The 72,089-nt window shown below is 37.6% G+C and overlaps 1 long non-coding RNA gene and 1 other non-coding gene across 2 annotated transcripts; one reads left to right on the top strand and one right to left on the bottom strand.

The window, feature by feature from the left end:
• Positions 1-28,800: 28,800 nt before the first annotated feature.
• Positions 28,801-40,836, bottom strand: LOC117286958. The gene is made up of 3 exons (XR_004518149.1): positions 40,600-40,836; positions 40,315-40,472; positions 28,801-29,006 (listed from the first exon to the last, which is right to left on the bottom strand). It is a non-coding gene; the product is annotated as an uncharacterized LOC117286958 (long non-coding RNA).
• A 15,972-nt stretch (positions 40,837-56,808) lies between these two features.
• LOC117287003 lies at positions 56,809-57,023 on the top strand. The gene has a single exon (XR_004518191.1). It is a non-coding gene; the product is annotated as a small nucleolar RNA U3 (small nucleolar RNA).
• Positions 57,024-72,089: the final 15,066 nt, after the last annotated feature.

Here is a 72,089-nt window from a genome sequence, read left to right on the forward strand (position 1 = left end):
TCCTAATTTGCTTCTATTTTCTGTATCAAGGAAAATGATCTTCAAACTGAAAAGAGTAGAACAAACATGGATAAGAGGGAAATAAAGCTCAAATTAGGTGAAGAGATGAAGAGAGAGCTCCTGGCTGTTTTGAATAAGTTCAAGTCCCCAGTTTCAGGAAAATTATTCCAGGGACACTGGGACAGCGTACAGGTGTGATCTTAGAAACACTGTTGGCAGCAGCCACTGGGTATGGAGAAGAGCTGTGTTGGCAGAGGCTGGAGACAGGTAACTATCCTGATTGTCTACAAGTGGAAAATGGCATACTACAAAAACAACAGAACGCTGCACTCAACATCAATCCCTGGAAAAGCACTAGAGAATTTCATTTAAAAACATACTGTTTTGACAGTTTGTACCAGAAAATATAGCAGTCCTTGGTAATCAGCCTAGTGTCAATAACACAAAAGTACACCAAGATGACTTTTGAATACTGTCAGGAACAAAAGGACTGGAGGGAACGGCATTTATAAAGATATACAGGAACAAAGTAAGGAAAGAGACAGAGACAGAAACACAAACACCAGAAAGCAAGAAACCAACCTGAATGGTGGAAAGCAGTAAGTGCTAGCAAAAAATTGCTAAAACAAGCAAAAACATGGTAAAGCCAAACTGGAAACAGCGTGTTTATCATTAATCTGAAAGAATTCGTTAGTATATATGCACCCCACGGTCATTATCATGTGCTAATAATGTAAAAGTGCATCTTTTTTCTGGACAACTTGTTGTGATTAAACAGTAACTCATGGGATCAGAACAGTAACTTATCCCAACTTACAATTTTTGTGCTAAGATCTTTGTGCAAAATAGCAAAAGTTAACCAGGGGGCAAGCTGTAATCAGATCACACAAGCTGAGTGCTAAACTCGTCTAGCCTGTTTGATGTGTTTACAAGTGTAGTTGAGGATGATGATGCCTTAGCTATTCAGACTTCAAGAGGACATTCAACAGGTCTAGCCATTTCTAAAAACATTTTTCTAAGTCTCCTGTGTGTCACATACTATGATAGGCTGTTTTTATTAATATAAGATTTATAATTACTCCAACTCTAACAGATTCCTCTACAGGTATGATGCCTCCAAACTGCAGATGAGGAACATGAGGCTCACAGAGATTGTGTAATCCACCGGGGTTCACAGGCAATAAGAAGTGGAGATGTAATTTTCATCAGGGCTGGCTTCTTTAAATCTGTACCCTCCACTACAGCACTCGGCCTCCACCCTGAACCATGTGTGTCAATCTGGGCCAGCTGAAAATGTGGCAGTGCTAAGAGGTGAAACTTCTGAGAGGTGACCAGGTGCTGAGGCTCTGCTCTCAGTAATGCATGAGTGACAGTTATTAAGGGTTAAAGCTGTGAGTTCAATCTGATTTTGCTTCAAGACGACTCAGCATGAAGGCCCCCCACCAGGTATTTCCACCTTGATTTTGGACTCCCAGCTTCCAGAATAGTGAGAGAAACTCTTTTTTTTTTTTTTTTTAAATATACCTGGTGTGTGATACTGTGCTGAGCAGCACAAAACAGGCTAGGATGCAGGATTTCTAAACAAATGAACAATTTACACTAAAAGAATTTTGAAGCCAGGTGTGGTGACACATGCCTATAATCCCAGTACTCTGTGAAGCTGAAGCAGGATTACAAGGTACAGCCCAGCTTGGAAAACTCACGTTGTCTCAAAATTAAAAATAAAAAAGGAGTAAGGTATGTAGCTCAATGTGAAGGCCTTGGGCCTAATCGCCACTACCACACCAAAAAATAATTTTTTATAAATAAATTCAGGTATAAAACAGAGTAGAATTCTTGAGTCTGGTCAATGCTTTGATGACTGGGATAAATATTACAGCATGAATTCAAGAAAGACAGAAAATGCTTTATATGAAAGATTTTGTATGTAAAAGTATGCTTAGAGTATGACAATGAGCCAAAACTGGCTTTGTAATGTTAAAAAGGAATTAAATGTTAAATCCAACATTTGGAACAGATAATTATGATTTTTCTCAACAGGTATTGAGAATATTTAGTTGCCCAGCAGAATATTTGAAAAAGACATAAGTAGTTTAATACCTACTCAATAAGATTAAACAGAATGACTTGTGACTAGAAAGAGGGATGGAAAAAAGAAATCTTTTTTTGAGGCTGCAGTACTACTCATTCAATTCTATACTCATTCATTTTTGTTTATTGTGTACAAATTTAAAAAATTGAAAAAGAATTGTTTACATCTTTAATACCTAGCTCATATGGGAGTCACAGTGTTTTAGAGATATTACAATTTAAAATTCACTTTTGAAATGGGAAGAAAAACGGCTAAAGTTGTAGGGGAAGTGTGAAGGGTAGGGGAAAGGAAATAAGGGACAAAAAATATGAGAAAAGGAAAAAATGGAAACAAAGTCTTTGTAAATAAGGGAGGTTGGAGGGGGTGAAGGGAGGGCAATGGTATGGGGAAAAAATGAGAACCAAGATCTGTCCTGTAAAGGTACAAGATCCCAATGATGAATGTAACTGTACTGTATACCAATAAACTTAATGAGATAAAAAAATAAATAAAATTTTCAGTAACTGGAATGTGACCCAAGATAGGTCTTGGTGACAAGGCACTGAAAAAGGTATGTTGAGAAAGAGCTGTTTGAACTTAGATTATTTGTTTGTTTTGTTTTGTCTGGTTTTGTTTGTTTGTTTTGTTTTGTTTTGAGACAGTGTCTTGCTATATAGTTCAGGCTAGCTTTGAACTCACTATGTAGCCCAGGTTGGCCTCAAACTTGCTGCAATCTTCCTGCCTCAGCCACCCAAGCGCTGAGATAGCAGTCATGCACCACCACACCCAGCCTGAATTTAGAATGTTTACCTGGAAAATTTCTCAAATATTTGAAGAGAAAAGATTTCATTAAACTGATCATTCATTCTGAATTCATTGAATAAATATATATTTAGCTTTTCCTATATACTAAATATGTGAGGCACTGTCCTTGGTACTAGGAAAAAATCCTCAAAGACACAATTCCTCTTCTAAAAGACTTTTTAGTCTCCTGAGAGAGACACCCTGAAAATCAAGCATCTGAGTATATGCTATTTTAGAGGTATTCCTGGGGCCCAGAGGAAAGGCATCTAGATCAGACTGTGGGTCAGCAAAGGTCCCCTGAGAAAAATATTTCTGAGATAAGATATGGATGATGAATAGACATTACCTAAATGAAAGACAGGAAGGAAGAGAGAACATTCCAGACAGAATAGCATGTGTGAATGTATAGCAAAGGTGAAAGAGCATAAAAGGGATCCATAAAAATACAAGTGCAGTAGTTCCAATAACTGGAGCAAGAGCATATGTGGAAATGACCCTAGGAAACGGGGCCCGGGTATTATTTTTTAAACTGAGGAATTTGAGGTTTATCCTGAAAGTTATGTGGACCTTTGAAACATTTACCACTGGACAGTGATACGACTACATCTTAGTTTCTGAACAGTCCCTAGAACAGCAGTAGAGCTAGGCTGGATACATTAGGACAGGGTAGAAGGCACTGTCAAGTCTCACTGTTTGCAAGAGTAATGCTCTCTAAAGTTACTACAACCATTCAACAGCTTCTAGGAGAAGTATAGGGTTAGGTTTCTGTGAGCAAACTCCTGATAACAGAAGTTTTATTAACTGATCAATATACAATCTTATTTTATGTGCTTGTTTAAAGACACTGTGTGTGAAAACGCATATATCTTATAAATAATGAAATGTAATATTTCTTTATAATAAAACACAAGCGTAAAAGGCTTCAGCCTTTTCCTGATCCTGGGTCATATGGCCACTTATTTCAGCATCATAACAATGCTGTTTGTTAGGCTTTTTGAAATTGGTTAGCACCTCATGAATCTATAAGTTTAGCCACATTTTTGTCTTTTTCATTCTGCACTATAGACATTACTTTAGCACTGTCTAGAGTGCCTCATGTATAAATTGGTAAATTCCCTTTTCCTTTTCCTGGGTATACTGTGTTGTTGATTCATTAACATTAAAAGTCATGGCCAACAACACTGTACCTCATGCCTGAACACAACTTACCCAACACATGTATTTTCTCCGTAAGGCATACCATAGCCTTCTAGCACTCAGGAACCGATATGGTTTGGGGCTAGTTTTCCCCTGAAAGCATTATGCAGTTGTAGGTGGGTGAATCTAGAGTGAGTGATGCTAGGACTAAACGTGTGATTACTAAACCACTACATGTGAGTGACTGGTTTGGCACACCCTAATCCTGGTATTCTGAATAAGACAAAAGGAGCAGAAAGATGCTGTTAAGGCCTCTTGTTCCTTTTGTTACCTTCTGGCTGCATGAACTGTGTTTTTCTTGCTGCTTTTGCTGCTTCCGCTGACATGAACTGTTTCTCTTCTGCCACCTGGCCTTTGAGCCAGCCAATTATGGACTGAAATCTCTATGAACTGTAAGCCAAATAAAGCCCTTCCTCTCTAACACTGGGTGTGGGGTATTTTGACTCGGCAATGAGAGAAAAGTAACTAACACAGGAACTCTAGAGAGAACGTTGGGACTATGTGTGAGAGGTGTTTAAAACAGTGGGATTTTCCCCCCAAAAAAAAAATTAGAAAGAAAAACCCCACAACAATGCAAAAAATGGTACTAAGACCTCAGAACTGACAGTTATTTACAGTAAAAGAGCTGAAACCAGAAGGCAGACTATTGCCTTGCTCAACCTCTGTTGAAAATGGATTCACTGGGGAAGCCAAACTTTTCATATTTCTGTTCATGTCTAGGCATTACTGTGAAAGTGCTAAGAATACTGAATTTAGGGAGTACAAATTGAATGACAGCACTTAGACAAACTGCAGGCATAGAATCTGTAGATGAGGAATGACATATAGTAAAATAAGTTACAGCTGATGATCACCTGCATTAGGGCAGCAGCAATGGAGTAAAGGGGTCCATGCACTCAAATTATTTACTGAAGTTTCAATTATGCACAAAGTTTAAGTGCTAAGAACCCAGAATAGGGGGGACCCTTTCACACTCAGGTAGCGGGTGAGAACTGCAGGGAAGGGGTATTTTCAGTAAAAAGTAGACATCAGCTATGGCAAAGGAAGTCTACAGTGTACTTCAAGAAGAGACCAACGATATAAGTTGGTTCTTTATGAACAAACTCAGTCTCAAAAGGAATAAATAAAGGAAGCGTTTAGAAGATAAAAGGGAAAAACTGGGTAAGCTCAAGAAAGCATAAAGCAATATGAGTGATGACAAGACAGGCTCAATGTGCAGTCATGATGGACAGTGACTCTTATGAAAAAAGATTTTAAAGTGTAATGAAATTATCAAAAATCTGTGAAGTGTGACCATAAACCTAATTGGGTAGAAAGATTTTTTCAGGATTTAGAATCCACTGGAAGTTCACACTGAAAGACTGGAAAGGAAAGAAAGTGATCTCAGTTTTGTCCCTAAATCTTTGTCTTATTTAAATCTGTTCATTTCTGCTGCTGCTGCTGTAACAAAATATCACAGATTGAGTAATTTCTAAGCAACAGAAATCTATTTCTTATTTCATGAGGGCCTTCTTGCTGCAGCCTCACACGACAGGAAGGGTAGCACTGTGTCTTCATGTAGAGGAAGGGTAAGAAAGCAGGAAAAGGACTAAGTTAGGTGTCTCGAGCCCTTCGGTTCGTGTGGACAGAGTTCTAATGATTTAATCACTTCCCTAAAGCCTCCATCTCTTTATACCATCACACAAGGATCACATTTAGACCTGAATTTTTGGAGGGAACACATCAAACCACAGTAGTAGGTAACTGCTTCGTAGTCTCATTCACCAAGATGGGAAAACAACAGGAGGAACAAGTTGGAAACAAAAAGAAGCTCTACTTAGGGTTAGGGTTAGGGACACGTTCAATTTGAGACATCTTTCCAAGTATAGAGGTTCAGAAAAAAACGAACAATGCAGAGCACTCTGAATGCTCTGGGAGTTGAGAGCTGAAATTACCAGTTTATATGAGAACATACAGGATGTACATGCTGATGGAGAAACCAGATGACCAAAGAAGGAGTCTGGCAAATACAGTTATTTAAAGGATAAGTTGAAAGAGAGTTGATATGAAAGAGCAGTATGACATAGGAGTAAAATCAGGATCCACAAAAGCTGAGAGTGGCTAGAAATATAAGGAGAAACAAATGCATCTGATATAACAGTCGATGGTGGACAGAGGTCATACAAACAACTCTAAAGATAAAAGTAAGATAACTGGAAACTATAGATATATTGATTTCTTTCCTCTAAAAAGGAATTATCTAATAGGAACCTTGGAAAATGGAATAGGTTTCCTTATGAGATGAATACTTTATTATTAAATTAGGCAAAAGGTGACACAATGACTGCACTGAGCAGTGTCCATGGAGAATTCTTCCACTAGGTAGGAGATCGTAACAATCTTTCCAAGTTGAAGATAGTGTGTCCTGAGATGAGGGTGTGCAGCAGAAGGCTATACCATGGAAATCTTGTTGACCTGGTAGTAAGGATTCAGTATTCTGTGAAGAATTCCTGAAACTAGCCCTATTGATCATTAGAATGGCCTTGTAGAACTTAGCTGCAATGATGGCCAAATAAAATGAAGTTGAGATACCAGAATTTCCTTGGCCAAGTATAGAAGGGTTATAGAAACTGAGGATATTTGATGAATATATAGGATAAGTCCTGAGACTTACCTCACAACTGTACTATATATACCCCGAGAAAGGACAGAAAGATACATTCCCATACACTTTTTAAATGATTCTATGTAGTAACAGCCAATTTGGTGACATTTGCCAGCACTGGTTTTCCTCTCCTCTATTTCACTCTGCTTTGCACCTCACTCCTTTTCTATGTGATCAAATCTGATTGTAAAATGATAGCAAATAAGCTCTGCTCACTGGAGAACCTGTATTACAATCATTTTAGTATAAATATATTTCAGAAAAAAAGATATTGCAATATAACACATGGATACAAATATCATCCTTATTGTCTTATCCTACATCCTTACATAAATTCCTCTATGTCATTCAAGGCACCTAGTTATAACACAGCTTATTATTTAACCATTATCACACTCCCACTGGAATTTTTCAGAGACCGTGTTAGGATTCCCATTGGTATTATCAGGCAAATTCCAAATTGAGTCTTAGTTTTATTGCCTGGCTTTATTACTAACCACCCTAGGATCCTTTGTAGTATTTCCCTTTTTTAACTGGTGTTTTCAGCACCTTCCAATTTTGTATTGTCTGACAACTAAATAAATGTGAGCATGGTAGAACTCAAACAGCTGTATGTATTTAACTACAAGTTTGGATGCCCAATTCGTGCACAGCTTATGCAGCCATCAGGAGAGCTCTGAAAGGAAAATCTGCAAAGCTTCCAGCATATTTTATTAATGACCAGCCAGACACCATAACCCACACCAGGGAGATGAAGACCTAATTAATTAGGCATAATACTACTTAGCACTTACCATTTTCAATAAATATTACTACATGAATGAAAGAATCCTCAAAAGGCTCCTGTGAAGCAGGAACTATTAATCCTATTTTACAGCTGGGGAAACAGAAGCAGAAAGGTTCTCAGATTTTCTCAAATCCAAAGAGAGAGGTGGCATCAATTCCCAATATAGTTTTCTCAGAGCTGGCCCCCTAGGCTAATTTTAGAGCATGGCTTTCTCAAAAATCAAAAGGCAGTATAGTCATAAATACAGGCTGAGGTACAAGATTAGCATCAGGGGCTTTATGTGGAAACTGACCATTAGCCTCTACACTTTCTCCCACTGAGGACCAAGATTATATGGCCAATACCTGTGCCAGCAAGTAATAGAATTACTGGCATATAGTAGGTACTAATAAATATTTCTTTATTCGTAATTTATTTATTAAATTCCTGCTGTATTGGAGGCATTCTCCTTGTCCTCATGGAATTTAGAGAATATATAAGCAAAATATGTCAAACAGTAGAGAGTGATAAGTGCTATGACAAGCCGTAACGGTACAAAAGAAGAATCTAGGAGGTAAAAACAGCACTGCAAACTTCCTAAGGTAGGAGCATCTCTGGCATGCTCAAGAAATGCAGAGAGGACAGTGTGGCTGTGCAGAGGGAATAAGGGCAAAGTAAAAGAAGGTAAGGGTATAAGGCATGCAGCCTTTTGAGCCATTTGAATAATATTGGGCTTTTTTACTCATTGAAAATAGAACATGTTAAAGGGTTTTGAGTAAGTGGTATGAAATGAAAAAACTTGCAATTTAATGAGGTTATTATTTTCCAGGCTGCAGGAGCCAGAGGAAACAGGGAAGTGAATTCGAAGATGACTACAATAATCTAGCTGAAAAATAATGACTACTTGTTACAGAGTGTAGTAATGGAGGGGGTGGGAAGCAATCTGATATATTTTTAAATTAAAACCAAGAAGGGTCTACCTTGAAATTTGATGGATTACACAGAATCTGCAGTCTGAAAGAGGAAATAAGACTTATTTCAAGGTTTTTCCATAAGGAATAGGAAGGTTTTTATTGTTGACCAAAATGAAAAGGACTATGCCAGAAGAAATTTTCAGAAAAAAAATCAAGAGTGTATTTGGATGTGTGAAAGATAACCCACCATTGAGAATTATCCCAGGTGAACATATTGAGTTAGAAATAATGTATACTGGGTGAAAAGGGAATAAAGTTTTTTACAAGTAGAATGATCAACTGTGTTAAAAAACATAAGATTGAGAATTGACTGTGGGATTTGAAAAACTGAAGAACATTGTGTTAGTCAGCTCTCTGTTACTATAACAAATACCAGAAACAATCAACTTATAAAAAGAAAAGATTTACTTTGTTTCACAGTTTAGAAGTTTCAGTCCAGGATCAGTTGGCCCCTGTACTCTGGGCCTGTGGTGGCACTTAATGGTGAGATATATCATGAAGCAAAACTGCCCACTTCATGGCTTAGAAGCAAAAGACAGAAAAAAGAAGGGGTTGGGAATCTACAGTCATGTCCCCAATAAAGTCACCCACTATGCCCACCTCTTACAGTTTCTATCACCTTTCAACAGCATTAAGCCAGGGAGGGACAAGCTCTTCACACTTTTAACAAGGAATGTTCCTCATTTTTCCCATTTTCTGACAGAGCAGGCACTCAATAAATATTTATTGAATATTAACACCTGAGCTTTTGGGGGAACATCTAACATGAAAACTACATCAAGATAAAAGCCAGATGGAAAGTGCAAGGTCTGGAGTTCGATCCCCAGTACCCCGCCCCCCAAATCCAGATGGAATAATTCAAGACAGAAAAGTATAGGGCTGGGGATTTAACTCAGTGCTACCAGCGCCTGCCTCACAAATGCAAGGTCCCAAGGTTGATTCCTGGTACCAAAAAAAGAAAAGTATAAATTTTTTGTACATCTACATAAAACTGTGTAGATAAAGATCAAGATAAAACCTAGCTCCAGCAACTGAAAACAAAAATCTGATAAGAAAAATTCAGTAGCAATCAATTAAAAGCATCCAGATTGCAAATATCATTTCCCCTGAAAGGAACCAGAAATTCTTAGAGAAAAATGGATGCCAGATCTTCAGTGAAACATGTGTAAGATCAACCTGAGATGTCTTGTTTCAGATTTCTAGAGTCAAGTCAGAAGGACTCATGATGAACTAACTGTAATTTCTAGGCATATTTCATTGGCCTAATGGCATCCTGAGCTCTCTGAACATAGGGCTAAGGGTGCAACGTGGAGGCAGAGTACTTATGTAGCACATGCCAGACTCTGGGTTCAAACTCAACACTGCACTTAGAACTAAGAAATCAAAAGATTTTAAGTAAATATTCTGACTTCCAAGTTCTCTTAAAAATAGGAAGACCAGGCTACACCGGGTCTGTCTTTCTTCTAGCTGGAATTTTGCTGTGGATGCCCATTGTGTATCATCCCCAGCAGTCTTGGCTGTCTTCAGCAGAACTGTGCGGATGACCGCTTACTTCTACATCATGTTCCTTTGTTATTATTACTTGGGGAAATATTTCTCAAGACCCCTACAAAATGAAAACTAAAAGGTGGCTGGTGACTTTTCTTTGATGAGATTATTTTACTTACTAAATGAGAACATCACTTGCCTAGCCAGTTCACAAATTTCCCAACTCCGCTCTCTTTCCCTTATCTGACCATATCAGGAGGAGTCCTCCTTCTCCTTATGCATGTGTGTTGATGATCTAAAGAACCGTTTTATGCCTTCTGATATCCAAAGGAACTGAAGAAACTGACTAATCTTGCTGAAAAAGGACCAATTTCAATTTCTAAAAATCTTATGAGGCTCTAGAAGGTGAGTGTGTCTCAACCTGGTGTATGGCTGCAGTCTCTGAAACAGAGCCCGGAAATCAACCTCAATCTGTTTTCTTTTCCTTTGCCTTGACTTTCTCCTGTTTTCTCTACCCTGTGTTCTCTTCTTGGCAGGAAACTCAAGCCTTAGAAATCTAAGTCTATTCATAAATGCACTTCTTTCAGTTACTATGGCAATGCTGAAGGAATCTGTCACGGCCAAACAGGATCACAAAAGGATCACTTTTATTTTTATTCTCAATGTTTCCACCAACAAACAAATAAATAAAACACTACAACCAGCCAGACTCACAATTGTGTCTTGGAAAACAGCTCCCAAGAACTGATCCCTTACTTCATTTCTTACTTAATTTTCCCCTCCTGTTTTATACAGTTTTATTTGTTTCTCCAGACATTTCATTAGAAAGAACCACAGTGAGTGGCATTCTCTGAATCCAGAAGGGTTTTTTTCCTTACCTTTTGCTGTTATAAATGCAGCTTAAGAGCTGCAATTATTTTCAAAAAGAAGCAGTATAGTTTCCCTAGATTATGATATTAGAATTCATTTAATAAAAACATAGGTTGCAAATGTTCATCTTCAGGAGCTATGGATAACTACCCACAGAGAGCTGCTGTTGTCTATAGCCTTTATCTCTGTATTTCATCACTGACAGTTGGGAATGAAATAATTCAAATATCCTTATTTAAAGAAAGCAAAACAAGACAAACTTGCCGCCCTATCCTTAGGGCAGGGATGACAAGTTAAGATGACATCAAGATTAACAGATGAGCATTCAGCCACTTTGCCAGTCACTGGTACTGCATGGACTCCGTGCAGCAACAGAACATTTGCTCTGAACAACCTACAGTCTGTCAAATTCCATAGTAGTTTCCAAGGCAATGATAAGTTCTTGGTCTTTTCTTTAAGTAGTGCACAATGCCTTAGGAATTGCACAGTAAAGAAAGGGAAGCCCTTTGATCCCAGTGGGGGAACATCCCCCATTATCAGAGAGAGGTTACTTCACAGATGGATTCCAATTCTTCCTGCTTCCCATAGGAGGGCACTGTCTCTACAACCCCTTGGTGAGGGTGGGACACTGAAATCTCTAATGTCAGTGAACACTTTCAGAGAAGAGATGAGAATTTATTTGAAATTTCACTGGCAATTAAATGGCATTGACTATCCTAAATTTGGGGGTGAAGAAGGAAGAAAAGCTTGAACATATAAAATAAACACAGGTTCCTCAGATTGGATTGGAACTCGCACTGGACATGCTAATATGCTTTTGGAAGCTGCCCATATAAATGCAGGGACCATATAGTAAAATGAAGTGCAAAAGCATTTGGTGAGATATTCTTGGGTTTGAATTCTTACCCTGTTACTTATTACTTATCTCCTTGGACACGTTATTTCATCTGTGTAAACCTCAGTGTTCTTGCCTGAAAAAAAAAAAATAACAGTACCTATAGCACAGGATGATTGTTGGAATTAAGTAGGAAATTACACATAAAGCACTTAGCACAGTGCATGCTGAACAACTGCAAGCTCTAAATAAATAGCAACAATTGCAACTGTTTTTGCTATTATGCTTCAACAGGAAAATGCATACTCCTGTCTTCTACTTCCCTGTTTTGTTATAAATATCTTATATTTATATATTGTATACATTTATATTTTAGCAACTCTCACTGTGTCCTAGAATATTCTGAAAACCTGGAAAGCAATTCTTTCCTTCACTCTAACTGGTATTTAAAGATGCTTGATATAATTTAGAAACTCCTTACCTCCTCACATAGAATGGTTATATTAGGTAGGAGGTGATATACTCATTTTACAGACTAGAAAAATGATGTTAAAGCTGAATCCATTTAACTCAATCTAAAATTATGAATGAAAATATTTCGAAGCTGGGGATTTAGCTCAGTGGTACTGTGCCTGCCTGCAAGTACTACGTCCTGAGTTCAACTCCCGGTACCAAAAAAACCAAAAACAAAACAAAACCAGTGAATGAAAATATTTCTTGTATCAATATTTTTACCATTAAAATAACACGCTAGTGGAAAATTGGGAGGATCACATAACATACGTTCATCCACCCTTTCTTTTATTCATTCAGCAGTTGCTTATTCTGAGTGTACACTAGGTGCTATAAGACCAGTGTTGGTGGCAGAAACATAAGCAATGTCTCATTCCTCTTCTTGAGGTACTCACAGAAGTTTAATGAATGCAGATACACTTAGGCCAGGTAGAAAACAGCAGGACATCTCCGTATGTAGAAATATGAATTTCATTAATGCCTTAAGATTAAGGGGGTAGTAACTTTGAACCTGCAGCCTTTAGTGCTACCCACTGCCTTGTAAATTATTATTTAAGTATAACATAATGAAGAAGGTATCAAAAATCTCATAATTCAAAAGCAACTAGTATATTGTTAGGATATTCTGAAAAGAAAATGGTCCTGTAAGTAATAAAATGTATAAATGATAGAAAGAGCTAAATTCTAATGTTCAGACTTGGGCTCTACTTACTATTTCTGTGCAAGTGAAAGAGGCTATTTTCTTCACAAATTTAACCTTGAGTTTTCTTTCCATATTAAAGAAAGAAATTAGTAGAAAGTTGACATTTCTGTGAATTCTGAATAAAAATGTGAAACAAACTGAGTCAGTAGCACTCTAGTCTGCCATCTGGGATTTTACATTACTCAGTTGATTCCAGAAATTAGATTAATATGGAAGAACTTAGAAAGGGGAATTTCCTTTTGGAGGTAATTATGAGGCTCACCTATTAACAGTGGAAAATCTGCAGCCACTAATTGCTCTCCTCAAGTCAGACAGAAGAGCTCAAATGAAATACAAGCCCAGGATGTGTTTTCAAAATGTGAGTTTTATTCCAATTATCAGTGGGCATAACCACCAATGTTATTTGAAAATGTCAAAGCATAAAGCGATTTATTTATGAGAATAATACAAAAGCACAGGTCAAAATATCAATCTGCTCTTCCTTAAAACATTTTGAAGTTATGGTTTTACTTCAATATTTTTACTGGCTCCAAACAGCTTTCTTTATACCCCAAATGACTTCTTACAAATTGTGTAAAATTTGAATCCAGAAAAATTGGCTGTGGTTTAAGATCTGCAAGCTAGGAGGAACCTATGTCACTGTTAAACAGATTCAGAACAGCCTCTTATGAGTAGCAGAGGCTATGGGTGAAGAAAGGCCCCTTGATGGAGCTTGAACCAGTCAGATCCTAATGTTCAGCTGATGGTATCAGCCCTTCCCCTGTATGGCCCTCTCTGCCTACTGCCCTGAGAGATCCTGAGGACAGAGGACACTGGAATAGCAATGGAGATTTCACAGACATAGATCCTTCTTAAAAATACAGAATAGGCACAGTCTTTGAAAGAAAACAAAGGATGCAATTATGTCCTTAGAAAATGTAAAAGTAAACAGTGCGGTATGCATGAGAATATTTCGTTTCTTCTGAAACTTTGGAAATTACAGGCAAATAATTTAGAATGTACGTGTTAATGAAAGATCTTTTGTCTAATTTATGTACATCATTTCACCACAGATCTATGGAATTTAGGTTACAGTTGTATAATTCCATAAGGGGTTTTTGATTGCTTAAGCGCCACCTGTTCTTTATAAATGCTGTGACTGACATCAAGTTTTCCTCCATATGGTGATGACATTTTTGATTACTATTTGTCTTCTTACATTTTAATAGTGATTTGAGTTAAAATAATTTAAAGTCTGTTTCCCAATAGCTTCATGTAACTGAACAGTACTGTTTATGAGTTTTATCTTTTGTTATTTTGAGTCAATATAATTTTTAGAAGAGCTTAAACTAGCTACAGAATACAGCTTTATAGAACTAAATGAGTAATTTTTCAGTTGTGAGTTAAAATCAAGAGTAGAATCAATATGGGCATCTCTGTAATTGAAAACCAGTGGGTGATAACTCTGTACTGAAAACAAGATAATAAGAATAAAGATGAGCCATTGGTGAGCGAAAGATAAGATTAAAGATGTAATCTCAATTAAATAGCAACTATTAAACACTATAGTAAAACTTCCATGTCTAATTTGTCTTGTATTTTCCTCTCCTGGGTAATAATTATGAATATATGTAAAAATAATTTAAGCAAATCAGGGGGCAATCAACTTATTTTTTTCTGCTAATTTAATATTACTACAACCTTGTTAATATACAAATATTTTGATAAGCCAGAAGTAGTTCAGGGGTTTTTGGTATGTTTACATTTATTCCTGTACATTTTCTGATATATTATTATTTAAGAATGAATTCTGAAGGTTAAAAAAAGGGATAAGGCAAAGCATGTGGCACTGAGATACACAGTGAAAGAAAAAGTCAATTTCTCTCACCTTCATGCCTGACAGTGATTTTTTTTCTGACAGTGATTTTTTTATAATGTTAAAGATCTACATACTTGTGTATTTTAAAAAGAATTTATGAGAAAATCACTAAATTCCCGTTTATTATGACCACTATTTTTTCTATTTTTCAAGAATTGTAAGTTTCCTAATTAATTTCTAACCATTTATTTGATGCCGAGAGACAGTTTGAGGCTGTTTTCTAACTCTTCCTCATTTTGAGGAAACCGGTACCATTCTTTGTTTCTTCAGCTTCCTCTATTTATTCTTCCAAATTCTTTTCTTATTCAAACCCATAAGCTGCTGATAAACTCATGTAATCTCTAAGCAAATAACCTAGAAACACCGTAAAGCTAGTATAACAAAGACAAAACTCTATGCTTTATCCTTTTTATTGTTAACAAGAGGGATAAATTGCTAATTGTTTATTTTCCAATAGGAAAACAAAAACTAGGCAGCATAAATTTGATCTGAGCCTCATGCTAATTTAAAAGTAATGAGGAAAAAAAATAATGAAGAATTAGAATTTTGCCCTTCCTTATCTGATACCGAATAAACATACTAAGTAATTGTTAATTTATACAAATGAATTTTTTAAATAAACCAGAGCCCACAATATTCTTCAAAGCCATTTAGTCTTCAAGGGATTCCACTGGCTGTCTATAAAATATAAATATTTTCATTAGGTAATAGTAAATTTTAATTTACTTTTTTAAATTCTGATTTTTCAGAGGTGGATAGCTTTTACTTTCTTATAGTGTGGCTATCTAGCAAAATTATATTCATGGCTATTGGTCAGGCACTTCTGGCTTTACCCTGTATAATATCTAATTTGAGATAGTCAAGAGGAAGACAGTTGAAAGCAATCACACTATTTTGAAAACAAAGTTTATAATCGGGTGTGGTGGCACAGGCCTGTAATCCCGGAACTCAGGAGGCTGAGACAGGAGGATCGCTGTAAATTCAATACCAGCCTGGACTACATAGTGAGTTTCCAGGTCAGTCTCAACTACATAGTGACACCCTGTCTCAAAACAAACAAACAAACAAAAAAAAAACAAAGTTTCTACCACCAATGTAAATTCAGTCAGTGTTGATTCTGGCCAGTATTATTTACAAAAACAGCACTTTCCACACATAGTAATTCCTAAGCCTAAAAAATTTTTATGTAGCTGCATTAAATTAAAAGAAAGCTATGTTAGTGTAAGTCTCTGTTAGCTAGAAATGGAAGGATACTTCTTTACATGACAAGAAGAATAACTCTTGAACCAATACCTAACAGGATATTTGGTGGTAAAAATGAAGAGACATTCCCGTGAAAAACTTTGGAATGGTAGGGAATTATACCCTGTTAAAGAATATTCCATATCGCAGTGGTTTTCATATTGCCCTCATGATTTTTACCCTAATGACATGCCATTGATATTATTCTAATTCTCTCTTTAAATCAATTTCTATGTATTAGTTAAGTTTGCTTAAGAAGAAACTTTATATCAATACTGTAAATGGAAGATCAACATTTCTACCTTTAATAAAATATGAAATAAATAAAACTATTTCATATAAAAGATATTTCTAAGCTAATTATATAAAATTTGTATAAGCATTTTATAATAAAAATGTATAAACTAATTTAAAGACTGTGAATGAATTTTGGGCTGGTTATTGAGAGCATTTCAGAAGCTCTAGAACCAAAGTCTTGTTCTCTTTGATAAGAAAAGTATTAGAGATACCCAAGTACCAGACAGATTTTTCTGCTGACATAGTTAGGAACACTGAAAAAAATGAAAGGGAAATAACATTTGTGTTTTTGTTTTGTTTTGTTGTGGTACCAGGGATTGAACTCAGATCCTTGCGCTTGCAAGGCAGGCCACCGAACCGCTGAGCTAAATCCCCGGCCCAGGGTAATAATATTTGCATTGCTTGATTCAACATCTTTTATTTCTGTGTCTAAAATAACCTCAGTATTCTCAGAAGTATGTGTTCTACATTTTAGAAAATATTACTCAACAGAAAATAAAATAAAGTGCAAAGTTCAAAAAATAAAAATGTGTCAAAGATTTTATACAGATCACTAAAATAGGCCTGTCACTTAGCATGCATCCAAGAGACATTTATTGAATGAATTCATTAATTCGTTCAAATACAGAGTTAAGAACACTGGTTGTTATTGTTTTTATTTTGTATATATAAAACAATTTTAATTATTCAGTAAATAGGTCTGAGAAGTCAATGAACAATTCAGAAAAAAACATTATTTCTATTTCCCATAGGGAAAAAAATCCTTCCTTATACAAATCCAAACTTCAGCTGGGATTGGAAAGTGCATACAGTGTAACCTTAAGAACAGAACTAACATCAGGAAAAGCAAATTCTTGGAAGACACAGACACATTCTTCTGAGCACTTAAATCCAGCTATGCCCAAAATAATCCTTCTGGGTTTGACTAAAAGTATTCAAGTCAACAATTTTCCCCTAAATTTGTATGAAAGACTTTGAAGGCCAGGCTGGGGGGGAGAGATTTAATGGAATGGTAAATGAGGAAACACTGAATATCCTCCAGACAAACACCCCCGTGTTCCAGACATAAGTACTTGCAGGCGTCAAAGTCCAATGTTTTGATGACTGTGCTTCTAAACTTCCAGACTTTTTACCTAATTTTCCTCTTTTCATTCTCCAAAAAATATCTGTTTATCCTCCAACACTTTGTTCAAACATTACCTATTATCAGAAAATCCTCCTTCAGAGCAAAATAAGTCATTTTCTTCTTTCTGCTTTCTTTGCACTTTGTATAGAACTCACTCAATTTTTCTCTATTTTACTGAAATTACTTGTTTACATGTACCTTTCATCACTGAGTTTAATTCATGTATGAATTGCCAGCATCTATCTAGTATAATGCCTACCATGAAGCGACTAATAAATGTTTGACAAATAGGTGAAGTAATGGATGAATGTAAAACTCACAACAGTAAAACAAAACTTGATATGTTAGTCCAGTTAACATTTTCTTGCAGTCTTTGTTCTTTTACAAGAATTTCATGGTCCATTGTCAGGTAGATTCTTGAGAAGTTGAACTTTGTTTCACTGACTGTGAAAGAGGAAGCTTAGTGCATTTGCCTCTGAATGTCAATAGCAGATCTCATTGTTGCACTGATCTTCCCAGTATAATCTAGGAGCAAACGCTCATGGAGTTCACTGCTCCCGCCTCCAATCTTGCTAACAGTAACAAGTCTTTCTGCCAACACAACTGTTTCCTTTCTTTTTAACAATGGCATATGGTTCATATGTTTACACCAAACCTCTAAAAAATACTTTTTTGTTTTTATAGAAAGGTTGGGTTATGCACTCTTAATGTGCACCTCACTTCCTACACACAAAAACAGAGTCCTTGGAGCTGAACAAGCTGTGGACATATTTGCAATGAAAGCACAGCAAAGGCAAATGGAAATTTATTTCAATGAGTTTACTGTAAGCACAGTTTTTTTTTAATTGGTAGGTTTTAAAATTGGTATTGGTAGGTTTTAAATGCCTAATTATCTTCATATAAATGACACCCTATCATCCTAGAAGTGTTGTACTCTGGTGCCCTGTGCTGTTTATTATTATGCATTACAATTATCATGCAAAGCAGAGAAGGTGACTTTAAGCAGCTCATTTAAAATTCTCTTTTTTCTTAAGTGTAAAATCTTTGGGAGGCCATTTACATAGATGTTTATCATTGGGTGTTAAAAATCAGTCCAATTATAAGTATACAAAAGTTTTTATTATGGGTTTAATTTTGAAATGTAAATGGCCATTGTAAAGTGCCTGTTGAAATTTTAATTTGTGCTTGTATTTTTGTCCATGGATTAACAAACAATCCTGTATTGAAATTAATTATAGAGATATACAAATGTTCAAAGATAACAGAACCTGTGTGGCAAAACTGCCTAGAGGTATGCGGCACAATTCCCTCTTTGGAGTTGGACATTAGAGGTGCTGTAAGAAAGTGCTCATCTGCCACCCAAACCACTAACAACACAGTGCAGATGATAGGATTCCACTTCATGTTGCATTCTGTTGCCATGGCTATGATGGCCCTAATACTGTATGCTCACAGCAAGGTTGCAATTAGTATTTGGATTTAGAAGAGAAACATAATGATCTCATATTGAAGAAACACTTGTTTAATACTATTTTGGATCTAGGCGTCCTTTCAAGTTGCTAACGAGCAGCTCTGTTGGTCAGGGGAAAAAAAATCACTCAGCCATTTTGTACCTGTATCCCCAGTTTCTTTCAAACAAACTTCACTGAAATAGAGAAACTGATGATGTTCTTGGTATATTTATGGTTGCCCTCTACCAGGCTTTGTACTTTTAACTGTATAACAGACTTTCACATGATTTTCTGTGAAGCCAGCACTGATAAAGGCCAAATGCTTTACTAATCACATTGGAATACATACTCGATACCCTTGAAAATGTTGTGACAATAGGAGTTACAAGAGTTTTAGGTTTGATACCTGCACAGTCAACCTCTTGAAATAAGGTTTGGGTCACCAGCCTAATAGGGCTTGCCATTTACTGAAGGGAGCCAAATTTCTTCGTGGTGCTCAGTAATCTTCCCTAGTGGGTCTTTCTACTCTGTCACACTATACAATGTTCAGTTTCACATTGTCCACTTGGAAAAGAGAAGAGCGGGACATGGGTGGGTCCTGGGAGCATGAGGTGGGAAAACCTTGCCAGAGATAATAAATAAGGGGAAGGAATGGAGAGAAGACAGGATGGCTGCCTCTTGTACTCAGGTATACAGAGAAAATCAAGACCCCAGGATTCTAGTCACACAGCATAAGGAGAAGATCCTGGGATGAAGCTAAGAACTCCAAGAAGGGAGAAGGGTTCTAGACAAATGGACAGATATTTCTCAACAGCAGCTTACACAGAAGAACAATTTTAATTTTACTTTTTACAAAAAAGGAATATTTTGCTGTTGTTTTTCTTTTAAAGACAAACTGACCCAAGATACAGCTTGATAATTCCAAATATAAAAGACAAAATGGCCCATTTTTGCATGCCAGAAGCATAAACTTTTCTTAAGACTTTCAGCTTTATAACATTATACATGATTTAATCTGTATATGTGCTGCCGAAGCCAGCATATATACACACATGATTTAATCTGATTCTCTAATCTGATTATATTTATAGAGTTATACTATTTGAATTCGAGGCCATTATCGGATTTCACTTACAAATAAGCGTTGGTGAGATAAGGAATCCTCCTAGATTCCAAATTGTTCTGGGTTCTGAAGATAACACAGGAGAGAAGAAGGGACTCATCTCTACAGGGAAAGAATCAGAAAGAGACACCCTGGGGGCCAGGTTCTATTAGATTGGACAGTATCAAGAGGCATTATGAAAACTACCAAGCTGGGGAAGAAGAATAAAACCAAGAGCCTGGGAGAAAACTAAGAGAAACCAAATGGATCCAACTGAAGGGAAGAGATCGATCTAGGGAAAAAAGCTAGAATTATTGTTGTGGCACAAAACTAGGTAATACTGGTAATAACAAAAACTACCATATATTATTATCTTGTACCAATCATGTATAACATTGACATTAACTGTGAGCCAGATATAGCCATCCCCATATTGGAAAAGAGGCCCTTTGTATTTTCACTATAAGCTCTTTCTTTAGCTGTGAACAGCAGTCATTCCAATGAATCTCCACTTTCCTCAACCTTCCAATTTCAATGTCCTCACTGAATTTTAACAGATGATTTTACCTCCTAATCCAAATGGGCAAAAGATGAGAACACCCTCAACAGCCTTCTGCAAAACCTAGAAATGTAGGTGTATCCACAGCTGTCCTTTCTTCCTTTCAATTACAGTACAAGAGGTATAGTCCCTAATGTCCAAAAGTAATTTCTCTACTTGATGTCACTCCCACTTATTCCCTATAAAATCACTTCTTCCTTTTTTCACTATATCGGCAAGCTACTCTTTTCTATAGTTTACTTAAAATTAGCAATAAAACCAAAGATTTCTGTGAGCCTAGGTCTCATTCCAGCTATTCTTTCTATACTTTCTTTCAAAGCCCACTTTCTTGAAAGAGCCAACTATCACTATTCTTCCACACCTGCACTTTTCTTTTACTTGTCAATCTACCACAATATGATTTTTCCCATTGTGGTACACTGACTCTCCCTGCTCCAACGGAGACCTCCTGATTTCAGACTGAATACACAGTGTGGGTGGTTTATGAAATGGATTTCTGGTTGTGATCAAGTATTTCTATCTGCATTCTGATCCTGTCGTGAGAAAATGTTGGGGTACAAACTCCCATTCTTTGGAAACCAATATCCAAATATCTCTGAAGGATTTGGACAATAAGCCGAAGGTCAAAGAAGATTCTGTAGCCTATATTAAATTTTAGGGGAAAGGAGAATTATTAGACTTCGTGCTAACAAAAGCAAGAGGACCATTTGACTTTTCCATTAGCTCAACTGCACCTACACTAGCTCAGTGATCAGCTCTGTAGACAATTGCCTAAAAAGAGTCTCAAATTGCCTCCAGTGGTCTCAGTTGTATCTTGTAATCGACTGAGTGTAACACAGGCAAATATGACTTCTAAAGGATCTTTGCTGAGATTCATGACCAGGAAATGGAGTATGAGACCATAACTATCAATAGAAACCATTGGCCTCTGGGTCTGCTTCAAGATGCCTCTAGGAACCACCACCCAGAAACTCTATAGGGATCCAGGCTGGGAGTAAGATTAGAGTGAGTATTAGGCTGAGTGAGACTCTCTTGACAAATAATACTCATTTCTTTCCAGTTCAGTTCTCCATCTCTCTGGGGAAAATAGAAGTGAGAATGCTTATCATTGCTCTAGCATCTGGTGAGAGGGTAGAAACTGCAGGTGTGTTATTATCCTCCTCACTTACTAAAGGGAATAACCAGAACCCAATGTCATTACCAATTTTTATGGTTTAGATCTAGAATGTCCCCCCAAAGACTCACGTATTCAGGGAAGGGAACTTTTGGAAGAAGATTGGATTATGGTGGTGCTATACTCATCCATGGATTAATTCACGGAACAGTTTAGAGCTGAATGTGCTATCAGAAGCTGGGGTCTGTTCAGAAAAGGCAGGTTACTGTGGTGGCGCACACCTGTAATCCCAGCACTCAGGAAGCTGAGGCAGGAGGATTGCTGCGAGTTCGAGACCAGCCTGGGCTACTTAGTGAGTTCCAGGTCAGTCTCAACTACACAGTAAGACCTCGTCTCAAAAAACCCAAAAAAATAAATAAATAAAAGAAAAGGCAGGTTACTGAAAGGGTATATCTTCCTCCCTGACTCCTCCCTTCAATCTCTGCTTCCTGGCTATCACAACATAAACATCTTTCCTCTGCCAGACCCTTCCAACATGCCTTTCCTGAGTGGAGCAAGATTACCATGGACTGAAAACCCAGGAAAAATAAATCTGCCCTCCTATAACAGTGATGGTGAAGCTTTAGAGCTTTCAGTGATAATGAAACACCTGGCTGTAGCACATGTACCATAAGGTTCACCACCATTGTGTATATTTGTGGGTGCTGGATATTCTGTCCCAGTGATGAGGAAAGTAGCTAAGACACCAACTGAGTGCAAGTCCAAGATAACAGTAACAGAGAGTCCACGTTACTTCAGTGTTATTTGTCATTTGGCAGGACATAAACCAAGAGAAAAAGGCTGGACTGTGAAACTGGTTTGGTTCTGATGTACACAGCAAGTATTACCATGTTTCAGGCACATCAGATGGAAGAAGTGTATATACAATTCATAAAGGGATGGTGACAAAAATGCTACTTAATAGCTTAAATCAGCAAATGTACTATTATTCACACTTGTTGCATATCCTGCTTGAGTTGGCAAATAGGCTTGGGGTTGTAACCAATTAACAGCAAAAACTCCAAAAGTGATTTCTGAAAGATTCTTCATTAGCAATTCATACTTTTACACAAAGAACATGTCCACGTTACTCATTACTCATTGGCCAAAAGTAGCCACAGTCCATTCCTCCCCCGAGCTTCAAACAATCTGAGCCCAAACAAGACCAAGCAGTGAATTCCTATGATATGACCCAAAGACAAAGAATCCAAGAGAACTGGGACACAACCCCAGGGATGACCATAAAAAATGAAGTTTGAATTTTGTATTATATTATGTGACCTATGGCACTTATACTGTTGAAGTTCTAAAATAGTATTTCTCAATCTTGAGAAAATTGAAACTTCAAGAATATATGCAAAAACCAGAAGTTAATATTATCATGTCATAAATTATCATTTAAAGCAACTTTAAGTGTAAGTTCAAATATGGGCTTTGACACTGCTTGGCAGAGCTTCCAAAATAAGGTATTTTTAATTTTTTTCTAATTTTAGCAATATAAAAATAAAAAACCATACTTCTATAAAAGACTCCTATGATTCTTGTTTGAGAAACAGCTCTCCAGTTAAAGAAAAATGACTAATATTTATTAGACGCTTGCCACGTGCCCCACATTGCTCCTAGTGCTCTATCTGAAATAAATCTTTAAATTTACCTATATTATATAGGTATTTTATAGTCATTTTCCTTTTGAGGTAAGTGAAGCACAGAGAGGTCAGTTCACAAAGCTCATAATTGGTGTGTTGCAATTTGTACCCTGGAAGTCCAGGTGCAGAGCACTTAGTCTTCTAAACTTTTGCATTGTACCACTTCTTTATGAATTTCAAAAAATATTTTAAAATTTTGCCATTGAAATACTTACTAAAATATTCCCATAAAAAATAAACTATTCTAAATGTATAGCTAGGCTAGAGATTCTTGTACATTTCTTCACTTATTTATGCAACAGATATGTTTCCTATTATGTGTAATAGTGCTCTTGATAGAGAGAAGGGTATAACTTCAAAACTTTTCATTAAACTGAGATAAGCACACAATTATCTACAAATCAAATAGAAGCCATGGTACCACACACCTGTAATACCAGCATTCTGGGAGGCTGAGGCAGGAGGACTGCAAAGTCAAGCCCAGCCCCTGCAACTTAGTGAGTCCCTCTCTCAAAATAAAAATAAATAAAAAGGTCTGGGAATGCAGCTCAGTACAGAGGCCCTGGGTTCAATCCCCAGAACTACAAAAACCAAAAACAAACACACAAAAAAGAACCAGAGAATGATTATAAGGTACATGCAAATTTAGCTTATTATTTCTGGTTTATTACAAATACTACCCTCCCCACCGTGAGTATAAGCTTCACATGAAGAAATGTTATGTCTACCTTGTCCACCATTGCTTCTTCATGGCCTATAAGAAATTGTAGGAATTCCATAAATATTTGCTAGTCTTCATAAATGATCTGAAATCTCATGGCTGGCAGATGCCAAATATAGTTACTATGTGCTTTATGGTTTTTCTTATTTAATTCAAAACAAATTGTACAGATAGAAAGCTTAGATTTCAAGTTCAGTCAGCTATAAATGTCAATGCTAGGATTTGATTTCAAGTCTTCATGATTTTGAATTCAGTTACTGCCTCTGACTTGAAAGCACTGCCCTTCCAGGTAGGCTAGAGGAATATAGACAGAGTTCACTGGAAAATTGTTTTCTTCCAATCTCGTGCAGGATGATGAACAAATCAAATATAAAAAGAAACATTTCTGATGACTCTCACCATTTTTGTCTAAAGCAAGGACAAGAGGATATGTTGCAAAGCCAGATGACTAGATATTTATCAGTCAGAAATGTCTCAAAAATACAGCTTGATTAGTGAATTGCAGTATGTTCAGTAATTAATTAAGAGTTTGATTTGTAAAAACAAAGCATGATGGCTCCTACACACACCATGTGTCCCCTGAGCAAATGAAGACAGAGCTTAATGCGGAGGCTCCCAGTTCAGCTAAGCAGTCACAGATGTGACTCAAATTAGACGGATGAACTCTGAATAACAATAACACTATCCAAATTAGCAAATAGTATCTAAAATTTCTCCCAGAAAACCTGGGGACCCAGTCCAGGTCCAGGTTTGTGAGCTTTATAGTCTGCTAAAATTGATTTGGGGATGTGTTTGGGCCAGTGCCACATATCAGGAGAACTCTTGGAGAAATGTGGAAAGAATTCTAGTCACCTAGCAGAACAACACTGAGAGCTCTAAAGGCAAACTCACTGTTCATAAGTGGGAAACTGGTATGTGCCTATGTGTGCGTGTGTGTAAAATGGAAGCGCAATCTCATACAAGCACAGTGTTTAAAAAAGGGGAAATAATCCTTCTACTGAAAGAAGTCACCCTGCAGAAGGCAGATTTTGAAAGAGGCATTATTTTGCTTGCTTTTTTCTTAAGCTTTGTTGAGAGCCTATTTGACTTTTTAAATGAATACAAATATTTAATTTTAACCAAAAATTTTTTAAATGATTATTAGAAAAATGTTTACAAAACAAAATGGGACAGATCTTAATGAAACATTTGAAAAGTATATCTGTACAACCAAAGATGAATTGTCCTTTAGGGAATTTATGCAATAAATACAACTACAATTATAATGTACTTGGATTAGAATAAGACATACTTTTTAAGACATGTGCCATACACATTTTAGACACCCAGCAAACATACATCTTGCATGGGTGGTCATTTCTTTTTCACTGTAAAAATAGTTCACCCATACCATTTTGCTTTACAGTGTGATGAAATATAATAAAGGAAGAAAGGGGAGAAAGGGTCTATGCAAACTCATCTGTGTCCCTGCTATGTATTACTTGTGTTACTCAATTCCCTCTCAGTAAATGCTTTGACAATTCTCTATCTTGGCCATCCACCCATTCCTCGCTCTCCATCTCTCCCAAAGTTGCCTCAACAACTCTTAACAGAGCCTACTTCTGCAACTTGCTGTTCTGTTGCCCACTTCCTACCTCCTCCTTCCTTGCCACTTATGCGGCCATTTTCCTCATGGAACACCAATAAAGCTTGGTTTGGTATGATTTGGCTTTTCACTACTAAAATGGCATGGCTGGCCCATGACTGCACAAGTTGTCATGAAGACTGCCTTTACTTCTTTATGTCTGTACTGTGTTCTTCTGCAATTATGTGGCCTCAGTCAACTTCTTAGAAACTGTTTTCATCTACATAAATTTTAACGGACACATAAACTGAGAAATATTCAGTTGAAGTCAATAACAGCATTTGTAAAGAAAAGGAAGTTCATAGACTTCTGGAATTTGCAAATAATGTTTTTGTTCAACTGTGCCTTTCAATGTTTTAGCAGTACGAAGCACTTTTGAAAACTGAAGACAACAGTCCATCAGAGAGTTGCATTCCATTCTCTGAAGCTGAAAAGAAAATCCACAATTCCAGTTGAAAGGAAAAAAGCACTTATTTTAGTATTTTCTATAATTTCCTGATTAGAAAGAGAGAGAGGCACGCCTCTCATGACACTTAGTATTGTCATTTCACAGCCTTCAAATTTCTGATTCAGTCTTTTTTACTTAAGCCTACAGTACCCAAGTCTAAGTATATGACACATAATCATGCAAATCATCTCTTTCAGTAGATATCAACACCAACTTACCAAGAGAAGGCAATTTTGCTTTGTTTCACAATAAAGATCTCAACACTGGCTTATGCTTTGTTCTCTGGATCTCTTTTCACCTACAGTTTTAGTAATCTCCAAAACATCTTACTTGGGTTGATTTTTTTAACTGCCAAGCCTTGATATGGTTGTGCACGTGCTCAGTCCTAACTTGTTTTTAATGATAAAGATGAGCTGATAGCATATGTATGTGTTCTCCATTAAGCCAGGGAAATTAAGGGAGAATCTTTTCCTCAGTCCTTAGTCATTTAAAAATTAGTTTCCTTATTTTCCTGCCCCAGATGAATTCTGCATTGTTTTAATGAATTCATTCACAGTGTGAGGGCACACAGCATTGAAGAGACCTCAAGCAGTTTCACATTACAGACACTGACGTAGCTTGCTAGAGATCTTCAAAGGCTTTTGTACTTTATGGCTTCATCATTTTATGAGAAAATTATTTTTAGGCTGTCATGCTACACCCCCTTTCTTTTTTAAAAAACAACCAAAAAAGAAAAATATAAAAGGAAAAAGAATAAGAAGAATTAGAGGAATTAAAGGCAGAGGAAATGATCTGAACTGTCTGTGTTGCTTAGAAAGATTAAATAATGTGTAACTGATGTAGATTGTTGAAAAATAGATTTGCCTCATTTGTAAAATGACAGAAATTAGTAAAATAAAGCAAATGAATTATTAATAATTTTCAAATTTTTAAGTACTAGACACCTATTTTTTTTAAAAAAGCCCTTACAGAGAAGCTCAACAGACAAAAGGGAGACTCATTATCTTGCTTTTGGCAGGTTCTAGGGCACCTCTGTGAACCTCTTAGTCTAGACACTGGACTGGATGATCTCTGGCATGCATCTCCACGTCAAACAGTCTAGGGTTCTATTCAGTTCAACAAAAAATGCCACTGAGTGCCTCTCATATAACGAGAGATACAAAGATAAATGCAATATAGTTCCTCTCTAAAAAAGCTCACACAATTCTGTGTCTTGAACACAGTGGTCCATTGTACACTCATCTCATTTCCTTGTTAAACCCAAAAATAATCCAATAGTCTCTCTCCCTGAGAATAACAGACCTCAGTGCCCAGTTACTACTGGTTACTGCCACTCAATAAATCCTTACTAATTAAATTTATTGAGTGAATGAGAGCATGTGAGTTAAACAAATGGGTAATTAAGTAAAATAATGGATGATATACTAAGAGTGAGTAGAAATATAGTCCTAGGGAAATATTACATTTAATACAATAGCTTTAAATAAATATCCTTCCTATGAACCATTAAATCAAGTTTCTATACAGTTTTTTTTAAAAAAGAATACTGTTCCTTGTCAGTTCCCCTATAACAAGCAGTGATCACATACTTCAAAGGAAACTCTATCTTTTACTTAACTATGGAACAGTACTCCATGAGAGGAAATACCTGATTCCAACTGATGATTAGCATATGGTTTGAAAAAATAGGGAAAGGACTCTTAATGATTCTTAAATGTTAACTGTTCATAATATCATACTTAGGCCTTTTAAAGCCTCTCAACTTCAGCTAATATCCTCTAACAAGAAACTCTCTAATACTGACAAAGAAAATAAGCAAATGCCCAGCATATTTTAAATTGAGAGCTTAAGTATTCCTTATTCTTTCCTTTCCATAATTAGGTATTTGCATTGATTTCTTTCTACTGGAACAGTTTCACATAACAATCTGTCCCAGCACCTAGGATTTTCATTGTGGACCAAAGACCAGCTAAAAGATCAAAGTCACAGAAGAGTCCCCCAGAAAGTACAGGAGAACACTAATGGTATGTTGGTGAAATTTTTAAAACATCATTATTTACATTATCTACATTCACCAAATGCTGCCTCATCCAGATAAATACATCTCTTTGCCAACTACTCATGATCTTTTTGTTCTTTTAGGCTCAAAGACTCATTTTTAATATAATTCTTCCAATTGGTTCACTTACTTTAGAAAGTAAAAAATATAAATGACTTAAATGAAACTAGATAGAAATTCACATTTAGAGAAGTAACAAATTTTTATAAATGGCTCTTTTAATACAACTGAATATCCTCTGGGTATAAGAAGCATTACAAAATGGCCACAAGAGAGAAAAAAATCACTTTTGCAGCTCTAGCCAATAAAATGATCTAGAGTTAACTTAAATATTAACTCATACTTGTACAGATAAATCAATTTGGAATTTACTTAAAGGATAGCGTATTAAAACAAAAAGAAAACAGTTAATAGAGAATGGGTTGCCCATGCACTTGATGAAATACAATAATGATTTAAAATGATCTTCCTAAAAACCATTCAAAGAAAATCTTATTGCAAAAAGAGGATATTTCTACAAGTCATTTTGATGTAGGAAGATAAAACAGCAAATTTTAAATAATTCATTTTTTAAAAATCTAACATGATTCTGGTTCATTCCAAATATTTACGAAAGAAAGTTCGGGATTTTCACTTTATTGGTCTTTTATGTATTCATATACCTTTTATAGCCAGAAAAATAAATATGTGTAACTGTCTTCTACAGCAGAGTTGTTGATAGTGGTTTGTAAATATTTTCTCCATTTTCTAGATTATCTTTCGTCTTCTTGGTGTCTTCTGAAGCACAGGAGTTTTTTACTTTGATGAAGTTTTATTCATCCTTTTTCTTTCATTCCTTGTGACTTTATCATAACACTGTAGATAGATAATTTAACTATATATTTTAGAGACAGATAGACAAGACCACCCTTTCGGCGCCACCTCTTTAAGTCCCCAGGCCTCAAGGTGCCAACCCTCCAGGAGCCAACACAGCAAAGAGCCAACATAAAAAACAATTACGACACATTTACTGGTTAGCATTATTTAAAAAAAAAGAGGTACTATTCCCCTAAAGAGAGTAGTGATTGATATTCTAAATTAAATATTCCTTGTATACTCAGCCATAAAGAGTGAGAAACTAGAGACATTTATGGCTAACTGGATGCACAATGAGGCTATACTTTTAAGTGAAATAAATAGGTCACACTTAAGTAAATACCGAATAGTTTCTCTGGTACAAAAAACTAAAAGTGTAAATAAGATTCAAATGGTATAGCTAATACCGTGAAATAGGGACAGAATGGCTAAAGGGGAAGTGGAAAGGCAAGGGGAAAGGAAATAAGGGAAAAGAGAAAACGTGAAACAAGGAAAAAAATGGAAACAAAATCTTTGTAAATAGGAAAGGGTGAAACTGGTGAAGGGAGGGCAGGGGTGTGGGAAAAAACAAGAACCATGACTTATCATGTGAAAGTACAAGATCCCAATGATAAATGTAACTGTGTTGTTTGCTCTACATGTACCAATAAACTTAATGGGAAAAAAATTCCTTGTATAAAATTTGTTTTCCCATTTGATCCCCATTTAATCAATATTACCTGGGTGAGTATACTTAAAAGTTACATCTATTCCCCCTATATCAATAATACTTAAGAACCCAGTCTAATTCAAGGTGATGCAGATTTATGTCTATGTTTTCTCCTAAGAGTTTTATCCTTTTAGCTCCTAAATTCTGGACTTTGATTTGTTCTGAATTCATATTTACATATGATCTGAGATATTTTCAAAGCATTTTGATCAAGCTATATGGCTATGCATGCTTCTAAAGGTCTGTATCTTAAATACTCTCACAAAGTTACAATGGTTATATTACTTTATTTTCAAATACTTGTTTTGTCTGTTTTGCAAAATAAAAGACAACCCAGTTAAAGAAACAAAAGATTTCAATGGGAAATTTCTTCAAAGAAGATATACAGGTGACCCAAAAAGTGAAACTAGTCACTAGTGAAATGCAAATAAAAAACTCAGATACCACTTCATACACACTAGGATATCTATGACCAGAAAGACAGACAATACAAGTGTTGGTAAGAATGTGGAGAAACTGGAACTCTCATATATTGCTGACAGGAATGTAAAATAGCATAGTCTCTTGGCAATTCATCAAAAAGTTAAACACTTACCAAGTAACTCATCAACTTGACCTCTAGGTATTAGATGTCTGCTCACCCTGGAGAATGGGCAACTCTTATACAATGTAGAGAAGATTTAATTTCCAAGAGACCAAATTGATCAGTAAGAAACCTAATTGCCTCACAGAACAAATTCCAACAGTTTTTAAAGGAAGAAATAAAATCCAAAAAAACCCAACAATATAAAATTAAAAATATCCATCACCCAATAGAAAAGTTTTAGCCATCTAAAGAAACAGAAAAATATGATCCATAACCAGCAAAAATTACTCAGTGCAAACATTCCCACAACTAGCCAACATGAATTTCCCAAAAACATCATCTAAAAAGTTATTCAAAAGAAAACATAAATATGGAAAAGAACTGGTACTCAGAAAAGGCTGGAGAAAGAAGGGAGGGTCCACCCACCTTAAAGCCTGCTTTCTGGGATAGATCTGAGACATAAGGCAACCAAGGAAACCGCTTTGGATAAAGGTAGGACCCACTTTAGATCTGCTTTCTCAGACTAGATCAACCTCCTGGGTTAAAAATTAGCCCAGGACCAGGATGCTCAGATCTAGACACAATAGAAATAGAAAAAAGTAACCTGTTAGCTTATACAAGTCAGTCTCTGGGTGTGCAGTCTTCTGCAACCCTTGGCTAACCCCAACCCTAACTATGAAGTTGCCAACTATGTATATTTGATCTATTCTGTTTGCTTTGGATGCCATGACAATCGTGTAAGGAACATAAAAGGTCAAAAACTACTGCTCATGGGGAAGGAAGGTGGCTGAGTCAAGCCACTCATTGGCACAAGTCAGACCTCAGACCAAACCTGCGATCCCACCTCAAACTCTGAGGCCTACACTCACAACATCAAGCCCCTCAGACTATGAGCTCTTCTCACTAGCCCCTCCCACTCTGGGGTGTATCTTGTTTTTTCTCTTTTAAATAAATCAATGACCATGCTGCAGCTCTTGTGTGTCCTGCTCAGTTAATTATATGAGACATCAAGAGCCTGGACAAAAGGAAAAAATGGAAACAATTTTTGTAAATAGGGAAGCGTGAAGGGGGTAAAGGGAGAGCAGGGGAATGGGGAAAAAATAAGAACTAACACCTATCATGTAAAGGTACAAGGTCCCAATGATAAATGAAACTGTAAATTTAAATGTAAATGTACCAATAAACTTAATGGGGGTGGGGGGGAAGGAGCCTGGACAAGACCCCAATCTGGCAACAGAATCAAATATAAATATGAAAAATATAATATATGAAATGAAAATTTTGCAGATAAAATGCAACAGCAGATTAAAGACTACAAAAAAAAGAAATCAAGAAGCATGAGAATACATCGACAGAATTTTTTTTTAATGAAAGCGTAAAAACTCTGCAAAAAATAAATGAACAAAGCTTCAATGACTTGGGGGATCTGATTTGCTTTATGCACCTGAAGTCTCAGAGGAAATGTACATCTAGGAGTGGTAGGCAGAAAAATACTGGAAGAAAAAAGGCCTACGTTTTTTCCACTATGAACCTACAGAGTTGGGAAGTTCAAAAAGCCCTGGGCATTATATACCCAAGAAAATATACCACGGCACATCAAAATCAAATTGCTGAAATCTAGGAATAGAGAGCAAGTCTTTAAAGCAGATAAAGACTAAGACTCACTACTTGTGTTTTCTGACCGAAAAGGAGTCTGAATAAATGAATAAAGATAAGCTTGACCATGGATTTCTTGGCAAAACTCTGCAAGACAGAAGACAATGAAAAAATATCTTTAAAGCACTGAAGGGAAAACAACAACAATAACAAAGACTTCCTTCCCAGAATTCTACTCTCACTAAAAATATTTTTCAAAAAATGAAGCCAAAACATTTTCAGAAAAGCAAAACTTGAGAGAATTTGTCATCAATAGACTTGCTCTACATGAAACACTAACGGTTGTTCTCTAAGTGGAAGGAAAATGATATCACACAGAACTTATCTATGTTGAGGAGTAAAGAATGCTATCAGTAATAAAAAATGATTTTTAAAATTTTTTCTAGTAATAGATTTGTCTCATACCTCAACTGTGGAAAAGGTTTCATGAGTGTTAAACATTTGCTAAAACTCATCAAACTATAACCAGAGGTAGCACGTGCCTGTAATCTCAGCACCCTGGGAGACTAAGGCAGGAGGATCACAAGTTGGAGCCCAGCCTGAGCAACTCAGTGACTTAGCAAGACCATCTCTCAAAATGTAAAAAAGGCTGTGGATCTAGCACAATGCAAAGGTTGTGGGTTCAATCCCCAAAACTGGAAGCAAATAAAATAAAAACCACAAAACCTCATCAAACTAAAATGGTGTTTAAATACGTGCATTCTACTGTATGTAATACTTAAGTTCCCTAATACTTCTAGCACTGCTACTCTTTAATGTGATTTTCTTGATTTCTCAAGAAAATACTGGATCAATAATTTGAATTTTATTCTCCTATAAATAAGCACCAATGGAGGAAAAACCCATCAGATTCAAGCCACTATAACTGTGAACTTCCCAGCCTCAGATGCTTTCTCAGTGACCTGTACAAATTCTTTATATGTCGTTAGTTATGGCCTCTTCACCTCAAATCAGTTCTTTTTGTTTTGATTATAGGGGTTGATGTTTGTGAGGATTCTCCCATTTTCAACTGAAAAAATTGTCTCATTGCTGATTTATAAAATAGAAGTAATCTGACAAATTCTTCCAACTGCCCTTCCAATATAAACTGATCTACACATTCACAATCCTTATGCTTTTCTCATCTTTCAGGAGATGAGATGTACCTGTGGTTCAAAGGCCATCTCTCCCTTTGATCCTGGCCTCCTGTACCACCAGAGGCCACACCAACAGTTCTCTCACCCCTCATCTTTAGCTTCCCTCACAACCTGCTCCTACATCCACCCAATCAATGTGTTCAAATATCTTCCTTCCCCCAAAAAATAAAACCAAAGACCTCTTTCAGCTAACTACCATACTTGTCTCTTCTAAATTTCTCAAAACTGAAAGCAGCCTGTATTCCCCTTGCTTCCCCTACCTACGTTCTCCCTTTATCTCTGGATTCTCTCATCTACAACTTCACTAAACTCCGTTCTAGAAGTAAATCCCTCAAGACAGCACACTGAGAAGAAGCCTGACAGTAGCAGCCTGTGCCCTGCCTCACTCAGTAACTTCTCTGGCCTACCATTTCTCACCCTCCGAATGCTCAAGTTGGACAGGAAGATATCGAAAATCCCTAGCCCTTTAAATATTGCTATCTTTCACGTTCAACATTCAGTCTATAACCATTACTGGACTTCTGCTTCCTATTAGCTTTCAAACTGGTTATCATAAAATCCAGGAAGATTGCAAGTTCAACCCCAACTTGGATAATGTATCAACTTAGCAATATCCTGTCTCAGAATTTTTTTCAAAAAATAATTTTTTAAAGGGCTAGGAATATAGCTTAGTGTGAAGTCCCTGGGGTTCCATTCCCAGTTTCAGGCCAAAAGAAAAACTCCAGTAGTCACAGCACCTTATCTCCCATGCTCAAACTCCCCAGCCATTTGGGCATTTTCAGCCATAAAAATCCTTATTGCTTTGAGCTGCTAACATCTAAACGTCATACTGTTTTATCCCAATCTCTTTTTTTAAATGCACAAGTCAAAGAGGAATGGATTTGTTCTCTGTACACATAACTTCAAAAATACCTTGAAATGCTATTAGTATTATGAAAAAAAGTATAGTATATGCTTAACATTAGGACTCCAGAACTGGGTATTTTGCTTTTTCATCCTTTTTTCCCCTTCCTTTTTCCTGAAAGATTTGATCCAAGACTTAAAAATGGAAATATCACATCTGGGAAAAAGAAAGCAGAAGTCTTAATGAATCCCTTTTATATAATATTCTAGTCCTCTGTAGTCAAAAAATAACTAAAAGTGCTGTTCTTTTAGCATTTGGAGTAAAACTGGTTCTTAACATTTTTTTTACGTGAACTTATACCTCTGATACCAAAGAACAAATGAGAAGTGTAAAAACAGTACTGCCTGTACCAACTCCCACTACAGTTTTTGTCTTGAAACTCTTTTTAAAAGTTCAATATAAATGGCCTGACAATGGCATTCACAGCTGTGGGAAGGTGATGGGAAGTGGGTTTCTGTTGCCAAGTTTCCTTTGAGTAGTGCCATAGTTGTCCTTTCTTACTCTACAGCTACACCCTAAGCAGCACAGATAGTCCCCAGGAATTGAAAATTCCTTCTTTGCTGCAAATTCACAGTGTCAGCCAAGGAAAACAAAAATCGCTGTGACCTGATGAGAGGGAAATGGTTGCCAACTGGAAGATGGCAGTGAGAAGATAAACTTTTTCAAAAGAAATAGATCTGACTTGTCAGGAAGGCACACACCTGTATGAAAATTCCTGAAGCAAAGTGTAGAAATACAGTGACCACTGGTGATAAAAGGCAAAAGAAACAATTGATATTGCCAGGGAAGTAAGCTTTATACTAAATGATCAGACAGGACAGATACACGGAATCTTCTGAACACAGCTAAGAACACTGGCACAGAAACAGGACCCAGAAGTGGTAGAGGAAGGAGTACGGCTGGGCTTTATCTGAATGGCTGCTGAAAGTTTCATTCTGCTAAAGTTTCATATATCCGGTAAATTCTTGACTTGCTTTGCTAATAGTTTCATCTCTCAGATGGCTGAGGAAGCAATAAGGGGAACTGCAACTCAATTTAATTATGCAGGGGAAAACTACATGGTAAAGTGTTAGGGACAGGAAACTTCTGAGAGGGTTACCCCTGTATTTTGGAGATTTGTAAGACTAAGGAGTGGAAAGTCTAGGAAAATTCAGAAAGACACCCTGGTCTTCAGGAAAACAGATTTCACAGAAACCAGACAGAAATTATTCACATTTTTTTAAAGGAATGTAGCTCAAGAGGGAAGGGCAAGTCTAAAAGGAGGGAGGGGGAAGAAAGTTTACATATGTGGCAATAATTCCCAATGTCAGAAAGAATTTCTCTTTAAACCAGGAGCTTTTAATGGAACAAAAAATTATTTGTTTATTAGATAGGGAGTTCCCAATCACTGGAAATATTAATTTTACACAGTTGTATCTGGGGAATAGAACCAAGGGTTTTGTCTATCACATAGGAATTTGGACTATATCTGTTTTTAATTATGTCTTCTGATTCTTTTGGCAGTCTGGAAAGGCCTATAGGCCTTCTCCTAATAATTATTTTACATGTTGAGAATTACAAAAGAAACCAATTATAATGAAAGATGCTTATCAAGATCTAAAAGTCAAATTTGTGATATAATGATATATATGCTTCCATTAATCCATTCAATAATAAGATCTAGCAGTAGGTCTAGTAGCTGTTACAATTTTGAGTAGCAATGAGTCTAACTGCTATTTCAAGATACCTGAAACAAATTTGATGCAATGTGAAAATAACTCAGTCACAGGTACTGTGAATACTACTGACATTTGCTACCTAAATTTATAATTTAAGGAAAGAGTGGTTAATTTAAGGAAAGCATAGACATTTGTATAAATAAAGATGTAAAATCTTTCCATCCAAGCTCACAGATACCCTGAATTCTATCCAGAGAGTGCCTGAATTCTATCCAAAGAATATCATGATTCTTTGGAAGTGATGGTATGTGAAGTTTCAAATGATCTCCATTTCCAACATTTAAAAGCTCACACCTTATAGAATTGCATAACAGACCCAACATGATCCTTGAGAAGGCTCTGGATCTAGTTTGTGCAGGTTCAAATCCCAACTTAAACACCAGCTTTGTGATCTAAGGTTAAATTACTTAAAATCTCAACACCTGGACCAGAGATTTAGCTCAGTGGTTCCGTCGTCTGCCTCACAAGTGCAAGGTCCTTACTTCGATCCCCAGTACCAAAAAAAATTAAAATAAAATAAAACAATAAAATCTCAACACCTTGATTTCCACATATGTAAAATGGGAGTAATAGTTTGACTCTCATTGAGTTTACCTGAAGTTTCAATGGAATAATTTTTGCATACAAGAATTAGCTATTACATTAACATAAAGGAACAGACTCAAGAGTTCAAAGGATGTCTTTAGGAAAACATCTTAGGTCACCCATCTTTAAAAAATAATATACATGTGCGTTTGCGTATATATATGATATCACACACACACACACACACACGACCCTGCCTTTGTCCTGTAAAATGGGACATTACCTTTCTGTGAGTGGGCCATCCTCTATCCTGCAAACAAAGACCAAAATGGGACTTTCTATACATTTCACAAATTCCATAGATTTCTACTCCCCCAAATGCATAAATATCCCCAGCCCCACACTATAGTGAGCCTCTCTCTCTCGGCAGCCTATATTCTATTTCCTTTGAGTTTGTACTTTAAATTTTGCCTTATTGTACCTCTTTTCACCTCTCACTTTATGCCTCAAATTCTTTTTCTGTGATGGAAGTCAGTGGATGGATGAGCCTAGGTTCCCCACCTCCACTTTAGGGACTTCCCTAGACCCTATCTGGGACCTCTCTTCTCTCTTTTATCTTTGTGAATGACAGAAGAAGAAATGATTCATCCATATACTCAGTGGATGAATATGTCATCCATGTCTTTGTTAAAAGAATAAAGGCTCATCAAAGAATCTTTTAAAAAATTACTAATATCTACCTAATCTTATTACACCGTCTCCAGAGTGTGCTGAATCATGCTAAGCTAACTGCAACAGCACAAGCACACAATATTGTTTCACATCTCCACACCCTTACTCATGTCTCTCCACTGTGATGAAGAAATCTGTCCTTCATCTCTTGCAACTCTTTTTTTACTGTTCCTACCTATGTAATTTCAAATTCATTAACCAAATCTGAAATGTATCTATGAAACCATTTTATGTCACTCTGAGAGAATGCCCAAATCCTCCTTTGGGTCTTATAAAACTTCTTTTGACAAGGGAAGTTCCATACAAACTGACCTTGGTGTAAGCAATAATATAATACAAATGGTGTTCTTAAAGAGTTTTAAGACTTTTTCATCTCAACAAACATCAGTTTGCTAAAGATAAGAACTAGGTTTTGATTATGAGACCCCAGAGGCAAACCCAAAGCCTTGTGTGCAGTGCAATTTTCATGGATGGATGGATGGATGAGTGGAGGGCTTCATGCTTGGGTGGGTGGATGGATGGGTAGATGAACACATGGCATAATACTATTGGGACTTCAATCACTTGTACATAGGCAGACAGAGAGCAAAACAGCTTATGGCTAATTGAAAATTACTAAAATGTGAAATATTTTAAATATTTTAAAATATGGAAAAATACTAAAAATCTTTTTATCTCTTCTTCATCAAGATGTGTCGTGACATGTTGGAACTACTTCCAACTCATTGGGTTGCTGTGGAAATCAAATGGGGGAATGTATTATATAATATTACGTTTATTAAGGCCTACCCATAATTAAATAATTAAACTGTGTAACTTGGCAGAGAGTTTCTCAAAATGTTTCCTATGATACTACCCTTCCTGGCACACTCTTTGCCCCACAGTGCATATATGCTCAGGGTTTCAAACCCTTCGCTGGATCAGAACATTTTCACAGCTCATTGGCTTTATGATGCCATTGAGCCTTCATTATCTATAGAAGGGTGGAGTTGACTAGGTATCACTTTCAACCTCTCTCTGACAGAGAGGTAGTCTGTGAATGTGGCTTTGAAGTCAGATGCCCTGGGTTCAAATCTTGACTTGGATTCAAACTTGGAGCAGCTTACTTTCTCCAAGCTTTGACTTTCTGGCTATTTCTACCTCCTCACTTCTCATTTCTCTAATCATGTCTCAGTCTCCCGGCTTCTATGTCATCTTATCCAACCTGACACAGGAGAACACTTTTTCCTTCTTGAAACATTTACATCTCTTGGCTTTCTGTGACTTCATTCTTTCCTAATTTTCTACCTACTTTCTTGGCCACTCCCTTTTAATTTCCTCTGCTGGATCCTTTCTCTGTACTTAACCTTTAAATTTTGGAGTGACTTAGAATTCAGGCTAAACTTTCTTGTTCTCTTTTTTTCTCCATTGTTGCTAGGATATCTCATTCAGACCCAAGACTTTAAATACCAACAATAAGCCAAAGTGTTAGTAACTCCCAAATTTGTATGTCCAGCTCTGACTAGGTTAGGCTTCTATATCTTCTGAAGGTTAGGCTTCTATATCTAACTTGGTATCTTTAAATCTGGGGAGCCCAAGAACTCAGGATGTCCTTCAACCCAGTTCACATCAAAACAAATCAATCAATGAGCACACAGCCCCACTCTTTCCCCACGCATTCCTTTCTAAATTATGATATAACCTGAATCAGTGATGGTGAACCTTTTAGAGCTTTCAATGATACGAACAGCCCACTGTGGCAAGTGTGCCATAGGTTCACTACCACTGACCTAAATGCTCAAGCTACAACTCTTGAGTATCTCTCAACTTCTTCCCTAGGAGTGGATTGAATAAATGGTTATAGGAGTTGCTATGAGAATTAACTGAGATGGTGCTTAGCATGAAGTTTGGTGCGTAAGTATAAAATATACTCAATAATACCCAATAAGAGCATTTCTGTCGTCAGATTTTTTTGGTCCAGTAACTCCACAGAAAATATGGAAACTTAAAGGTAGATCTTGAGAATAAATAATTTTCACAGTAAAATAAAAGATCATATTGAAAGGGAGAGAACAAAAACAGTGACGACAAGATACAGAGTTTTTAAAGCAATCGTGCAGAAGGTTAATTCTAGAGTAAAAAGATATTTGAAGCAAGGGACATGTGGACAGCGCACTGGGCTGCTGAAGACAAATTTTTCTGTTTCCTAATGGTCATTCCTTAATTTCCCAACGCTGTCTCAAGTTAATTATTAATCCAATTTGCCAATTATAGTAAAAAAATAAAGGCTTTGTTGACCACCCTTGATGGAGGAAAAAGGGGTGGGGGAAGACAGGGATCCACAGGAAGAGAAGCACCAAACTTTGACGCCATCAAGCCCAGTATTTCACATTCTGGGAGGTGGCTTTTAAATGACCTTTATAGTACAGTTTACAAATGATGTGTCTGTATGTCCTAATGAGCAGCAGTGGGCATTCTGACATTGTTCCTAGACTTTCCTCAGCCATCTTTTAAAATACATGTACAGTACCAGTGTTGCAGCTTGTGGCCACTAGCCACAAGAAGTTCTATTCCAGTAAAAACCTTAAAGGAATGAGGAGGGAAGCTATGTTTCTTCTTAATTGTCCTAAAGTAGGCCCCGGGGAACCATAAGGACAGTTTACAATATGAAGGAGAGCAAAGTTTATTCAGGTATGCACTGAACCTATGGGGCACAAACGTAAGAATTTTATGATCATCTTACCAAAACTGAGGACATAGCAAAGTCCCAGGGACACCATAGCTAAGTATTGAGAGCCTAATCTTACTCTGAAAACCTCAGCAGAGGCATCCTGCCCATGTGGAGGACCTCACTGGAAACTGGATTCATCATATTCCACAGTGAACTGCTGGGGGTGTGAGGTTAGATGCCAGTGAACCTCAAATCTAAAAACACTGCAGCGAGTGAGCCAAAAAGTTACTACTGGGCTAATTAGATGGATTCAAGGAGGAGGTGAAATGCAGTCTGTTTCCTGACATATCTGCACACAAAAGTAACTTAGTAGACATTTTGGAAAAAAGAAACGCAGGAACAAAGAAAAGGAATTCCATGTCTAAATTAGAATTTTCTAAACTGGGTTCTACTAGTACATTTTTGTTTCCGCCATCTATTGCTTGTGCAGTTGGCACGTTTATTATTCTTTACCATCTCTAATAAGACGTGTGAAAATGTTACTGAGAGAACCTGGCAGGGTATGACCACTATGACCTCTGTGAGAAGTGCACACCCTCTGGGCCAAAGATTACAAAAACTCTTGTGCTGCCGGGAAGCAGATCCCTCCATAAGGCAGAGACACGGAACTTAAGAACAGCAAAAAGCCAGACCTGGATGGTGAAGGAGAAAAGACGGTTCATGAAAGAGAAGGAGTCACAGTGCCAAAATTCTGCAGTCCTGAGGCGGATGTGATGGGGTACACCCTACTGGAGAGGCTGAGGCAGTAGGCGCACAAGCTCGAAGCCGGTCTGGGCGACTTAGTGAGATCCTGCGTGGGGGTGGGAGGGGATAAGAAAAGGGAAGGCGAGAGGAAAAAAAAAAAAGAAAAGAAAAATGATTCCAGTGCTAAGGGAAGCTGGTAGAGAATTAACCATAAACCAAAACAAAGGAGTCACCATAGTCCCTGGTCCGCTCTCCTGAAGAAGATGGCTGCGGCGGACATGGCGGAGTGCGAAGAATTTGATTGGCAACCCCCAAATCTCTGTAGCTACAAAACCTCGGAGTCCCTCCAGCTCCTGCTTCCAGGAGACTGTCCTGGGTACTTCTCAGAGCCTCGGACAACAAAGAAAGCTGAGGCCAAAGGCTGCGGCCACGCTCCGACGCCAGGTGCTCCTCTCAGAAGCCAAGCGGGCCTGCTGGGGAGGGGGAGCAAGTGGAGAGAGCTTACTGAGCATGCGCGGGCTCGGGCCCCCGGGCTTGGGGTGGAGCTTCAGGGAAAGAAAGAACCAGTTTGCAAGTCAAGATGTCATTCCAGTTTCCCCCAAATCTTCTTATTTATCACTTTTATACGTTAAAAAAAGACAAGTGACATTGCTAACTATGAAACTAAAAACACATCCCATGTTTGTTCATCAAAACGGAATGATTTGGTGACTTCAAATCACTATTCGCAACTTTATTACAAGGGCGAATTTTCAACACGAACCTGTGATTTTTCCAGACCACACATCCTTTGAACCTTAAACCTCTCAGCTTGAACATGCCTGAAATACAAGCACAGACAATATAAAAAGATCCAAAGCCCAGGATCCCAGCGGCATTTGGAATTCAGGCCCACTGAGAAATGTTTACACCTCCTTTCCTTGACTAGAAAGCAGCTGAAGGAAATTCACTCTGAACAGTAATTGCATGTTTTGTAAAAGCTATCAAAAGTTACACACAGATGCATTTTACAAAGGCCTAGAGGGGTGTTCACACTTCCTGGCAGGTGTGTGAGCCTGTGGCTCTAACAATCCAGGGACAAGAGCCACAAAGGTGGCTCAGGTGGTCTTGAACATGTCTCTATGAGATGATTTTAAGCATTCTCTCCACATCTGTATGGCTTGGCAGCCAGCTGCAAATGTGTTTCTATCACTGGAGGCCTTAAGAGCTGCTCTCTTCCGGTGAGCCACGATCACCCCCACAGTCAGATGATGCCTGGTGTGTAATCTTCGAACACCTGCACTCTTCAAATCCTGCCTGTGATTTATGTGGTAGTGTTTGTCACTTCACTGGCATTGAAATATACAAACTGGGTGTAATTGTGACCTGGAAAGACTCAAGCGGGACACTGAAAACAAAGAAAAACTTCAGCTTAATATGGAGTATCAAGAACTGTCCCACCATACTGGAAGGAGTCACTTAATAGTGGAGGAGAATCAGGCTTGCATGTGAATATTGCTTTAACTAGAAAACACTATTTCCTTACATTGATGTTGGCACTAATTATTATAATAACCCTGAGTTTACACTAGTAACAAATCAATTGTAATGAGCTGAACAAAAGAATCTAGGTGGAATTCTTCTCGATAATATGCTCCTGTCAGTACAGTCAAAATACAGTGCCAACACACTGCCAGTGTCAGTGAAGAACACATTGTAAAACGGGTATGTCCTTTTAATCTCTTAATTGGTTGTGTATGTAAGGAAATAAGACGAAACACTGATTCGCTGTCCACCTGGATCTTTTGAAGAGTAGCTATTCTTAGAGCCATCACAGGTTGTATTTTGAAAAGTGTCTGTGTCTGATTAGGTATAGAGGTGAAGAGTCTGGTTGTCACAGAAGGGGCCTGAATTTGAATTTTGGAATGTAAACAAAGGAATTTGTTGTGCCTGATATGCAGCTCAGACCATTTGTTTAGCAAACTTGGTTGGTTCCCTTAAGAGTTAATCAGTACCTGTTTTTAAAACTTTAGCGGAGAGAAATATTTTTTCATTCACAAGCAACTCTGCAAACTTGGACAGCGTTGATTTTTAAAGTCATCTGTGTAGGTGATTAAATTTTCTAACTCCTTTTACATATATTACCCTATTTTGTCCTCATAACCCAGGAAATTAGTAACACAGGTAAGAGCGTGTTTAAAGTTAGATAATTTCCTGGAGGTCACATGATAATTAGTAGGTGAAATATTTCTAGAACCTAGATCTCTGTGCAGCTTGTTTATAACACATTTTCTCCTGATAGGTTATTTATTGGTCAGACCATCAATGGTGCTTTATGATGAGTGCAGAGAGAACCCTAGGGAAAAAGTTTCTATATTTAGGTGGCTGGCATTTGTTACAATTCACATAAACACATCTTTAGAGTTTCTCAGAAATGAACAGAGCTGCTTTTGTTAAGCTAACAAAATAACTAGTCGGTAATAGAAGAGGCAGAAATATTGTTTTAGTTTGGGGACCATTAAATATAAGCATCTAATGTGTGTGTATGTGTGTAAGGAAGTGAGGGAAAGAGAGCCTTAAGAGAATGCAAAATAACACATTGCAGCCCATAACATGATGTAGCGCTGTATGTCCCACAATACATTATGAAACATCCAGATGCCATAGGTCAATCAAAGTCAGGATGGCTGAAATGTGTGTTAAAGTGTAGGAGATTAAAATATTATGCCTAACACTGTATAATGCATCATGGAAAAATCCTTGTAAGTATAAATTAGCTTTACTGTTGAGAATAAAATCTTCCTTTTGGTTATTTATGAAGCTTCATTTTGAAGATTGCCTTCACTGACTAACAAGCAAATCAGGACTTGTCATGTGCAAATCTTGTGAAGATTGCAAGGCCAGTATATAATTAGCCTCAAAAGAGTGTGACCAAATTGGGTAAAAAAAATAAAAACACTATGAAAAGGAAATAAGAAGACCAAAAGGAGGTCAGGGTGTGGTCAAACCATGGGAACCCTTTAACTTTAAATTTTCCTGACATGGTTATGTTCAAAGTCTCTAGAAAAAGTGAAATTATGTAACAAATATTCCCCTTCTGCTATTCAAAGGGCTGCGATTGTTCAGAGATCAAAGAATCTGGTGATGAAGAGAAGTTTATACAGCTTCAAGTATGAACAATATTCAAATTGAGAACAACAAAAAGAGAGCTGGCAGGAGGAGAAAATAAGGGGGAAGGGAAGAAGGGGCTTGGACAATGGATTACCTCATAACAAGTGCTCAAAAAATGTTTGCTGAATGACTCTTTTTCCCTTAAATTTTACCATCAGCCTTTTCCCTCAGTGATGACCCTGTACCCCCAGTTCTCTCTCTGTCCTGAAAATCAGAAGCAAGATCCCATTCTACCCTTTACCCTTTGGCTAATCATGTATGTAATGCCCTGAAGTCATTTTTGAATTTCCTGTAAGGCACACACCACCCTTTCTCACCACAGAGAGTCTTGCTTTCGAGGTCAGATGATTCTCACCAAGATGATTCTCACTGATGACATTTAGGAGAAAATTTCCAATTAATTGTTGTCCTTTAAACCCTCTTCCATCTCTGTATCCAGAAATGGGATCCTGGTTTCCATGGGGACCATTACATAGCAGGGGCTGTCAAAGTTTTAGTTAATGCACTCTGTTGAGATCATCTTCCAACAGGGTGGGGTGCAAGTAGACCCTGGGTGTGAAGACTTTGAGGGGGGAAAACCCAGGAAGTGGGCAGATGACTCAATGGGGGCACTTTGTTGAGTCACGACTAAGAATGTTTCAGTGTGCTATGGTAGACACCAAGTTTCCAAAGAGTTTTTTCAAACCCGTTGTCCAAAAGGTGCTCATTAGATTCTGGGCCCTCTTCTCCTTGTTTCTGTCTTTGCATCATCGAATTGTACAATGTGTGTCTTCACCATCACTGTTAGCCCCCAGCCAGGACATCTGTAGAAGTAAGATGCTCTGGGGAAGAGAAGTGATTTTCATTCTATACTCATTATGTATAAATGTGCAATTACTTCAACAAATATTTATTGAACACCTAAAATGGATCAGGAATTTTTCTGCTTGTTAGTTTACAAGGAGGCCATCTGCAATCCATAGTCTCATGAAAATGTTTTTAGTTATTGTTACAAGTCCTCTTTAATTAAGTTGTTGTCAGCTCTCTGAAAAGCATCATTAAATAAATGTCTCAATCTTGTCACTTGGAGCCTAGTTAGTCTCAGTGTAAGTCATAGAAAGAGGAGAGATGGAATAAAGGATGGTAAGACCTTACTCCCAGAACTGAATAGCCACTAACGAAAGAACTCATAAGGGAGGAATGATGAGAATCAAATAATGCTGTGTCCATGCAAACACATTTTAAATTGCTAAAATAAAGAGAACAAATTTCCCCAACATCTATACTACTTCTTGGTATGAATCTAGACCTCTTTGTGGGTTTTGTGTCGAGTAAATCTTTCTGGACAAGAAAATACTTTCAAATTTTCCCACTTAAATAAAATTATTGTTTCAGTGAAAAAACAGCCCAGGAGTCAGAAGTCTAATCTCTGTGGGTTGCAGTAAACGCAAATACTCCAGGAGTTTTTTCTTAAATACGTGGCTTCCGGAGATGTTTATATCCTCATCCTCAAGACCTGTGAACATCTTGCTTTAAGCAGCAAGAGAGACTTTACAGATGAGATTAAGCTAAGGATCGTGAGATGGGAATGTTACTTTGAATTCTCTAGAAGAGCTACATGTAATCACAAAAATCCTTAGGGAGGCAGGGGGTCAGAATTAGAAGAAAGAGGTGAGACAAGGGTATCCAAGGTTGAAATGATGTGTTTTGAAGATGAAGTAGCCATGAGCCAAGGAAAGTAGGAGGCTCCTGTTATACCTGGGTGCCAGACCTCTACTAATGCAAATGTCCTTTGGAGAGGTTACCCATCCAGATGTCCTGGGCCTTGCCTCCTACTGTCCCTTCACTTGCAAGACAATAACAAGGAAGTTGGTTTATAACACAGAGTTGTGCTAAGTCCAAGCAGGTACAAGCTCCTGGTCCTTCTCTTCTATTATATCAAGGTTGGCCCAGCAACCTCCACACATCAACCCATACTTCAGCCTTACATGAGCTATAACCTACTCAGAGCAGTGGAGCAAATAATGCCCTTCTGAAGTTCCTATCTGTGCTAATAAAGAATTGGTCAGAATGGAAGAGATGTATGGTTTGGAACTAAAAAGAGAATCCATAGAAATAGTGAGACTTCCTCCCCTTTCCAGGAAAGAGAATATAAATTAGTATACTATCTAATAAGTCTAATACTTTTGCTTTAGCACTGAGATAAAGTTTACTACTTTCAAAACAGGTCACTTGAAATTCACAATACATTTTGAACTAGAAACAGAAGTATGTTCTTGGTGCCCTGTGCACATATGTCTGCATGCATCATGATCAGCCAGGTTCATACAATGACTTCACTCACCTCCATGACAATCTGTCAGCGAGGATTTGTAGGTTGAGAGACCCATTGTTTGTATTATTACAAAAGGAACACTCAAGATGTTAAAAGAATTGCCTAGGATTTCCCCACAGAGGTCAGTAACCAGTCTTTCTACACTGAACATACCGATATTTATTAATTCAACTAATATGGGTGCTCACATAGGTGTGAATACACCAGACATGTATGTCTATGAAGTAGGGTGAAATATTTGTAAAATAATATATTCCCCTTCCCTTGGCATTTCTCTTCCTCCCTTTGCTGATTAGACTCGAAAACCAACTCTCCAGTGCTGGCTAAGAGCAAAGATATGAGGAGTCAAAAAACTGTTGTCCGATTTCCAAATCAGAGTCCAAAAGTTGAACTACGGCTTCCAAGAGTCCGATTCTTAGGAGAATATTGATGTATCGGGACAGAGGCTCACTAGCAGAGAAAGCACAAAAACGGAAGGATTTCCCTTCTAGTCTTCCAAACTGTTACCTCTGAACTGTGAGGAGGAGGACGAAAAGGAGGCAAGTTGAGGAGTGAGTGACAGGAAATGTCTAGGACAGGGTCAGGAGTGGTAAATGTGCCCCGGAAGTTCATTAACACTCAGGTGGTCTTGCTAGGATTCCCATCCCACCACCATGCCAGGGAAGCAGCTGCAAGCTCTGGCTCCCAAAGCTGTCACAGAACCAGCAGCATGACCCCAAACCCTGTGGTACTTTCTGTGACCATGTGTGTGGAACAGAACCCACCCCACATAACACCTTGGCCTCAGTTACAACCTTCAAGCACCTTGACTTTGAGGGAGGAAGGGTCCCCTGCAAAGTCCCAAAACTATTTTTTTTGCCATGCCAGTGGAAGGATATATGAAACGGAAATTAAGATGAAGTTTAGAAAAATGTGTCATGCACACGCAAGGTTGTAGCCTGAGATTTAAACCCACCATATTGCCTTTTAAAAAAAAGGCAGCATAAGAGCAGCGGCAGATGTGTCCCTTCATTTAGATCCTCAGTAGGTAACATTTATAGAGTCGGATTGTTTTCTCCAGACAAACAAGGGATATTTTCCCATCATTTCCTTATCTGACCCCCACTAAAGGTTAAAACCTAGAAACAGCCATCTAATAGACTCTCCTTCTAGTGAAATCTCTCATAAAAGAGAATTTTTATACCCCATGAGTTCAGATATCTAAAATGTAGTGCATTCCAATGTGGACACTGCATTTTGAGACCTTTATCACCACAGCAGAGCTGGTATCTATCTAGAAAACACAGGATGCTTAAAACTTGAAATCTGTCCTCTTAAATATCTTGAAGTAAAGTCCACCATCCCAATAAGAATGAACACAGATTATTTTTGGAGGGGGGAGAAGGACCCAAATTAATCTGCACATATATTGTTTATTGGTTCAATTTTGTGGTTTACCTCAATTAAAACTCTAGGTTAGCCGGGCGTGGTGGTGCAAGCCTGTAATCCCAGTACTTGGGAGGCTGAGGCAGGAGGATTGCTGTGAATTCGATACCAGCTTGGACTACATAGTGAGTTCTAGGTCAATCTCAACTACATAGTGAGACCCTGTCTCAAAAAAAACAAAAAAAAACAAAAAAAAAAACGCTAGGCTATTTCATCCCTCAAAATTAGCCTGATAAAATCATTGCTTTTCTCCCCAAGTGCATATAAAACAGGGTGGTAATACAAGGCTGTTGCGTGTTGGTCTTATTTTAGCCTCATTCTTCTTGTATCCTACACATGTCTTCTGCTCTCCTGCCTCTCTGTCTTTGTCCTCTGATCTCTCTACCAGGAGAACTGTCCTTTCACTTGGTCCAGGTAAATTTTTCTCCCTCAGCAAGGTTTTCCGTGGATTCCTGTGAGGAACATCTCGCTCCGCTTTGCTCCCCGTCACTGTACAGGACACTGTGTAGTGATGCACATTTTAATAATGCTCTGGTGTGACCGCGGACGTCACCCCACCACTCCGCTGTTGAAATTCTCGCCGGCAGGGTGATGGTATGAAGAGGACAGGTGTTTGGGAAGTGCTTAGGTGATGCAGGCAGAGGTCTTATGAACAGGTTTAGTGCCCCTGAAAAAAATTCAAGTCCCTTCTACTGCATGGGGCACCATGTACTGTCATTGAGCATTCTACGTGTTTCAGTTTTCTCTTGCATTTAACTAGTTTATTGTGTGTCTAATGTAAGATTTTTGGCTACTTTATTCACTCTGCCATCCACAACTCCTGGTACATAGCAAATACATGCTAAATATTTGACATATGAATAAGGGACTATTATGCTTTTGTTATCATGGGCTTCTTCACTTATCTGTGTTCTACTCTTCCTCATTTCTTTCACAGAGAGAGATCACAAATGTTTTATTAAGTGAATAAAGAAATAACCTGAATTAATCATTTCTTTCTGAGAATTGAGTCGGATGGAAATTTCACCCTAATGTGTGACATATTTTTATAATACCATAAAATAATAGTACTTCTGGGACAATGGAAGCAGAGATTTTTCATCAATAAGTAGAATTATATAAAGTATCTATTAGCCATTCTGATAATACTAAACATTTCAGTATTTGTTTTCAATAGGGCAATTCATAGAATTCCACAGCAAATATTTATGGAGTGTAGAGTATTTCATCAGGCATTGTGATAAGCACTGAGCTTCATAAAAAGTGAAATAACTTAAATTCAGCTTCAATAGAAAAAGTTACAGTCATACTCAAATATCTCCCTGAAAAATATCTCTAGAAATTCCAGTCTTGCCCTTTGGCTGAAAGAAAGGAAAAATAAAAACATAAAGTGAAATTCAAAACTTTAATAAAAGAAAAACCTAAAATATGGTAGCAGATAAAGCAGAAATAACTTAAATGAAACTAAATTGAATAAGAAGGCCATGCCACCTTGTGGGTACTAGGAGTATTTTACCACCCTCCATAACTGACTCTAGAGAAAGATGAGCCAATTTGAGAGTGAGTCACTGGGAAAATCTTTAGCACTCTTTTAACCCATGAATAAAACACATGGTATTTATTTTTTATATTGGAACTGTTGAAAGCATATGTTAAAGTCAAAATACAATGCATTTTAAACTGCTTTGATAAAAGAATTAGATTAGAGGTGATGAGGTTTTAATATGTAAATAGAGAATTTTCTACTTTATAAATGAACTTGAACATTGATTTAAAAATGTGGGCATTCATTTTTCCTTTACATTTGCTAATGAAAGCTACCTATCGTTAAAAAATAAGACTTTGAATAATAAATAAAATCAACAACACATGTCCTCTGATGTAATGTCAATGAGAATAACCAGAAGTTTGAATGCCCGTTTAAACTTGTACCAGTCCGTAGCTTACAATTTAATTCCATTAAATGTATTATGTGATAAGAAACATGATGTTTCAGAAACATAAAAAGTATTAGCCAAGAGGTTATAGAATATCTCTGTTACTTATAGATAAACCTATCATTGTGTCCCAAAAAGAATGTGAAGAAAAAACCAAACGTGTGCAGGATAATAGGCGTATGAAGCAATAGAGTGCTTTCTAGGGGGTGAAATACATAGTTAATTTTCCTTATAGGAAGAATTGTCCTTAGCCTCAAATTAGAATCTCAGAATCATGAACTTTAATGCTGGAAAGTACCTTAAATAAGGCAGAGGGACCAATGACTCATTCAAATGAATCCTTAGGCAGCTAAATTATTTCATCTCTTGTTAGTCTTTGTTTGAGAACTTTCAAAAATCAACAAAGAAAATCTCTTGCTGAAAAAATATAACAAATAACCAGAGTAACTAGTATAATAGGAAAGGATCTTAGAGATCACTGGGTACAAGGTTTCCAAAATGTATTTGTGTAATTCTATTCCTAACACATATTAAGATGTTTCTCTTGGGGAAAAAAAAAAAAAAAAAAAAAGGAAAACACTGTATTAAAGTTAAGCCAGGATGTTTATCTGCAGAGCCTTTCACAATCTTTAATATGTGAATGTACATTTGGAGGCTAGAGTATATAACATTTCCCAGTTTACAGAATTAATTTTACTTTTGCAGAAAACTTCATAAAACTAAAGCACACAGTTTGGGAGTGTTTATCTAAACCAATTCCTTATTTTACAAAGAAGGAGTAGATACCATATTGATGCATAATTCACCAACCCCACAACACTAGATAATAGCATAGACACAACACTAGGTTTCAGTTTTTCCTAATCCTTAAATTCAGTGATTTGTCCTTTGCATGATGTCATATGCATTCACTCTTTCCAAATTGTCATAATTCAAAACTAATGCTCTGAACAAAATGTGTTAAGAAAAAAAAAATTCACCAAGAATCTTTTTGTGCTATTTTATAGTGTACTTTATACAACTAGTGCCCACTATCAGGTGCAGCACCCCCAACTCACTCCGCCCCTAAAGCTGAAACTTCTTAAACCTTTGTGGTTTCCTCAAAGTGAGACCACTAGATACAAATAGTAACACAAATTAGTTTGATTAACTATAGCATTTTTGCTTCTCTTGGGTTCAAACCCAGATGTGTAGTCAAATTTGTCGGCTTTAAAATGTTCATTTTGAGAAAGTGTCCTTGACTATAAAAGAAGTGATTCAAATATTTAGAGAGAAATGTTCATGGTTACTCAGTGATGTGATAAACCATTGCATTTACCAAAAATAGGTACTCATATGCTCTAGCTCTGACTTTCATGTGGAGAGTGGGTGTAAGCAGAAGACTGGGGCTGTACATTAACGCAGTGTTGACCTTAGGGTCATGGTGCAAAGTTCCATAATGCATCTGTAGTTGCTGGGCCACTGAGGCACTGGCCTCCAGAATGTCTTGGACAGGGGAAGTGGCTTTCCAGCACAGTTACCCTGTTCTGGGGCAGACAAACATTTAGATCTATCTAATAAAGCAATCGTTACTGCTTTAGAAGATGGACAGACACTTACATTGCTCTTTAGCAGAAAGGAGCTCTGAACTTGGAAAATTATTTGAAGAACCTATGGTACAGAATCCTGGGAAGGAACTTTGACCTCAGTGTAAGGTCTAAGTATACCATGATCGGGATAGACTCCTATTCACAGCTGCCGTTTGTTCCTCAGAGATACCTCTTACTCTTCTATGTATGCAAACCCCCCACTATGAATGTAAATATTATGTGCTGTAAACACGTACTAATAAAAATTAAAAGAAAGGTGAACTTCAGATTCTCAGAAGGGACATTTTAGATACATTGGAATATATTTATTCTCTAATCTACAAGTGGACGTTTGTGTTGTTTCTGGGTCTTGGTTGCTATACATAACACTGCTATAAATATTTTTTTTAAAGATTGTGTTGGCAACATTACTGGAGCTGTCTTTTTCTTTTCTTTCTTTTTTATTTTTTTACACAAAATTTAAAACTCTTATTTGGGTGGTTTGGACCTAAAACCTTGTTGTTAGAGAGAGAATATGTTATGGGTTTGTTTTATTTTAAAGTAATTGCAATTGCCATCTTAGTAAAATGCAATAGCTGTACTATTGCTCAGTTTTCAAAGTAAAAATTTCAAGCTTCTGTCAATCCAACTTTTTATAAAAATAATGCAAAAATGAATAGAAAAAAGAAATACTGAATATTAAAATTTTCTTTAGCCCACTGTCTGATTCTCTTAAGGTCTGTGAAGATATTTTTAGGCTTTGAGAGCATATAAAATTTCATGGCTGTTTTAATATACATACTGGCTTGAAACAGATGAAAGCTTCCATTTGAATGATATAGATTCCTACTCCCACACACAGTACTCAGACAAAACACATGAAACTAAGTTTAACTATTCCAGATTAGAAAAAAAAGCTAATTCAATCCTGCCAGGATTTAAAGCTGAAATTTTAAGGGTTTTTAGGTTTTGCAAATCTGTTCTTTAGCTTTGAACACGCATCCATCAGGCACTGTCACAGGGAATCAAATCCTAGGACTTGTCTGCTGTTGACAGAGTCTTCATTATTCTACATGGATGCCATCGTGAGGGGCCATGACAAAAAAAATCAAATAAGTAGGCAGAGAAATTTGTACTCTGGTATAAAAATGCAAGTTCCCTTAGAGAGGATTAATTCCTGTTCATGGAAGAGCAAGCAACCTGTGAACCAAAGAAAAACATGACAAGGAAGACTGAAGACTTTCCTCTCCATATGTAGTCAATCCACACAGGCAAGAAGGGGGAACAGAATTTTATTGAGAATTTATTATATACTGTGAATTGTAAAAGGAGTTTTGTTCTGTTTTGTTTTGAGGCAGGGTCTTACTCTGTAATTGAGGCTGACCTTGGACTCACTACGCAGCCCAGGCTGACTTTAAACTCATGCCTCAGCTTCCTTAGTGCTGGGATTATAGGAGTGTGCCACCACACCTGGCCCTAACCATGCAAAGTTTTTAAAGACGCTTTCATTTTATTCCAATAGTGTTCATAAGTTTGCTCATAAATGACTTTTCTATCCTGTTTTACAGAGTAAAAATCTAAGACTCGGGGATTAAATAATTGGTCCAGTTTACACAAGAGCTAGGAATGCCAGACTTTGAAAGGCCCAAAGCCAGTTAGTATTATAAGACTAGCTCAGTTTACTCTAACGCTACAAAGTTCCTATAATCAATGTAATAGAGTGAGCATGAAATCTAGACTCTAGCAAAAATAAATAAATAAATAAAAGATTTCTACATACTTAGTCATGATCCAAATCTTGTGTGACTTTCCCAGCCTCTAGAGAGGCACATGTGAATGGAAACACGTATACGTATGAAGTCTGAGGATGAGGAGAGAGGTGTTGCTTCTTATTATTAGTAAAATAAACTCTATCATGTTTCAAATAGGGAAATAAAGCTGTCAGATATGGCCCTGCAGACCAAATTCAATGGTCCCAATGTAGAACATCCACTTATTCCACTTTTGTCACAAAGATCAATGATGTTTTTTTGTAGTCTAAGTGATATACTGAAATAAATTGAATCCACATTTGTTCAAAGAAATACTATGGTATTGCCTCCCCCATTAGGAAGAGTGACAGCGCATGAGAACATGTCATGTGAGAACTTGCAGAAGTTTCAGTGTGTATTTTCTATAAACCTGCAATCATAATAAAACATTTGAGAAATTGGTGAATACACTGTTTATTGAAATTTGCTTTCCAATATCAAAGAAATCAAAACTCTCATTAATATTTCCAAAGCTGGTTTTTCTGTGTTATTGTTTTCTGTGGTGCCCTTACAGTCATGAAATAAAAGCTGTCTTGCAGGTGTGTATGAAAACAATTCTCCATGGGTCTATTATATTCCTGTATATCTTGAAAGAAAATCGTTGACCCTTGTTCCACAAGATCTTTTCAAGGAAGTTTGCATCACAACCAGCCTTTGAATATAGAAAGTGTTTCTCCTGAGCAAAGAACAAGTTTGCTTGCAGTTTTTGAAGCTGGAAGTAGTGTCTCCCTCTGGAAATAAGAGCGGGCATGCTTAACGATCATGACAGAATATTTTAATTCCCTAAACACGGAATTCCCCTCATGTAACATCATTCACTGTCTCTACTAACCCAGTGAAAATTGGAACCACTCAAGAATGTGGCTCAAAAATGCTGACACTTTGATTTTTATATTTTGCAAATAAGAAATTGCTCTTTGTCTCTGACCCGGGAGCCCTGTGTCTTCTACCCACACCTATGAAACTGTGATGGACTTAATTTGTTATCTTGCAAGTAGAGGAAAATCTCAGCCCCTTCACAGTTCTTGACACCAGACATATGTATGACCTTTTGTAAGGAATTAAGTATTTCAATAAATGCATGCTTTGCGTGTGTGTGTGTGTGTGTGTGTGTGTGTATGTGTGTGTTTCACTGTAGTTGTTTGGAAAAATAGATACAATAGGATTAAAAAGCAGTTCATGAAGGTAAAATAGGAAGGGAGAAGTTACAATGACATTCAGCTCTTCTTTCAAAGTTAGATTTAAAGTTTTTCCTATTCTTTTGCCCAGAGCTTCTCGCTTTTGGAAAAAAAAAAAGTTAACTTGTAAACATTCATGCTCCTGGGAGTGGAAATACACTAAGCTAGCTAATGATCATTCATATTTCAAGGTAGTCAGTTCTTCCCTCTCTCCATCTAATTGGAAGCACCACCAAGAAAGAATAGTTTGTTGTGTTTGTAGAGGAATAAAGGGAAGGAGAACAACAACAACAATGACAACAAAAATAGCACAGGTGATATTTAGCCCACATTATCTCCTCTCATTTGGGCAGCTAGAACGGAATAGGACTGTAAGACAGTCAGCCTTTTGTACGTCAGCCTTTTGTCACTATAGAGGTATACTTGGGATGGGCTAACTTTATTTTTAAAATAAGTTTAATTAGCTCACAGCTTGGAGGTTCAAGGGAATCAGTTTAGGCTTAGTTCTGGCCAGAGCTCCCCAGTTGTTCTCATCGTAGTAGATGGCAACGATAGCAATGGGAGGATTATATGGCTTAGCAAGTGATAATTTGGTGAGGCAGGAACCTGGAGATCTGAGTGGCACCAGGCTTAGGCTTTTATAACAGCCCTCTCAGAAGAACTAGTTAGGGTCCTAGAAGAAATACTTACATCCTTTTTGTAGGCACAACCTCAATTGACCTAAGGATATGCCTCTAAGCCCCATCTCATAAAGATCTACAGCACCGCCCAGTACCTCTACCCTGGGGACCAAAGTTCCAACGTGAACCTTTAAGGGAATAAACTATGTAAAAACCATAGCACTTACCTAGAGGGAACTATCACAAAAATGATATTGGATAGTCACCAAAGATCAACCACTCCCATATCCCAAGAGATCCTCCCATAACCATAGTTCTAAAGTGCCTAGAATTTTCATTGAAATGGTCCATTGCATTTTGGCATTATCTCTTGACTCTTTGAAGATGAGTTGTGCAGTGAATTCGGAGAGTTAAAAACATCTTTTATCGCTTTCAACTCTACTTTTAAAATATTGACATAATCTAGAGGTATAATTGTAAGAAATACAACTATAAACATTTGTTGCTTTCCTTTGTAAAATTAGTCTCAAGGAGCTATGCCTTCACAAAGTTAAGATAGCTCAAACTTCATGAAATTAAGTCTATAACCACAATTGCCAAGTGAGTCACTTAAGTTTTTTTTCCAGCTCGATAGAAATAAAACAGTATTGCTTTGAGACTGAAAAATAGTCCTAGAAAAATAAATTTATAGATCTGTCATACAAATTTTATCACTTTTCCTATAATTGAGTAAAACAAAACTATATTTCTTTCTACATAATCAAAAAAAAATCTGTAACTCTATCTTAAGACTATTAACTTATTCCTTGATACAAAAATAATGCTGTGTGCATCGTAGACTTCAGTAAATATTTGCTGATTCAAATTTAACTCAATTTTATAGACAATCCACTATAAACACATGCACACACAGAGTATGTGTGAACTGAGTTCTGTGTTCAAATGACCGCTCTCCCTTTTTTCAGCTAAAAAGTAATCCATGTGATTTAATTTTTCTTTTTCCCACGTATTTTATTAGTTTGTGTTAATTGTACAGAATATTGGATTTCATGGTGGCATTTTTATATATGCATATAAAATTCTTTGATCATATCCATCCCCCATTGTACCCTTCCTTACACTCCCTCGCCCCATCCCCTTCCTCTGGTCAAATAGTCTCCCTCTCTTCTATTCATCCTTTTATTCTAGATTTCATATGTGAAAGAAAGCATGGGAGTCTTCTCTTTCTGAGTCTGGCTTATTTTGCTTAACATGATGATCTCCATCCATTTTCCTGCCAATGGCATGATTTCATTCTTCTTTATGGCTGAATATATATATAGCGATATAACTATGTACATATGCATACATATGCATATATAATAGATATCACTTTTTCTTTATCTATCATCCATTTATGAGCAACCCAGGCTGATTCCATAACTTAACTATTGTAAATTGTGCCATGGTAAATGTGGGAATGCAGGTATCCCATTGGCATGCTGACTTTCATCCCTTTGGGTATAAACCCAGGAGTAGCACAGCTGGATTGGATAGCAGTTCTAGCTTTATCAACCTATCTCTTACATACATAATTTCTTTTAATACTGTATTTTGTTCTGCCAAAGTAAGACATTACAAAATGTTTTTAATTAATGCTTCTTTCATGCAATGTGTTGTATTTTGTCAGCTTCACATCACTTAGCACTGTTCTGGATTTGACTTCTTTGTTGAATATAAAATGTAAATCTTCATTCAAGGATAAAATAAGGCCATATATTATTCCATATATTAGGGCTTTCTTTTCCATTATGGTAAAATATCCTCATTTAGGAAACCACCATTGGGCAGATATTGAATATTGCTCTGAGAATCTTTCAGTTCACCGACCTAATTGTTACTATTCATCTCTGAAAACCTGTGGCTGGGTCATTCATGAAGCATATGGCATTATTTTCTAAGAAGGGAAAAACTGGGCAAAGAAGAGAGAAAGACAGAGAGGGAGGGTGGGAAGCAGAGAGAAACAGAGAGAGAGAGTCACATACAAAAACTATAGAAAATGCCTTTGCTCAGGGAAGCCAATGTATATGTAGATTTTGTACTCTCCTACAGTGTGATCGTCAATGACAAAGTCTCAAAAAAAGTTCTCATCCACATTGTTTTATTCTACAGACAATCCACTACACACATGTCCTCACAGAGCATACATATAGATATAAACATGTATTGAGAGGAATTATTTTTGCTGTTGCAATATGGCTGTGAGTGGTAGAGACTTCCCTGTGATTCAAAACTGCATGGTTCAGAGCCTGAAGTAAGACAGCTAAGAGCCCTTCAGTCCCCAGCTGAGCCACCAAGGAGCTTCTGCGGGAGTCAGGGGTATTAGAAAAGAAAGAACAAGTCCTATTTCGAAAATCACCACCACCACTACACCTGCCCCATGGGAAGCTAAAACAACTGAAGGCTATACTTTCAGGGATCGTTTCTATATTTGGTTACTAAAGTTTCTCTTATCATGTAGAGTACCAGAAACCACAAGCAGGAGGTGTAGTGTTCCTTCCTGAGTGTGAAGCTGGCTCTTGGTGCTGCTTTGTTGCAGCTGCCACTGGCCATTGATGATTGTTCTTGTTCCCTCTTCCACAGGAGTAAGAGGGAAGGAACACAGTCCGGCTGGCTTCTGTCTTTTCCAGTGTTGTGAAAAACAGTTTTCTGAGTCCTACCTGGAGGTTCTATCCAAGGAAGTTTCTTGAGGGTAGGACCTTAGACGTAACAGTTTCTGTAGTAGGCAAGGTCTACATATGGAGTCCTTTGTTAGAAAACAGCATTAAAGAGCAACTATTGACCTTGAGTTCAATCCCCGGAACAAAAAAAAGTTTTTTTGTTGAGAGTTACTTATTTGTATTTTTGTTAGATAAGTGCTAGTACATAAAAGTTGAGAAGTGAACATTTTAGGATGTCAGAACAAAGGTCACCTTTTTCTCTTAAGGTCCTTAGTCACTTGCAAAACTGGAGTTCATAATTTAAAAAAAAAAGATAAAACAACTGATGAAGAAGGGAGGGTGCGGACAGCCTCTTGTAGAGAGCATAGTGTTGATGCTATTTCCCATCCCTCTGTGTCCTCTTTATTGGATATAAACTTTAAAGAGAAAGCAGTTATTTAGGGCCACAATTTGACTCCTTCACTTGAAACGTCTTCATTTGTAAATTTAAACTCCATTGAGGAAGGGAAAGAGCTTTGAAGTGGATATGAGAGTGAAATTTCTAAACAGATCTGGACTAATTTGTAACTAGTGACTAGTAAATTATAAGTATCTCCAAGGTGCTAGTAAGGATGAGAAAGGAGGAATTGCTATAAGAGAAGCTAATGCTTGATAAAATAAAAGTATGGGATGTATTTATACTTCAGTAATGTAAGGCCCCTCAATTGACCACAATGCTTTGATTGGATCAAAAGATAAATGCTACACTGTGTTCATGGCACAAGCAATGATTACACATCCACAAAAGACAAAATGAAGTCCCCCGGTGTCTGAGAAATACAACCAATTCGCAAGTATATTTCTCTGCCTGCAACCTTGGAAGATTTTTCCTAAACACTTTCTGATGTCTTTATTATGATGCTAAAAACTAGATTTCTGGAGTTTTTAACTGAAGGAAAGAAGAAATACACTCTTTTGTGCAGGACAGGGCTAAGGTGGATTTCAGGAAACGTTTGATCCCATTTGATCTTTAAAGGGTGATACATAAACAAGTAGATACAGATATAGTTGATTATTAGAGTTAAATGTTAGAAAGTTTCAATTAAAATAGCCTACTCTCGTGAGTTTAATGTTTTTCAAAGCAAGGATGTTTATTTTTAAAAATATAACAGTTTGGAGGATATAAGAATTTCCCACTATTATATTCACATAAACCTAAGGCATGTTGCCAGAATCAGCTACAAAATCAAGTACAAAACTGGTGTGAAAGAAAATCTAAGTTCTATTTCCCTTTCTTGACAGTTTCCTCAACTAGAAAATGATGGGTTTGGCATAAATCTCTAAGGTACATTCCAACTCCTGCAGCCTAAGATTCTTACATGATAAAGTAGGAAGGAGAACCTATAAAGTTCAGTTGTTTGTACAAAGCGAATCTAAATTAGCCAGGGCTAAGGTTATGTCCACATGATGTCACCTAATCAGTTGAAAAGTGAAGATCTCAGGCAAACCACAGATTTGCCACTGCACTGTGGACAAATGGCAGGACAAAAAAACCCTATTCTTCAATTAAAACAAAATAGCGTGTTTAAATATGACCTAAGATTTCTGATATTCCTCAAGACCCACAGTCTTCTTTCCAATATAAACTAAACCCTAACAAATTCCCTTCTAGGAGTGCAAAGTCTGTGGATACCAATGGCATTTCCTCTGGGCTACATTCCCCGAGGAGGTCTTTGAACCTCAGCTTTTGGGAATTTTGCAATTTTAAATTAACCTCACTGAATATTAAGAGATGAGCAGACCTTATTCTAATTTCTTCTTTTCACATACAAGGACACTGAAGCTCAAAGCCTCAGTTTTTACCCGACCCTGGCACAGATTTCAGCAGTGTTGGCTACTACACTACAGTTTCAACTCCTTAAATTCTTTAGAAAATATTAAGTTCCCTATGTTTCTCTCACTTAAGATTGGAGCCCAAACTACCAAAACTATCACAAAAAAAAAACCCACTTTTCTATAAAGACTAGAAATGGTATGCTGCGGCAAGGGAGAAAGATGTGGGGAAAAGAAGCATGATAAAAAGGAGATTTTTTTTTGTATGTGGTTTGATAAATTTCTAATCAGGTGATTTGTCATTTTTTGAGCTGAGGGCAATAGAAGCATAATTTCAGACTCCCCAAGGCTCCACATTTGATTAAAGATAAACCAAAATGGACTTTAAAAAATAAGTCCCTGAAGGGATACTTTGTTCTATTTCTCTGAAGCAAGTCCAAAATCAACAACAAGGAAAAATAAACTGCTAAAGGATGGAATGTCTTATTCTGGATTAGTTTGGTCAAGATTTAATTCAATTTAATTTAACTCAACAAATTTTTATTAAGTAGTGATATGTGGAAGGCGCTATCTCTTTTATTTTTCTGTCTCCTGACTATGTCTCTGAGCTTTAGAAGTTGGTTGAACAGCAAGTGACAGGGTACGTAAATCAGAGTTTGGGATTATATTTGGCTCTTGAAAACTAAACTCTTTGTACTTTCTCAACTAGCTAGTTTCAAGCGAAGACATGATGTTAGAAAAATGTCAGTAACAAATGAAAGTCGGTGCTGTTACTGACATTGTAGTATTTCTGTTTTACCGAGTTCATGAGCCACCCCCTCAATGTTCCAATGGAATGAATATGTATACGGGGGGAGGAGGGTTCTCATTCCCTTGATTGCCTGAGAGCTATAGCTCAAAAGCTACATTTAAAGTATGTAAATGAGAGCTATTATAATCACTTCGTTAAGGTACACAGAGCCATCCTTCAAGAGCGTGCAATGTAAATGTCCCCACCTTTATTACGGCAGTAACATAAGCTCCAGCTTACTTGTCTCAAGCAGGTGGCAAATTCAGTGTCTAGGGAAAGTTTTAACCTAAACATTACTAAGTCCAGGAACATTACTTTATCATCAAAGTAATTTTGGATTTACAAGCATAAACAACTAAAACCAGAAATGCCGATATTAAATATCTCTTAATTTGAACTTGCAAAATGGATGCTAATATTTTATAAGTCTATACAAATTTGTATTCATCGACACAGGTATACAGGTTTTACTATGAGATTATTGTATTAGAGTTTTGCATTTCATTATTAACTCCTCTAGAAAAGTATTAATATTTGGACAAAATGTTAGAATTGTTGAACACTTTGTTCCCCATAGGATGTTCACTGACTTTATAAACACAGGTATTAGGTAGTTTAAACTCACCACATCAACAAGGGACAAGAAGTCCTAGGAGGAATGACTCTCATTAAAAGGCAGGGAGAAAAAGAAATGTAAAAGTGATGGTTCATCAGGTCTGACAATAAGCACATGGTATATTCCAGGGATGCTTGGGACCAAAGCAAAGCATCCATAGAGCTCCTGCCCCAGGATCCCACCTTGATCAAATTATCTGCCCAGTGTAACATTGTTGAAGGGCTGAGTCCACACTGGATGAGAGTATAAGGATGACACTTTGTTTTGAACTCGTCTTTATCACTTCTGGTCCTTTCTAGCCCAGAAGATGACAGAGGAATGCCAATTGCAACCTCTCCATCTCTCTCAGCCAAAGCAACACAGCGGGTTATGGACCCACCACATGGTACAGAGATGGAAGACCCTGTCCCGATGGAGGCAAGCTTTAGAGAAAAGCCTTTCTCTGCTCTTTGTTTTGTACAAGAGGTATCTGTGCACATAGCACCGTGGGGCTACAGAGCTAGAAAAACCAGACACTCTTGTCTCTGTCCCCTTCCAACTGCCTGGCATGGAGTCGCTACACCCAAAGCAAGTTCTGTGCCTTTCTCTAAAAACTTGAAGCGGTAAAACCCATGTCACCATGTGATTATAAGAATTAAATAGTAAAATATAAAAATATTTTGAAAACTCAATGGGCTAATTTTATTTTTCCTCTCCTCAAATAGACCTATCTATTAGTGGGATCTGGGCAGAGGTAGGTTTAAGGATGAAGGTTTGTGTCTGTGTAACTGGATGTGTTGTTTGCTACTGAATTCAAACTTGTCTGTGAATGAGTCTACATGGAACTCTGCCTACATTCAAAAGACAAACTCTAGTTGAGATCATTAGAAATGCAACGTAATCCGAGCTGAAACTGTCTTTGTTGCCGTAATTAATTGCAAGGTTATCACTAAGCAGTACAATGGTTTGGCTCAACTGGAGTTTAAAGGAAGGGGAAATTGCAAGTCATTACACAGGGCTCAGTGCACAGAACCTGAAGTCAAGTTAGGAAGTGCTTCACAGGGATGGAACATCAAGCGGGGAATCACTGACTCTGTAGAAGGAACTGTTATTTTCTGCAGTTGGAAAAGATGCAACTGGCTGGAGTATCTAAACCCAAAAGGGTTGTGGCTGTCAATTACAGCTTTCTCAAGTGATGTGATGCTTTCAGTTAAAAAAATTTTTTTTTGTTTTTGCACATCACTACATAGCCACATCTCATGTGGTTTTTCCATGTCTCCTCACATAAAAGAAACTTTTGAAGAAAAATAAAAACTCAAAATATTTGTCCCTTACCTGATCTAAAATAAAACACAATTATGAATGAAAGCAAGAGGGAACACCAAGAATCAAACCTTTAATTTTTTATTTTTAAACTTTCACATAAATCTCAATTTTCTGGTTCTTTCAGAGCTTAGAGGTACTTAAAAATTACAGAGAAGAATGTGTAGAATCCCTAGGCGGACAACAAGACATACATATTCCTTGCCAAAATTTTTTTCAAAAAGAAAGAAAAACAATTTTGAGATTTCCCAAACATCTATTACCATGGTTCTGATTACAAAGAATGCAAACATAAAAATCTTTCAATTGCCCCATAATAATTACTCTTTCTTCAGGACAGGAGCTCCAAACTAAATGAAATATTTGTTTATGTTCACGGTGTAAAATATGTCAATGTTTTGCTTTAGTTCTGATTTACTCGGTTTAAAAAAAAAAAAAACACATGAGCTTAGGTCTGGCTCAAACAATTTCCCTAGGTTTTGTTTGAAAGAACTAAAGTTTAGTTCATAGCTGAGCTAAGAAATAACAATAAAGTTAGTTTCATATCAACTTTAGAAAACCTTGCAGTTTCTTTTGGTTTTAAAATGTTGAAGCCAAACTTGGCTTCCGAGGCCTGGGAGGTTCACTTGGGTGGGCAATTACTGAGAAGTAAGAGGCTAAGTTTTACACAGTGACTTTTAAGCAAGGGATAAAGAGGGAAGTGACCATCTGCTTTGCAAAGAGTAAGGGAAGTGCCTCTGTTCTCTGCAATTCAACATGAGAAGTCACTGTGGTGTGGCTTCCCCTGCCTCCCTGACACTTGAGTTCCTGGCAATTGAACCATTATATCGCGGGGACTGGGTAGAGGAAGGGAGAAGACAGTCTCCCCACAGAGGCCAATTTCTTCTCTCCATATCCTCCCACCTCACCAAAGCCTATTTTCTCAAGAGGCACACCCATGTCTACTGCCAGAAAGAGCTTTCTCTCACCTCTTCTACCTCTTCTCAGAGGCTCCTTCAGTGTCTCTTTTGAAATTCATGCTTCCCTGTGTTTTTTCCTTTATTACTCTCAATTACAATTGTAGTCACCCATGTAGACACTTGTGTGGTTATTACTCGTGGTTGATGTGTTATTAGTCAGGTTTTCACTACTAAAAGAAAATGCCCGATGCAAGCTAATGTGATAAACAAGATATGTTTACTTAGCTCACAGCTTGGGGGCTGAAAGTCCAAACGGCGAGGCTCGGGTTCTGAGGAGGCTCCCCTGGGCTGTGTCACAACATGGCAAGAGTGTATGTGTGCCTCACATCATCTCCTAATACAGCCACCAGATTTCAGTCAAGGGCCTCCAACCCCAAAGAATTAATCTAATCTAATAACTCTATAAGCAACTTAGGTTAAGTTTTCATCGTCTAAACACCACTGATGTAAGACTTCAGGAATTAGTCTTCTGCATAAATTAGGGGAAAGAAACAATAGTCAAACCACAGCAGTTAGGTGACTTCACTAGATTGTTCATAAAGTGAAGAAAAAATGTGCCTGCTGAATCCTATACTCCCAGCCCCCAGGCAGAGGGTTTGGTATAGCAGATCCTGCACAAACAATTATGGAATAGGCGGTCCTCTCCTTGAAAATATACCATTCTTATGCATTAATCGCTTTTCCCATCTTCAAGTCCCATTTTATATTCTAAATACCCTTGAGTGGGTTATACCTTTAGCAGTTAGCAGAAGTAATTAAAACTGTTGCTTTATCGAGGCCTTACATGTGAGGGAAGCACGCGAGAGTAAAGGTAGACATCGTTTTATGCAATCTTCTCACCACTGTGAAGAGTGTGAAGTTAGCATTTCTGTGTTATAGGAGAGTGCCTAAGGATGGATTAAATCTGCTAGTGAGGAACACCTTGCTGTGGGGATTCAGCGAGGAGCTGGGAGACGACGCCGGAGGTAAAAGGAGACAATGAAGGTAAGAGTATACCCACGAGCACTCCTTACGTCACAGTCTCTCCAGAGTCAGCCCCGTCTATTCCCTTCAATAGCAATGCATATAACGTATGTGTTGCTGCTGGCTCTAGCATTAAACATGTATTCCACAGCTGAACCCCTTTTGCTGGTGCTCAAAAGGAAGAACATTGCAAATCAAAAGAGAATGCCGAAAAAAGATCTGACTCTGTAGCTACTACCATTGTTTCATATCTATCAAGTGTGGTTTTTTTCTCCGTGTGTCTATAGCATTTTTGGCCAAGATACGGGTGCTGAGAATAGACAAATGTCTGGCCTCTTCTAATTGTGAGTCTACAGCTTTGTGTTGCCATAATAATTTCCATTATATTCTGTCGCTGGCTCTCACTTCCCTTCAAACAGACGATTTGTCTGGCAACAGAAATGGTTCCTAACAGCGCCTAAAACACCTAAACTGATGGTGTCAGAAAGATATCTTTAAGCCTCTGTTCCTATGCCATCAAGATAAAAAAAAAAAAGTAGAAATCTGGCAATTAAAAAGTTAATTCGCTCTATTGTAACAGCCACCCTTTTCTGGCATCTCCTTCCCATCCTTGAAGCTATGATGGGAAAGCAGCTTTTCTGGAGTTTGTCATGCAGCACTTTAACTCTTCACTGACAACTGGTATGTGCAAGAGATGCACAGTACTGCCCTCCCCCTGTACCGAAGCAGCGCTCTCCTCCTCTGTGTTTCTGTCATTTCTGTCAAACTGCATTGATAAGGCACAGAGTTAAATCTCAGCATTTATGTGTTTTGTTATACTCTGTATTTGTTTAAGGAGCTGGGGCTGCTACTAAAAGAGTCTCACAGCACTTGTACGAACAGGACTGTAGTTGTTTCTGTGTAACTTGAAATGGTTGGATTAAAGACAGATTTGAAACGTAAATATACAGATATTGGAGAAGTAATAAAGGTAAAAATGGGATTATGGGATGGGCACATATATTCTTTTGGGGCAATACCCTGTAACTTCTGGACCTTGCAGTTGCCGTTTAAAAATGTGGAGACGAACATTAGTCACCATGTTCAGGGAAAGATGTGCCTGGAAGGAAAGAGCCCCCATGTCTCTCTGTTCTCACCAGTTCATCTAAACCCCCTTGCCCATCACCACGGAGAAGGAGGAAAGCTTCAAGTGCTCTACTGTGGACCAAATGGCAGCCTCTCCCCTCTTATTTTGCCATATGTTTCTGTTATAAACTTCGGTTAAAGTATTTTTATTGAGACATTTTTATTGAGGCCTTACATGTAAGGGAAGGACATGAGAGTAAAGGTATCGTAGACATTATTTTATGCAATCTTTTCACCACTGTGAAGAGTGTGAAGTTAGCATTTCTGTGTTATAGGAGAGTACCTAAATCTACTACTAGGATTTAGCTCAGTGGTTCCGCTGCCTGGCTCAGAAGCGCAAGGACCCAGTTTCGATCCCTGGTACCAAAAAAAAAAAAAAAAAAGAAAGAAAGAAAAAGTATTGTGCTTTGTAAAAGATGAAAGAGAAAAAGAATAACATGAAGATGTTACATCATTCTGTCTTATTTTGTATGAACTTTTAAGAAGAAAAATTCATTAGTATGCCAAAGGAAAAAAGGTTAATGAGCAAATCACTTCCATTTCAGCTATTACTTTAGCTTAAATATTCATACGGAAGCCTACATGCACATACACAAAAAATGGGAAACAATAAATGAGAAGGGGAAAATGTGAAACATATTCACAATATTAAATTCAATAAAAGGAATTCAACGCACCAGAGCCTTAAGCATAAGTAAGCTCCTTTAAATATTTTTATTTCATTATTAATATTTTATCAAAAAATAATAGTTTTAGCACAAATTCCATTTTTCAATGCTTGCATGCCTCTAACACTGAGGTTATCTTGTTTGGCATCAGAATAGCTCATGTCTACATTAAAGCTGGAATCTTACAAGTGACATAAACAGTCCTTTTTCTATAAAGATAAAAGGCTAAGCTTTAAAGGATTTTATATTTATAGATAAATGTTTCCATAGTAATCAGTACTATAAAACTTGCTAGTGTCAGCACTCTTTAGCATACAAAAATGGCTCATATTAAAATGAGCTGAATTCAGAGAATTGAATGTAAATTCTTTTACCTTAAAAAAGAGAGAGAAGAAATAGGAAAAAATAAAAATAAAACTTTTGTGAGACCAGAAATCGTTCTGAATTTGTTGGGAAGTACTCTCCTTGTGGTCGCACGCACCATACCCTCCCACAGAACACACAAGGGATGAAGGCCTGACCTTTCCAGGCAGTGAGGGTCAGGATGAAGAGTAATTTGCAACAGCACTCAGTATTACAGCTTCAGATGATGAGCATGGAGCTATGCCGCTTAGATTTTCCCAGGGTCTCAGGTCAGTTTTGTTTCAGGAAGAAAGAAAGTTCAAGAAGAAGGAAAAGGAAATTCAGGAGGAGGTGAGATTAAAAAGACAAAAATATAATTGTATTGCTTTGATAGCAGAGTCAGGAAGGCATGGGGTAATTGTCACCTAAAATACTATAGAAAATAGATAAGAAATCTTTTTTTTTTTTTTTTTTTTTTTTCTGTACCTGGGATCAAACTCAGGACCTTGTGCTTGTGAGGCAGGTGTTGAGCCACTGAGCTAAATCCCTGGCCTGAGAAATCTGTTTTTAATATTTATGGTGTCCCAAAAGAAAGAGAAACATCTTCCCTAAAAAATTTATATAAGCATGTTCGTAGCAGTCCTGTTCATAACAGCCTGAAAGTCTACCAACAACAGATTAGGTGAATAAATTGAGATATATATGAAATGAAATACTATAAAATGAGAATGAATAAATTATTCTTACATAAAGCCAAAACATTGAGCCAAAGAAAATAAGCACGCAGGAGACGACACGGTGCAGAGCTTGATATACAATTTAAAAATGGACAAACTAATCTGTGGGTTAGAAGGCAAGAGCATGATTCCTTCGGGGGGGACAGCATCTGAAAGGGGAGCAGCAGAGGTAGCTGGGGCCCTCGTAATGTTTTCTTTATTAGGCTACAGTAATTAATGCTCACTTTGTGGAAATTTGTCAAGCTGTACACTCATGATGTATGCACCCTTTGCATGTATGTCACACTTCAATAAAAACGAGAGAAGTACAACTTTGAGGTGGGCTGAGGGTTTTTCACTACGTGCATATAAATGTTTCCATTGTAATCAGTTCAGTTTATCTTTTCTAGATATGATCTTGTCTCTGTTTCCCTTGGTCAGTAAGCATTTGACTATCCTAAGAGATTACATTCCGAAGGCAAAGAATATGTGTGTGAGCATCCTCTCTTCTGACTCAGGTACCCACATTTTTATGGTGTCTATGGAGACACAGGCTCAGTTGTCTGGGATTCCCCAAAGCCACCAAAGTATGAAGTTTGCTGGGGAAAATGTTTTTTTCTAAAATAATGAAATCATTCTGTACTACATGGTATTCATCTTAATACCTACAAGGGGCAAGGGAGAGTAGTTGCAGGCTCTGATGGGACCAGACTGGGCTTTGAGGGATTGGCAGGTGAGGCTCTGTGCTCCTTCAACAGATAACTCAGATTTGTCATTCTCGTGAATTGCCTTGTGGCATCCTGATAAATGGAAAATTAAATAGAAACTTTAAAAATATCCCATCCCAGGAGTTTATGCTGCTCGTGCTGACTGGGAGAAATAATCCTTTTTTCTTCTTTTGTGAAATTCTTCAGCATGAGAAGTACCTAGCTGTGAAGAGGAAGTGGAGAGGGGACGGTGGTAAAGACTGGAGGCACTAGAGTCCCGAAGCGACCGTGTGACCTCCAGCATAATGCTTCACCTCCAGAGCTTTGGCTCCTTCCCCACGAAGTGGAGATGATAAGAGAGCACTGCTCATAGGATCGTAGTGAGGATTAAATGAGATAATAGTAGAGTCAGCATGCCATTATATTTTGGCATAAAACACAGTAAGCACTCAATAAATGTTAGCTATTATTGCTATTATATTATTGCTCTTGAAATGTATTCCACTTAATATCTGGATTTTTCCATCACATGGGGCTTGTAGAAAATGGAACCCTGGCTGCCCATATCAGAAGGTCATCGCCCATCACACATCATCTTCAGATAACCACGGGGACCACTGGTAATTATTCTCACGAGGAAGACTGAACACGCAGGCCCAGAACTTCTCTGACAGGATAGCTGTGTGCATAGGAAGCCTGCCTCCAAAACATTCGAGAAGGAAGCCTGCCAAACCTCAGCTTTCCCTGCTATTAGAAACGTCTTCTCTTTGGTTTCTCCCATTCTTCCCCCGGCCCCTTTGTTTTTTCATACCTGTGTTTGCTTTCTGAGATTAGCGTAAGTTTAGGAGTCAGGTCGCTGGGGGACAAAGAGCCCGAACTTAAACGAAAGGAGTCAGTCGAAAAGGAAGAACGAAAGAAGGTGCTAAATGAAGGGAATGCTGGCAGGATTCATTCACGTTCACACACATAATACTTTGGACTGTCTCCTGAGATGGGATGCACGGCAATTTTGTCGCCTGTATTCAAATATACTTAATAGTCCTCATTGCATTTCTAATCATGTTGCTCATAAGGGAATTTCTACCCTGAGATACGACAGAGAGGCACAACAGGCATGAGGAATAAATATTGGCAAAACAAAGAGTAAAATATTTTACCTGCAACACTGGCCTTCACCTTTGACAAAAGCAAAACAAACAAAAACAAAACACTGAATATGGCCAGGAGTTTCCTTAGGATCCAAGAAAATGCTAAAAGCGTGGTTGGCAGTTTTTCCAAGATTTTTTTTTTTCACTTCTTTTCTCCATGTCCCTTTTTCAAGAAAAATAAGAAATGTAAATGCCAGAGCTCCATTAAAGAAAGATCTTTGTTTTCTGTTTTATTTTGGCTAGCCAAACATTGGTGGTCAGCAAAGAGAAATGTGAGACCAAGCAAGGAAAGTGCTGTGAGAAGATCTTGATTTTTCAGGTTGGTATCAAGAAATCTAGATAAATTAGATTCAAAGTCAGTGTATGGCTTATGTCTACATCCTCTCCAAAGCCTCATGCGCTCATAGATGGGGCTTTTGGGAGTGTCTGGATTCATCCACTGATCGGTTTAGCACAGTTCTGAGTATGGGTGACGGACTTCTTGCAGAGGGAACACTCATCCTAGGTGGGGGTGGAACTAAACAATGGGTTTGTAGCCTGGATGGAATAAAAAGGAAAACGAAGAAGGAAGGCTCGCTGCCTCCTGCCTGCTACTCCATGAACTGTTTCTCCTCTGCAGGTCCTTTCTGCCATGCCGCCATCCCTTGGAACCAGCCAACTATGGACTGAAACCTCTCCAAGGTGTGAGCTAAAATCAATTTTTCCACCTTTACTTGTGGGTGTCAGGTATTTTGTCCCAGCAATGAGAAAGTAACCAGGACAGGTAGATTTGCCAGGATCTATGAATACTGACAAATTGTAAAGAAAGGAACAAGCTTTCCTACTATAGCTTGTCATAATTGAACCATAGCATGAAATTACTTAGCCAAACAGTACAATGGGGCCAGAGATTTAGCTCAGTGGTTCCATCACTTTCCTTGCAAGCACAAGGTCCCGAGTTTGACCCCTGGTACCAAAGCACAAAACAAAAGCAAACAAACAAACAAACAAAAAGCCTGTGCCATGTTCCATACTCAGGGGCCAAGTTAATGGCTGGTGGGCTCTTTAAATCGAACTGAGAGATGGTAGAGGTTATAAATTTGATATTTTAGCAGCCCTCAACCAGTAGCAGTGATCATTATCAGTACAGCCTTATGGGAAGTACTGTGACCAAGAGGTTCCCACACAAATCTTTACCACAGAGGTGAAATTTACCAAAGTAAGCCCACTGTTTTTCCAACAATGTACAAGATGGACGTACAAGAAAACACAGGCTAAAGTACGAATTGGGAATTATATATTATCATCATATAAATGTGCTAGTGGAATAAATGGCCTAATGGCAGCTTCAGTGAGAAGCTTGATTTCAAACTTAAATGAATCATGTAAAAGAGAAGTGTGTGCCTGAAATTCAGCACTTAGGAAGGCTGAGGCAGAGAGATGGGGTTCAAGTTCCACGTGGGCAACTCTGAAATAAAAAATTAAAAAAGGGTGCTGTGTTTGTAGCTCAGTGTAGAATGAGTGCCCTTGGGCCTTGGATTGAATTATATGGAGGGGGAACAGATGGGGAAGGGAAGAGGAGAGGAGGAGAGAAGACAGGAGAAAAGAGGAGGCAAGGGGAGAAGAGAGGACAGGAGGGGAGGGGAGGGGACAGGAGGGGAGGGGAGAGAAATCCTCTGCGTATAACATAAACCATACTTGATGCAGCATCTCACACCCAGTTCCACCACAGGGGAGGATACCACAGATCTGGCTGGCAGCACTGAGAAATCCATATTGTTGCAGGTAAAATATTTCATACACGATCAAGATTCCTAGCATTACTGCATTTTCTTTCACTGTGCATTCTCTCCCCTCTTCAGGCACCTTTCCAGTACCTCTGGGAAGGTAATGCAAGCACACAACCAGACAAATGAGAAAGAATCAAACCCTTGGTCTTGGGAAGTTTCAACAGTTTAAGTTAAAAATTCTGGCCAGGGCTGTAAAACTTTAGGAATACACTGAAAACTGTCAACTTGTGCTCTGAAAATGGGTGAGTTATATGGTAATAGAATTATATTTCAAGAGTTTTTTTTTAAGTTACCAAGTGTAGGTCAGACCATAACCCACAGATTTGGAAGAAGAAAGTAAGTACCAGGATACCCTTCACTCAAATTTAATAAATATTCCGTTTCAGGAAAAAGAGGAGTCTCAAATCCAGGGCTTTTGCTGATAGAGTCCTAGAGAAAGGGGCTCTCTGATTCATCCACCTTCCTGATTGCAAGCCACCTCTTAGGAGAGGCTGGAAAGATTTGGGAAATTTGAGAGCAGAGAGTCCTACCTTCTGTGTTCCTAGCTCAGCTCCGGAGCTGCAAAGGCCTACGCAGGTGTCCAGGCAGGTGACCCCGGACAGCCTCATTGAGTCTGCTGCAGCTCAGAGGCACAGGACAGGGGTGGAGTGTTTCCCAGGTATCCCAGAAAAGCTCAGATGTGGTTCAAAGAGCTCAGGAAGGAGAGAAAACAGTGATTTTACAGCAACGATCTATATGGAGCAATGTGCATGGACCAGGTAACAATGAGGGCGCCTCAGCAGGTAACAATGTGAATAAATTGCAATGAAGAACACAGACAAATTCCAACCTTCGATCCTGGTACTACACAATCCCTCCAAGTCAAAAGCAACCCCAGCAAGCAAAGGAGACCCCGAATTAACTGTAAGTTTTTACCATCCGTTCAAACGCAGGATCAAATTCAGTTTTAAATAAACAAAAAAGTTACATTGATTGAGACTGAGTTTGGAGATTGAAATTTTATCTATTGCAGAGCTATTTTAAAAGCAGCACAGGAAATCATGAGCGTCTGAGGTCTTGGATGCCACAAGCTATAGTGGGCTAGTTTTTTACAGAGGGTGGAGAGAGATTTTTCTGCCGTATATACCTCTTGAGACAGATCAACTGGACATTCAGGAAATTAAAGAGACATTTGCATTTTCTTTTTAAGTTTGACTTACTTTCTCAATAATGATCTCTCTTTCCCTGAAAGTTTATACTACAATGACATCAAGTCATTTCATGGGTTGAGGTAGTCCATTAAACCCTGAACAATCTGTTTAGAATGGCTTTGAGTTTGGAAGGGGAAAGTATATTTGAATGTTTGTTATAGATTTTTTCCATATGAGTCATATTATAAACTGCCATTCAACTTATCCACATGTACTCTTATTCCAACTCCTCTTCTGTCTCAGGAGTTGCTTCTTGGTTTCTTCAGCGAAGTTACAAGGAAGTATACATGCTTGGTATCTGGCATTAAAAATGAAATCACATCTCTTTTTGACAATTACCCCATATTTCTGCTGTCTTTTATATCTGAATCTCTCATAAAAATAATTCATGTACATTGCTCTCCACATCCTCACTTCTTTATATTTTAATTTTCTACAATCTGATTTCTGTTCCAAGAATTTTCAATGAGAGGGCGCGATTACTTGTAAACATAGTCAACGATCTCCATGATCCCCAGTTCAACGGGAAAGTCTCAATCCTCAAGATAGAGTATCTGTTACAGGTATCCAATGTCCCCCTCCTTATAATGATCTCGTTTCTTGGCTTTTGGAACCCCACCCTGATATTCCTTTTACTTTCCTGGATGCTTCTTCTCACCCTTTTTTGCTAGTTCTCTCTCCTGTAGCTGATCTCTATAGAACTCAGGGCAGCAATTGGAAGCCTCCTATCTTCTCTAAATAACCTAATAAGATCTCATCATATCCATGGGTTTAAATATCATTTTAATTCCGATAACTCCAAAATGCTTATCTCCAACCCAGAGCTCCTTTCCAAGCTCCCTGCTTATATACCAGACTGATTATTTATAGATCTCATAGATATTTCAAACTTTAAAAAGCCAAAATGATACTTT

This window comes from Fukomys damarensis, unplaced genomic scaffold, assembly GCF_012274545.1.
Source record: "Fukomys damarensis isolate Sample0158 unplaced genomic scaffold, DMR_v1.0_HiC HiC_scaffold_19, whole genome shotgun sequence".
Taxonomy (NCBI): domain Eukaryota; kingdom Metazoa; phylum Chordata; class Mammalia; order Rodentia; family Bathyergidae; genus Fukomys; species Fukomys damarensis.